Source organism: Numenius arquata, chromosome 20, assembly GCF_964106895.1.
Source record: "Numenius arquata chromosome 20, bNumArq3.hap1.1, whole genome shotgun sequence".
NCBI lineage: Eukaryota > Metazoa > Chordata > Aves > Charadriiformes > Scolopacidae > Numenius > Numenius arquata.
The window spans coordinates 388,638-459,281 of NC_133595.1; the positions used below are offsets into that span (position 1 = coordinate 388,638).

Consider the following 70,644-nt stretch of genomic DNA (forward strand, 5'->3'; position numbering starts at 1 on the left):
CTTCCACCTCAGACGCAGAAAAAAACATGTAAATTCAAAACCTGTGAGAATTGAAAATTTCATAAGTGCTGCTGACCCTTCACTGGCAGCTCTGAATGTGAGAGAAATAAAGGAATTGTAATGAGGAACCTCATCTTTTGATAACAGGTTTAGAGGAGCCCAGAACTAAAACGGGTTTCATCCCTCCCTGCTGTGTGTCCGTGCCGGATGGGGCCAGTCCTGCTGGGTGGGTGTAATCCTGCTGCTCCTGCCTCTCCACCACATCCTGCATCTCCATCTCCTTTCCTCTGCGCTGGGAGGCGCGAGCTGACATGGTGCCTGGTGGAGCGTGCCCTGCTTGCCTCACAGCACACATCGGTCCCCGAGCTCAGGACCTGTCAGTGCACCAAAGCACGTGCACCCAAACTGCCCCCTGACACCCCCAGCTCCCTGAGCTCCTGTCCAGGCACAGAGACCACTGCTCACCATCGCCTGCACCATGTACCCTCACCTCCCCTCCTCAATACACCCAGGTAATTTGCACCCTTCTCTGTGTTTGGGAAGGACATCTTATCCACCGTTCTGCTGAATGCTGCCCACTCACACTCTCCATCCTGCTCCCTGCAAGGGCCACTTTTCAGGATGTCTTTGTGAGGGGAAGATGGGAAGCCAGGGAGGAAATGAAACATAAGATGAGTAACAAGAAATCTGTATAAGTGAAAGATTCTGGGGCTAAGCAGATGTCAGTGAGTGCCTGGGAATGATTTCACCTTTCAGCATCAGCAAAATGAAGAGCTGTGGATGGGCATCTAGATCAACAGGTTTCAATGTCTTTACTCTTTTCACAAGTTTCCTGCGTGGCACGCAACCCTGCAGGATGTTTTAAATCAGTAAAAAAATTCTTGCTTTTTTTTTTTTTTTTACTTCCAAGAATAAGCAGCACGGCATGCAAGGGAAGTTTTGCCAGCTTTGCATGCGGAAATCTTTCTGGCACCTTCAGGCGGTCTGCAATTCCCTTCTGGAAGGACCAGCATAAGCAGGAGAAGCAGCAACTGCGCACTGGGATTTCCCAAGACGCAACTGCCAGGAGTTTTCATCCAGGAAATGCGAAAGGCTCTGCTGTTTGTCTGGATATTGTGTATATTTGACAGCCTGCTCAGAAGAGGAGGTGTAATTGTGCCTGGGTTGCTGGATGAGGGACCCATAAACTGCTGAGAGTGCAGAGAGACAAGGATCCTGCCCATGCACTGCACAGCAAAACCGCAGATCCCAGGCAGTGCAGGTGGTGGTGGGGTGGGTCACAGGTCCCCGAGGAGCTGGGCTCTGTGTTCCCCAGACAGGGGAACTCCTGACACTCCCCTGTGAGAGAGATGCTTTGGGTTGCATCCCACAGACCAATAGGACTGCCCTGGAATCAGAGGTGGGATATGCGTCATGTAACTCATGGTAAGTTGGGCCGATCAGTTCAGGTTCCCTTTTGCACCCAATGGAGAGAGGAAGGGACCTTCACAAGGCAGGTGAAGTGCCATCCATTCCTACCCTTTCCTACTCAGTGCAGCAGGCAACTGCTCGGAAGGAGACCTCATGATGTGAGACCTGCATTTCTGCTCTGAGGCCTGTCCTGTGTTCCCAGCCCTTGCGGCACAAGCCAAGGTTGCTGTGGTCCTGACTCATCCCTCCCCAAGCCCAGCTTGCTCGAGGTGGGGAGACCCTGCCTTGATTGCAAAGCAGGCACTTCTGTCAGCCTCTGTTCATCCTGGGATGAGCCGTGCTGCTGTTTTGCTGCTTGGTGGTGGTTTCCAAGATGTGACCTATGGGATACTTCCAAACCCATGCAGAACTTAACCCATAACCCTTCCAAGGGTTAAACCAGCAGCTGTGGATGATGTTTCTATCTTACATCATTATCCTGAGTAATTTGCTTGGACATGATGCTAAACGACTGTGCTAAAAGCAGAGAGAGAAGGTGGTTTGGGAATACAGCTTTCCTTGGCAGACTAAGCTGGTATGTGATCAGACAGGAATCATATCACTAAATACGAAGCAGAGTTCACCATCTGTTAACACCATCCACAGAGTGCGTCTGACCCCTTGCAAACCTGCATAAAGTTGGCACAAACTGAGTGTGGGTGCAGAGCTAAGACGGGTGGCTTCATGCAGGGCTCTGCAGGTGCTCTGCAAGTCCAGACTGCCACCTCCAGGCACACAAAGCTCACAGAGCCTCACATGCTAATGACACAGCCAAATTTGGCCTGGACAGCTGTAAATGAAATGCTTCGGAGATGACTTATTGGTAGCTTGGAGTAATATTGGGTGTGACTAGAAAAGGAAAGCTGTTTTGCCGAAAAAAGACCAGCTCCCAACAGTGCAGGTCGGAATAAAATCTCTTGGGGGACATGTAAGGAGGTGTGAAAATCCTGATGGTTATTTTGATACATGAAGAGATTTATTTGCTGTCGTACATAAACCAGAATTTCCATTGCTGCCCCTTGAATGGAAGAGCTTGCCTCTTGGTCAGCTCCTTTCTCTGGACAGGAGCTGATCCTTTCCCCAAGGCCTCTCCACAAGGTTTTCAATCCAGAACTGGTTCCCGGGATCCCTGGGTGCCAGCCCTGTCCCCAGCCTGGCCAGACTGGAGAGACACTGCCTGTGGTGGGGCTCAGCCTTGGGAATGTGGAGCAATGCACGAGGTCTGGAAATACAGCTCTGTGTCCTGGAGAGGAGCCCCTGATGCCTGGCCCTCGCAGGACTGCACTTTCATGGCAATTTCTTCCAGAAGGGGAAGAAATAACATGTTAAAAAGGGCACAACCCTGGAGGTTGTGAGCAGGGTGATGCCCTGGGAATGGTCCTCAGGATCTCTCACAAGGTGATGCTGCAGTAGCTGTGGAGCAGCTCCGAACAGGGGCCCTGCGCGCACAGAGCAATGCCTGCCAGCAGACCTGAGTGTGTCTGCCCCTGGGGGAAGGAGCCAGGCACCAGCACCATCCAGCCTTCCCTGGAGCAAGTCTTTGCTTTGCAACTGAGAAAGGTAAGAAAACTTTTTGCAATGCACAAAACATTGTACATGTTGCAAAATGTGGATGCTGACTTTATTCACAACTGAAATAAATGAGTGAAATGTGTGTCCTCAGTGAACGCTGACGTGTCCCACCATTCCCAGGCTGCCCCACTGCACCCAGTGCCAGCAGTGTCCCACGACCAAGGTGTGACATGTTTGCTGTCCCTGCCTGCATGAGGGGGCGAGGGTCTGAGCAGGACCTGCACAGCTGTGTGCACTGGATATGCGTGCAGGATGAGGTGACCTTCAGAGGTCCCTTCCAACCATATTGAATTCTCTGGCAAATAAAGGCTCCAGCAAGCTAGAAAGTGAATACCTAAGGATGTGTTTGGGAGTGGTGGGGAAAGGAGGCAGGTCCAGGACAGGACAGCAACAGACATCCTCAGCCATGGTGTGGGTGGTAGTGCCAGAAATGCAAATACCAAAATGGGTCATGTAAGGGGGAACACAGAGCATGGGGCTTGTGAGCTCAACCCTCAGCACTGGGGACATGGTCCCAGAGCAGCTTGCCCAGCCTGGGGGCCAGTGCTCTGGGAAAGGGGGCACCAGAGAGAATGGTGAAAGGGGAGACTGGGCTGAAGGATGCTCTGGACAGGGCTGGCACTTGGTAGCACATAGGCAACTGGTGCAAGAGGGGCTGGGATGCCTGGGAGGACAGGGCTGCACAGCACCGTGGGGCAGCCAGGCTGGCCTTCCCCACGGTGGGGATGTGGAGCGGGGCTGCACTGCCTGGGGATGGTCACCTCCGTCCCCGAAGGGCTGCAACGGTTGGGGGAACGCAAGCAGGCAGGGTGGTGGATAGAGCCACTCCCACCTGGTGCTGTGGTGCCCTTTTCGTTTTATATGGCAAGAAAAATATGCTTCTTTTCTGCAAATGCAGGTAGTCTCTTTTTTCCTGCAACTCATATGCTGGTAAATCCTTCGTGGGAGGGCAGCTGGAACCACAGCTCGACGACTACAAGAAGCGCTTTGCAAACTCACATACAAGATGCTTCAGCTCAGACTTCAGGGGATGAGAGTTGAGGTTTTACTGGTTTGGTTTTTGGTTGTTTTGGTTTCTTCTTTTTAAAAAAAGATCCTGAATTTCTAGGAGAGGATAAGTCTGAGTCTGGGAAAACCTTCCAGAGGTGCCCGAGGTTCAGAAGAACTTCTGCATCAAGATATCCTGTGCTTAAATGATCTCTTGCATGAGATGCTCCTATGTAGCAATGACTTGGTGGTTTTGGGGAAGCCTCTCCCAGCCCCAACACAGCAACCCCCGCACAGGGACCCTACAACTGATCAGCCTCTTGGCCCTTCCCTGTCCCTGTGGCCCATCCCATGGACACTCCTGCTCCCCAGGGAAGCAACTTTCTTGTGTGGGAGGCTTCCTGGAGTGGAGGAAAGTGGTGACTAGGTGGGCTTGTCAGTGCTGCCCCCTCTGTGCCTCTGAAGCACCCGTGGAGACCCCCATGCTCTCTGCAAGTGGTGAAGCAGCTCTGTGCAGCACAGCGACAAGAACAGGCAAGGAGATGGCCCATGGGAAGAATGAGTTTTATTGCCCAGGAGGAGGTGCACACTCTGAACATAAAAGACAAACCCTGCCCCACCATCCCTGCAGCTGGGAGCAGCCCAATGACCCCACACTGCAGGATCTGACCTACGAACCACCTGGAAAGGGGCCATCTCGCAGCTCCCAACCTCAGATCCTGCAGCCCACATTACCAGGGTTGCCCAGCAAACCCCAAGGACACAGGACCTCTGCTATCCCCAGTTTGTTCATGATGGACTCACCCTCCGGGGAGTCCCAAATGTTGGGAAGAGAAGACACAGCGCCAACCATCCTGTGCTGCAGGGCTTGGTCTGACCTCCATCATGATGCTGTCCGCAGGGGGGGTTGTGTGACAGGTCTGAGTGCAGGACGCAGGGTGCAATACAAATTAAACAACACATTGCATCTGTCCCCCATTGCAAAGAGCTTCCATAGGAAGAAGTAAACTGCCCGCCACAGTCAGAGAATCCATCAGGACGCAAACGCCGTGGATGGAAAGCTACGCCAGCCCCAGAAAGGCCAGTTTAGCTGGGATTATTGCAGCTGAGAAATGGCTTTAACCCTCCCCCCACCCCCCTTGTGCCCAAACAGCACTGGGAAGAACAGACCTCAGGACAGATCCTACCAGTACTTGCATTTGAGTGATGCTGGATTTACTGTGCCAGTGCTAAGGACAGGATGCCGTGTGCCAGGCTGGTCCCTGGCAGTCAGCGTGGCTCCCCTCCAACACTTCTCCTTCTCCAGCAGACCCCCTCCCCAGCCAGGCTCCCAGAAGATTTTTTTGCAGTGAGTTCAGCCCCACAACTGAGGCTTCTGTGCTTTGAGACCATTTTTGTGTACGTAACATAGTATTTCAGTAAAATACTTCCCAAACCCATAGAAAATTCTATTTACACCCAACAGAAACCTTCCCAGCCCACAACCTGCCCCCCACCCCTGGCACATCTGCATCTCCACAGCCAACTCAGCCTCTCAGACCAGCTCCACAGGTCTTTGGAGGTCACCTCTCCACACCAGGCAAGCTCTCCAAAAGAAATGTTCCTGTGGAGGAGAGGAGGATCTGTGGAGGAAAGGCCAACTGCCCAGTCGCAGGGCTCACCAGCTGGGTTGTGCTGAAGGTCCTCTTTGCCCAGTACCCCTGTCCCCAGCCATAGGACTGTGTCATCGTAGCTGGAAATGTTGCTCAGGACCCCCCTCTGCAGATGACATGGAAGCCCTGGACACAGGCAGATAGTGTGGTAATGGGGCAGCTTTGAAGTTTCTCCAGGACAATATAAGAACAAAGAAGAATTTGGCAGAAATCTCTCTGTCTCTCTACCATGTGAGATGGGAGCAGTTTCTCCCACTCCTCTCTGCTCCGGTACGGTTTTGGGGGAGGCCGGACAAGAGGAGATGCCTGTTCTGCTGGGGGACAAACTTGAGTTTGTGACTCTAGAAAATGTGCCTGGGCTGCCTTGGGCTGCCTCTGCTGGATCCAGAGAGGAGCAGTGCTGGTGGGTTCAAGAGGTGGAGAGTCTTCTGCAGCACCATGGGGCTTCTTGAGGCTCCAGATAGCAGACCCTGGTCACCTCTCCTCTGTGCTGGGGGGATGTCTCCTCTGCATGCAGAGCTGGGTGTTTCTGGCACTGCCAGCTTGTGCTCTGCCCCCTGCCCTCCCGGGCTTGGTAGAGGTGGACCATGAAGTCACCTGCAGGCTGGTGCAGTTCAGGAGGTCCAGGTTGGAGTACACTGGAACTGGGAAGTGCTGGGAGCAGGGTTGTCTCTGCTGTGTGGCAGCCTGTGGGGCCCTCCTCAGTTCAGAGATTCTGCAAACTCCCCCGTTGTCAGATCCAAAGGAGCTGTGTGCCATGACAAGCCCAGTCCCACTGCTCCTGGTACTGCAGTTGCATCTGATACCCCTCCATCTGCAGGTGCAGCTGGGGCCATCCTTCTGTATGAAGGGGTTACCACCTGTCCTGCATTGTTGTGTGGGAACCCTCAGTCCCACAGGGACATGGGAGAGGATGGAAAGAGGCATGACATGTCCCTAGCCCGCTTGGAAGGCTGCTCTCCCATTCAGATGGGGTAAGGAAGCAACAGGACCATCAAGGTATCTGGAAAGCCACGTTCCCACTGACACTGTAATCAAAGAGATGCTGGTGGCGCTCCAGGTCCTCATCTGGTGCCCCTTTTCCTGCTCACCACCCTGCTGCCCCTTTGCCAGGGTAAGTGTTAAGGAATGCCTGATGCGGGTTTGCAAATCTGGCCATCAGAGATGCCTTCTGGGGCCATTTGTGTTCAGCAGCTGGGACCGCATGGCCTGGATGCTGCTCAAGATCTTCTTCTGGTGCCCCATCATGGTGATGCCCAGACTCCGAACGTCCCTGAAGAACAAGGACACTGTCAGACACCCCATGGGCTGGACCTGTCCTGGGACCCAGAGAGATACTGCTCCTCTCTGTGTGCACACCCCATGGACCTGCCCTGGACCCCACAACTGGCTCCTCTCCTCTTGCTTATCAGCACAAGGCTGCTGCAGCTGAGGGTCCATGGGCATCCTCCCAGGGACAGAGAGGCTGCCATTCACTTGGCACATCCTCCTGACAGGGCTGCTGTGACAGCCCCGGAGGGAGCAGGAGCAGGACGGGGATCACTCCTGACAGGCTAGTAGGTGACAAGATCGATGCTCTGAAATTGGATTCAGTTTTAGCAAGATGCCCTCAGATAACCCAGTCAGAAAGATGGATGGATGATGAGCCTTCCCCACTCAAAAGCTTCCCTGATGCGCATGAGAAACAAGGATCAGTATAAGCTTAATCCCACAGCAAAGGCCCCAGGTACAGCCCCCGATCAATGCACATGACAGCCCTCTGCCCGTGTCTCTCCCACTTCCCTTTCACTGGCTCTTTCTCTACCTGCCCCATCTCCTCCACACAGACCACCAGAGGTGACTTGGTACGCACACCCTCTCAGTACAGCTCCCACACCTTCTCTCAAAGGTCAGCACAGCCCTGGACATTGTCCCAGGTCTCACTACCATTTCCTTGTGGATGTGTCTCTGGCATCAAGGACCAACTAGATCAAGCAAGCCAAGGCAGAACTGTCACTGTTCAGGGCTAGTGGGATGGTGCACGGCTACCCAACAGGTGCTGTTTGTTCTCTGGTACTCACTCAATGTTCATGCGCATCACCATGCCCAGGGAGGAGTACCCTGCCATGGCGAAGTTGTCCCGGTAGTGCCCCAGCCGGATGGAATCCAGCCAGTCCTCCACGGTCAGACAGCTGGCCAGGTCGAGGAGACCCCTGTTGAAGGGTGTTTGGGTGAACCTGGGAGCAGGACAGAAGGGATTAGCTCAAGAGGTGATGGTCCTAAGTGGCCAGGCTGTGAGGTCCACCTCAAAGAGCCCATCACCCTGCAGGGGAGGGCAGGACAGAGAGAGCCCTTGCTCTCTTTACTAGGCTGGTAAAGGAAGGCATGCCACGGCATGGGCGCTGCTGCACATGCTTGTCCAGACCTTGGCATGGGGATTCCACAGTGGGAGCAAGGCAGTGAAATGCAGAACACTTCCCACTACCCACCACAGCCTGTGCCCATGGGCCCTATGCACGTCCATGGTTGCAGGGAAGCCACTGCTGCTAGTGTTGGACAGAAATATCCCTGATTTTCTGCAATCAACATGCTCTGCCCAGCATCAGCTGCCAGACCCTGCTCATCGTGGCGGCTCAGGGAGCCTTTACCAGTTCACGGTGGCTTCAGGGAGCCCTTACCGGTTCACAGTGGCTGTGCACTTCAAGTTGTCAGGGTTGCGGATGAGCTTGTCCAGGATGCCCACAATCTGGGAGAAGCGTGGCCTCTCGCTGCGGTCCTTCTGCCAGCAATCCAGCATGAGTTGGTGCAGGGCTGTGGGGCAGCCCATGGGGGCAGGCAGGCGGTAGCCTTCCTCCACCGAGTTAATGACCTGGAAGGAAGCCACACACTGGAGTGGAGCTGCACTCCCACCCAACTGGAAGCACCCCAACCAGTGGCACTCAGGGAAGATCCCTGTGTGGGAGCTGCTGGGGCCATCAGATGGGGAAGCAGGGGGTGTACACAAGATTCATGCTAAATGACAAGTTCATTGCCGGCGAGCTGTGTCAGTCTCTGTGGAGAGCTGGAAGCAGGCTGGATACTGTACACATACAAGAAATCACTGCTATGACAGAGAGTTTATTAAGTGGTCCAACAGGCCTAAAATATTGCAGCTTCCCTCCAGCAGACAAGCCACGAGAGCTGCACTCAGTCGTTCTACAACCAGGGCTTAGCACCCTGAGCAAGGCTGGAGAAAACTCTGCTGGAAGGAGCTGTGCAGAGGAGGTAGTGTAAACCACTGCATCCATGCCCTGTTGTCACCAAAGCCACTTACTAAAATAATAAAAACACTGGGTAGAGAGGGGACTCTCAGGACTCCCAGAGCATGGAGAAGGCAGATAGGTTTATAGTGCCCATAGGTGAAAAAAAAAAAAAAAAAAAAAAAAAAAGGGGGGTCCTGTGGTTCTGCAGAGTCAAAATACTCATTTTATTGCCTCTTTTTGGAAATTTTCCTCCCAGGTTGCACTCAGGAATATAACCTACATTTTCCTACAGGTTTTGTCCTACTCTTGATGTAAGAGTGGCTCCCCTAACTCTGACAAACCCAAAGCCTACTGCCAGGTGGTGCAAGCCTGGGGCTCTCAGCAGCCTCACGTGGGCAGTGGAAGGGATGGACCTACAGCACTGGGTGCAGGGGGGACTGGCAGGCTAATGCAGTGCAGCTGCAGTGGCCCTAGGGAAGCCCTGACTCCTTCCCATCGGAAAGATGGCAGAGCACATGCTGAAGCTCTCCGGCCAGCAGGAAGGCTTGTACAGAACAGCAGAGAGGGATGGAGAAACCCCTATTGGACACAGCCAGGCAGAGCCAGGAGTCACGCTGCAGCAAGGGGAAAGGTTGCTTGGTGCATATATGGCCAACACACCAACATCCCTGCTGAAGGGACAAGCACACTGGGCATGACCCTGTGGGGATGTGCGGAGAGGCAAGGGCTGCTCTTTGGGTCCCTTTTTCCCAGCCCCCCCCCCCCACTAGGCCGGCTTGGGTGATGGCAGGAGGAGAGGACACCACACTGCTGTGAATCCACTCACGTCCCGGTTGGTCATGTTCCAGTACGGGCGCTCGCCGTAGGCCAGCACCTCCCACATGACGATGCCGTAGCTCCACACGTCGCTGGCTGAGGAGAACTTGCGGTAGGCAATGGCCTCCGGGGCTGTCCAGCGAATGGGGATCTTCCCACCCTGAAAAAGTGAGCAACAGTGGAGACTCAGAGCATGCAGGGCTCAGGCATCCCTACCCCTCTGCAGCTGGGACAGCAGGTTAGACAAGCCATATGCTGGGATGGCATCTTCTGTACAGGACTGAGAAGGCAATCTGCACAAGATAAGCCTAGAGGCGTACAGGAAGGATGACTTCAAGGTATTTCCAGTAGAGTAAGGAGAAAGCCGTGTTGTTTTACAAGGTCTCCTTCATGCACAATTCTGGTCCTCAGTGTTCAAGAGAGAGGAATTCAAAGTGATGAGGTAGAGCCAAGGGCCACCAGAGCACAAAGGCATGGAGCTGACAGTGGGCACAGGCAGAGAGCCTGACTTGAGCAGACAAGGAGAGCAATGGCAAGTGCTCCCTGTCCATTACTACTTTGGCAGGCAAACACTGAAGTGGAAGACTTGGTGAATTAAAGAACCGTGCTGACAAAAATGAGAACTAAATGGGCTAAGAGTACATTTAAGCTGAAAATATTGTTGCCAGACTTTTGAAGAGGAAGGCTGTGGCACAGGGAACATAGGATGGGTGTCCCAGAGCAGCCAGGACAGGCATGATGTGCCTGGGAACACTTTTCAGGTACCCCTGTCTAGGGAGAGTTGCCTTCACCCAACTGAGTCCTGCCTGCTCTGGCACACTCTTGATGGGGACTGAAAATGAATGATGTGTCCTTTGGGAGAGTTCCTTTTGGAAAGGCATCTCCTGAGCAGATCAAGGACAACAGAAGAGGAACACAGGATACCATCCTGTCACAAGTTTCTGAACAAGAAAGCATCCTCATTTTCAGGATGCCCTGACTGAGACCTCACCAGAGATCTTGTGCTCCTGATCCTGTCACGGCATCCTTGTGGCTCAGCTCTACCTGGACTATGCCCCTTGTCTTCCTCCAGAGCAACCAGCTCCACTGAGTTTCACTGTGCCAAGACACCTCAAAGCCTCTCCTTGCGACATGCCCAGTGACTGCTCCATCCTCCAGTGACCTTCCTGCTTGCATTCAGACTGGGGACATGAGGCAGAGTCTCTAGAAACTGGGCAGGACCAGAAAGGGTCAGCAGGTAGGTCAATGCATGAGCTCTGGTCACTCTGGTCACCTCCCTGACCCAGTGTGGTCACTGACATACTGTCTCTGGAAATTTTTTTGCGAGGATCAAAATTACTGTGGGAAGCTCAGAGACTGGCTTGGTGGGAGGAAGGCCAGGCTGCGTGTGCGTCTGTAGGCCACGGACAAGAAGATGGGCTGCCTAGCTGATGTTGGGCCCCTTCTTACCCTTCCAATGAGAGTCCCAAAGCCAAGAGGCAGAAGTTGCTGTACTTGAACAAAGCAGCAAGAACCTTCCCCAAAATTAAAGGATCTGAAATATCAAGTTATTCCTCAACAAACCAAAGGGAGCAGCTGAATACAAAGACACACAGAGGACATTATGGCTCACTTCACCACTTGGGTGAAGCCAAGCCAAGAGCATGAAGACCATGTTGTCCAGGCTGGGCCACTGTGCACTCATTCCTCAGAGCAGCAACTGATTTGGGTTCTGCTCTGCAGTGCCATGAACTATCCAAAACCAGCCTGGAGCTCTTTCTGCTTGTCTAGTCCCAGTCCTTCTGAAAAGTGATGCTCAAACTCCTCAGCTGCAGTTCCAAACTGGCTGCCATTGAGAACTGACTATCCACCACTTGCCTGAGGAGCACACTAATTCCTTTCATGGCCTGAGAAGTGCAAAAAGAGCACATTCCCTCTATTATTTCATTTTGTCTCCAATGACCTCCAGTGCAGGAGTACCTCAAGCTCCAGAGCTGTCAGGTTGGACAGAAAATCTTAAAACGACTTCACAAACAATAGTGTCCTACTGTAAAAGAAAATTATGTAGATTGCAAAGCCAACTCCCACCCTTTCCACCCCTGAATGAGGGAGAGTCACATGGAGAAGCTATTGTGTGGCCACACTACTGAAAAGGGTTACCATAACACTGACCAATAGCCCTAGGACAGCTGAATGACTGGATGGAGCTACGCAGTTGTCCTGGTTTCAACTGGGATGGTTAATATTCCTAGTAGCCTCTGTGTTTTGGATTTAATATGAGAATAATGTTGATAAGAGGTATTGATTTAGTTCTTGCTAGGTAATGCTTATATTAATTCAAGGACTTTTCTGCTCCCCACAGAAGCTGAAAGAGAGCATAGACAGGACAAGCTGCCAAAGGAATATTCCAAGCCATAGACATCATGTTCAGTATATAAATAGGGGTTGGCTGGGGGGGCAGAAATCCACAATCACTGATCAGGATGGACTGGACAATCAATCATCAGATGGTGAGCAATTGTATCACGTTACTCATTTTGTGTATTCTTTTATCATTATTGTTATTATATTCTCTTCCATATCTTCTATTAAACTGTCTTTAACTCAACCCACGAGGTTTCCTTTTTTCCCAGTTCTCCTCCACTATCCCACAGTGGGGGGTGTGGGGTGAGTCAACAGTTGCATGGTCCTGGTTGCCACTTGGGGTTAAACCATGACAACAGTCTAAGGAAGGATTCCAATGGGGACATGAGACTGTCCCTGTGCAGTGGACCATGCATGAGCACAGGAGCTGTTGGCTGGGGAGATTTCATCAACTCCCTGCTCTCCCTCCCAGCTTCTCTTTGTTCACTGCACACTTCAGTTCCAGGATGTCCCTGTATGAAGGACAATGCAGTAAGCCTCAGAAGTTCTTTGGGTTCACGCTCTTGGTCCTTATATCAGCAGTGAGGTGACTATCTATCTCCACTTCTGCCCTGCCTACAGAATCACAGAATCACAGAATCGTCATGGTTGGAAAGGACCTCTGAGATCACCATGTCCAACCTTACACACACCAAACACCCCTACAATCTTGGCCACTACCTTGACTTCAGGGTGTCTTAACTTTTCCATCTGTCAGTGGCCCAGGGCAATCACTGTCAGTAAGGATCAGCGAGACAGCAATGCTAGGAACCACGCACCGTGGTGGTATACGCAGCATCGGGGTCATCCTCCAGGATGCGGGAGAGGCCAAAGTCAGACACTTTGCAGACCAGGTTGCTGTTCACCAGGATGTTGCGGGCAGCCAGGTCCCGGTGCACGTAGCCCAGTTCAGACAGATACCTCATACCCGCTCCAATGCCACGCAACATGCCCACCAGCTGGATGATGGTGAACTGCCCATCGTGTTTCTGGAGAGGAAACAAGCCAGAGCTCATGATGATTTTCACCAGCATCCTATTGAAGCTGATCTCATTAAACACACCCTGTAGTACTTCTCATCTTTGGCTTAGTACCTCCTCCAACCCCAGTGCCTCTCTCTTGTCCCCCCAGCCAACCTCCTGTCCTCCCAGCGCCTGTGATACACCGCTCGGGCAGGTGTCCCTGCCTTTGCGATGCCGCTCCAGGGAGCTGGCCACCATGGCCTGGAGCTGGTGTCTGCTGGAGAGCTGAGAGCCCAGAGCACAGCAGTTGTGCAGGGGTCGCAGTGGCTGTGGGACTGAGGAGCAGGAACCAGCCTCTCCTCCAGACACTCAGCCTAGGGGGATGTGCAATGAATAAAAATACGGAAGAGCTCCTTACCCTGAGGAAGGTGTCTAGCGAGCCGTTCTCCATGTATTCAGTAACTATCATTACCAATTTGCCTGCAGAAGACAAGGGAGGTCAAGTTAGCAGAGAAGTCACCTTCCTCTGGGAAGCCCAGTGCCAGGTTTTTACTGGGAGAGACATGAATCCAGGCCCATGGATATCTTGCAGCCCCATAGGGTGGTCTCACCCGTGCACCACGCAGGACTGGCACAATGGTGGGGATGTGGCAGTAACCCCGACACTTACCCCTCCTTCCAGGTGCAACTGATGTGGCTAGGTCAGCTTTGTTATCCCACTGAAATTTGCATACCATTAGCATAACACTTTGCATCAGAATGTGCCTTTTTGAAGGAAGACTTCAAATTATGATTCAATACAGGCAGCCTTTAAAATAAACGCTAATGGGTAGGACATCTCCTACACCAACAGCCCTGACTTGAGGCGCACTGCAGAGCAGGAGGGGACCAGCTGCATGGGAGGTTTGTCCTGTAAGAGAAGGCAATGGGGGGGGATGGAGGAGTGCCGGGTAAAGAGACATCTGACAAGTGAGCAACTGGGGCAGCCCAAGGATGGAGTGCACCCAAAGTGAGCCATGACCCCCATCTCCCAGGGGGCCCACAGGGAGATACGTCCCAGCTCTGCCACACCATAGGGTCCCATCCCCACCAGCCACATACTCCTGGTCACCACGCCCTCCAGATGGATGACGTTGGGGTGGTCGAACTGGGCCATGATGCTGGCTTCGCTCAGGAAGTCCCGTCTCTGCTTCTCCGTGTAGCCTGCTTTCAGTGCCTTGATGGCCACAGGAATCTCCCTCTTCCCTGGCAACTTCAGACGGCCATAGCACACCTCTCCGGACTCTCCTGCAGGGCAAGGGAAGGTGAGGGAATGGGGAGCTCCTCAGCTTCTTGCACCAACCCACCAGCAGCACCGATCACCCAGTCTGCCAGCACGCTCCCAGCACACTCCATCCCCTCAGGACTCCTGGGCTCTGAGTACAGAAAGGGTTGCCCATCTCTGGCTTCCAGTGCCACCTCTGGGAACTGGGCAGAAATATCAGAAACCACCTCTCTCTGACACCTTTTACTGAAGATGATGGGCTGAGAGTAGTGATTACACTGGTACTTGCTTTACCACTTCTAATGAACAAATTTGGGAGTCTCTTAGAGCAGCAGCGATGTCTCTCAGCCAGGCTTCCTAACGCTGCTCTGGGGTAAGGCCTTGGGGTGCTGCTAGTGAAGTTCCAGCTTCATCTCTGCCCTGTGTTCCCCTGCAAGCCTCTATTCCTATGCAAAAATCCCTCTTGTTCTGGAAACTTAGCATTTCGCTTGCAATTTCATTTGTATCTTGTCACCCCAGATGCTTGGTCTGAGGTCTGAAAGCAGGGTGGCCACACCGGAGCACCCACACGGGACAGGCTGAGCCATCGGTGGCACAGTGGCTGAGCAGCTACCCTCTGCACCCAGTTGCCTCCAAAGAGTCTATTTCATGCCTGGGGACTCACCAGACCCAATGACTTTCTCGATCTTGATCCGGGAAGCCTCGATTTCACGGGTGAACTCATGCACAGCTTGGCAGGGGTCCTCATATGTGTGGGGGTCCACATAGAACTTGGACTCGGGGAAATTCACTGCCAGGTTCCAAAGGGGAGAGAGGAGATAAGCTTTTTCAGGCAGCCCTGCCAAGAAGTAGGGGCACCCAGCAGCCGGGCAGAGGATGAGCAGCGGTAGGACTTCTTGGGCTGACATGCTGAGGAGCCACAGAGGCTGCAGCCCCAAGGAAACCCAACGCACTTTTTGGCACAGCGGTGTCCTCAGAGCAGTCCAGGTCCTGGCTGCCCAGGTCTCCTCCATGTGATTGTCCCCCTTCACTCCCTCACCTCCCCCATTCCTTGCCTGTGATGAACTTTCCACTCTCCTATCCTGCTGCTATCTGGGATGAACATGCTACAGTCCCATCTAACACTGTGCAGCCCTTCAACCCTATTACCAAGATGCCCCTGGGGTTAGAGCCCCAGCTCAACTCTTCTGGACACATCCAGCACCAATACAGGTTAGGTGTGGACCTGCTGGAGTCAAGTTCTGAAGAGAAAGATCTGGGGGTCCTGGTAGACAGCAAAATGACAATGAGCAAGCAGTGTGCTCTTGTGGCCAGGAAGGCCAATGGAATCCTGGGCTGCGTAGGGAAGACTGTGGCCAGTAGGTTGAGGGAAGTCATTCTCCCCCTCTACTCTGCACTGGTGAGGCCACAACTGGAATACTGCATCCAGTTCTGGGCTCCCCAATTCAAGAGGGATAGGGAACTACTGGAAAGAGTCCAGCGAAGGGCAACAAGGATGATTCAAGGATTGGAGCATCTCCCTTATGAAGGAAGTCTGAGAGAGCTGGGACTCTTTAGCGTGGAGAAGAGAAGGCTGGAGGGAGACCTTATCAATGCTTATAAGTATCTAAAGGGTGGGTTGAAGGAGGAGGGAGCCAGATTCTTTTCAGTGGTTGCCAGTGAGAGGACGAGGGGCAATGGGCACGAGCTGGAACATGGGAGGTTCCACTCAAATATGAGAAGAAACTTCTTTGCGGTGAGGGTGCCAGAGCCCTGGAACAGGCTGCCCAGGGAGGGTGTGGAGTCCCCTTCTCTGGAGATCTTCAAGACCCGCCTGGATGCAGTCCTGAGTAACATGCTCTGACGTGCTCTGGGCAATCCTGCTTCAGCAGGGGAGTTGGACTAGATGATCTTCATGGTCCCTTCCAACTCTAAAAATTCAGTGAAATTCAGTGAAATCCCCAGAAGCAGTCAGTGACCAAAACCCTTCCCCCTGGAAACCACTGCAGTGCCAGGGGGTAATGGTCCAGGTCTAGGACCAGCCACAGGTCCTTCACACCTCAGGGGCAGCAGAAGGGTCCTACCTTGCCCATTCTGATAATGCATCTTCTCCTCATCAGAGTCCTGGAAAGCCTTGCTGTACCCACAATGCCTGCCACGGAGACAAAAGGGTCAGAAGAGGTGCTCCTGTCCCTCGCTCCCACAGGCAGTCCTAAGGCAGGGGTGTGTGCCAGGGCTGTAGGCAGCCCAGGAGAGCTGGAGCTAACACTTGGCCCTCCATCAGCTGCATCCCTGCATCTTGATGGACTGACACTTTAGGCTGGAGCAAGGTACTTTCCAGGTGCCCTCCAAGGCACTAAAAGCTGCAGCCCTTTTGTGTCCTCTGGGCAGTGGTATGTGTGCCTGGCTCAGCCATGCTGAGATGTAGCAGGACACAATCCTCCTTGGACTTTTCTGATGAAGTAGAGCTCTTTCCACTCCTGACTGGGCCCCCTAGCCCATCCCATCAGCCTCGTGCTGGTGGTGGTACTGGTACAGGTATTGCTGTGGCTATCACTATCGCTATTCAGGCTGCTGGCATGAGGCAAGGGTCTAGAGACTGGCTCTGCCTCAGGGAAGGTGGAGGCATGAAGACTTCTAAATAAAGTCTCTTGGTTGCTTAATAACCCCTGACCTATGGATGCTCTGGACAAACTGAGAGGAGAAAAATTGCACCTAAGTTCTCCCATCCTTCCTGCCCTGCTTGGTGACAAGCTGCACTTGACCACCAGAAGACACTTACCTCTTCTTGCAGATTAGGACCACCAGCAATGCGACAAGGCCAGTGATGAGTGTCAGGCAGATCCAGACAATGGTCATCGTGTCGTACCGGAGAGAAACTGGAAGAAGCAGGGTAAGAAGGAGGTGAGCTGAATGAGGAGCCTTTTGCTGTGCTCAGAAACTCACCTACCCAACTGTGGTCATGTTCATCAAAGACAAAGCACTATTCCCCATCCAGCCCCAGCTCTGGGACTATCTCATTGCACAGGGATCATTTACTCACCGGGAAACCAAACACAGATCTGGCAAAGCCATAGTGACACAGCAAACCAGCACAGAGGAGTCTGGAGCCTCAGGACCTCACCAGGTCTTCCCTGCCCTAACTGCCATGTCCTTCCTCTCTATTCTTTCTAATGTACAAGCATATCTCAGGAGGGCTACCTCAAGCAAGCCCTGCAGGCTGAAACCCCAGGAGATGTGCCTCCACCCTCCCTCCCCATGTGGCAGAGGAACAACAGCCACAGACCAGGGCATCACCATCCCCCATGCTCCCTGCCCCACACTTCCCACATCCCACAGCTGCACACACTCACCTGGCTTCCCTGTTTCCACCTCCACAGTCTGACTGAACCTCCCGCAGCCAGCAGAGGTGCGAGCCCGAACCTGGAAAATGTAGCGGGTTGCAGGCTTGAGTCCAGAGATTGTGGCAGTGGTGCCCTTGGACTTCAGAGTCGAATAGCTCTGCATTTCCTTGTCCTGGGGAAAAGCAATGCCAAAAACCTTGCTGCATGAGCACAGCAACCACAAAGTCTTCCACAACAGTCCTTTGTGCAAGGCTGGCTGATAGCAGCAATTGCACCAGCAGGATTTAAACTGAGCCATGCTCTTGTGTAGATCCACCATGGTGGGACTGGTTTGCGGCAGCAAGCTCAGCATTACCTTCTCGTAGTACTTGATCTCGTACTCCAGGATGATGCCATTGGGCTGGTCTGGCTCTTGCCACAACAAAGTGACACTGTTCTGTCCAGTGCTCTCCTGGCGGACCACCACCACCTGGGACGGGGCTGGGGATGCAGACAGAAGGGTGTTAGGTGCCTGCTGGTGGGGTCCTACATGGGTGAGGGCAGCAGTGATGGGTGAAACTGGAGAACTGGAGCCCCATGCAGCACCCGTGGTTTAAACCATGTTTCTGTTTTAATTAAAACCATGTGGAGATGAGTGCTTTGAAGGATGGGAGAAGAGACTTGCAAACGGGCTCTTGTTCACTTCAGTTGCATCGATCTCTTTCCCATGGAGTGAGCAGGCTCCAAGGACATGAAAGAGGAGAGCGCTGTCCCAGCACAGGCAGGAGGGGACACTGGTGCTTCACTGTGATATGGAGCCAGAAAGAAGAAGGGGCTGTGGGGCTTTAGGTCATGGAGATCACTGGCAGGACCCTGGGGGGCCACAGGGGGAGAGGCAAAGGGGAGAGAGAGGAGATGATAAAGGCCCACAGGGGTGATCATCAAGGACTGAACATCAGTCTAAAGGTGCCCTGGAGGTGCTCCCCTCCCCTGAGATACTTGTCATCTGCTTGAACCTGTGTTGGGAGCCCATGGATTGGCCCTTGTACCTGCCATGTCCGAATTGGAGCTGCCATGGCTGGAAGAGCCAACTCACTGGCCTCCTTTCCCCCTGGAAAAATCCACCCTGGAAGGACCCCAGAGAGTGCCAGCGATTGGGTCCAACTTATGGGAAGGAGTCAGGCGCTCCTTGTGGCCATAACTGTTGGATGAAAAATGGGATGTGGCAGCCCTGGGGAAGACAGAGCTGCTGTTGGCCGTGGCTGCAGCTCGGGGATGTTGCTGGAGCAACACAGAGACCAAAAGAGGCCACAGGGGTTGCAGCAGCAGTGGGGCACCCGGGGACTGAAAGGCAGAAGTTTTAGCTCAGTTTGTCTTTGGGCTGGCTCCTTTAAGAAGCAGAAATCACAGCTGGGACACAGAACCCTGGGGAGCTGGGACTGGGTGGGATGGAGGAAACCAGCTAAGCCCTGCAGGCACCGGCATGCCATCTCTCCAAACAGCCCCAGGGCATCTCTGCTGCACCCGCGCCTGCTCTGCTCAGTGCCCTGGGGCTGGGGCGACAAGAGTGACCTGCACCCAGCATGGGCAAGCTGCCCCATGTCCCTCAGCCCCTCCTGGAGAGCAGGGATGCTCTGTGATGTGCAGCAGCTGGAGCACTGCGGAGGCACGGCATCTTAACTTCAATCACTACCAAATTCCCAGCCCCGCTGGTTTCACAGCGCCTGCTCGGTACCCACTTCCCAGCAGAGAGGCTGAAATGGGAATATTCATCACTTCCCAAGAGCATTCCGCCCCGAGGCATCACGCTGGTGCTGCTCGGCAGTACTGGGAGGGATCAAGCAGGAGCGAGCCGGCAGGACTGAACCCTTTCCCTGTGGGCTTGGCGGAGCAGTGAAGAAGGGCTATGGGCAGGCACTGGTAACAAATGGGCTTTGTTCTCCTGCCAGGCATGAGCTAACCCAGTGTGACTCCCCGGGTCTCTCCTGCTGGCACCACTGCCATGAGAGCAGAAGGGGCTCAGTATCACAGGAAGTTCCTGTGGGCTCCTTTCCAACTAGGAGGATTAACAGGAGGGAGCAGTCCCTGCCCTGTCCCCTTTTCCTACAGCATGTTCCATGGAAAGGGGCTCAGCGCTGGGGAGATGCCCAGGTGACCCTGGAGCAAGGTCCTGGCCCACCTGGGCTACAGCATTCCTGAGAAGTATTTCCTGGGGAAAGAGCATTTCACCGCAAGCGACTTGCAAAGGTGAGACATGCATGAGAGAGGCTTTCCCAGCAAACGTTGCTGTCACCTGCCAGGGCCTGGCACTGGTGTGAGCTGAGAGCAGAGCATGAACTGCTGCTTGGCCCTTTGGGAAGGGACAGAAGGCTGGAGGAACAGCCTGAAAGATTCATGCTCCACTTAGTGTTCCTGTCAATAAACAAGTGTTCTCTCTGCCCCCTGTCTCCTGCAGAAAAGGAGCTTCCACCAGCAGCTGCAGGCTGAAGTGGAGGGAAGGGAAGATAAAAAGGATACTATGAACCAGAGAAGGGTAAGAGTTGCCTTGGGCAGCAGCTTGTCTCCAGCCCACCCTGGCTCCCTGCAGCCACCTCCAGCAGCAGAGAGGTGTCATCTCCCGGGGGTCCCATGCCCATCACCAAGCCAGCCCTCGGCTGCTTGTGCAGGTTCTGCCTCCTGCAGATACTGGCTGGGGTAACATCAGCACATCAGCATCACCCACACGGGCAAAGCCTGGGGGGGTGTCTGCTCCTCCTACCTGCCTGGTTTGTCGTGATGTTGGCGACTGCGGCTCTCCTGGACTCCAGGCTGAGGTCAGAGACGCCGTTGACGGCCTCCACCCAAAAGGAGTAGTTGGTGTGGGCCAGGAGGTTGGTGACGGTCAGCGCTCCCTGCACCAGGCTCATCTGCTGGGGCACGAAGCGGATGCCGCTGCCACACGCCTCGCAGGGGCCCGCGTCCCCCGCACAGCGCCTGCAGACCACGTTGTACATCACGTCAGCGCGTCCCCCCTTGTCCAGGGGTGGGCCCCACTCCAGTGTCACCGAGGTGCCGTTTACACTGGAGATCAAGTTCACAGGAGCAGAGGGGGGGCCTGGAAAGGAAGTAGGGGTTCAGGAAGAGCCAGGGCTGCTGAGGTATGTTGGGACTGGTAGAGCATGGGGCCAACAAAGAGATGCACCTTGGGCAGCATGTACCTGCACATACAAACAATACTACAGGGGATGCAGAGCTGCCCAGAGGGGGAAATGCTTCAAACAGAAGACAGCAAAGACCCAGACAGGTCTCAGGATGAAATACCATGGAGACAAGATGCTCTGGATCATGGTGCCAAATGCCAAGCCAGCAAGAGCTGATGTTTGTTCTAGGGGAAGCAGGAAGCAACGGGGATGCATGAAGCTTTTGAGGGAAGAGCCAAGATGTTGATGGGCTAGACAGTGGAGAACAGGACCTGCTCACCTAAAGGGAAGGGTAAACTCACATTCCCTGTGGAGATTAACAATCTTGGGTGGGCGTCCCCTGGGGAAACACAGGTCAGATGTTGCTGACCTGTCTTTCACCCTGGCTCCAGCTAGCAGCCCCACACCTTTCTGCCCTCCTGGACCAACTACAGGGAGGAGGACTCCTCCTAGGGTATTCTTGTCCCCTTTTAGCACCAGGCCCAAAGCAACCTCTTGAAGAGAGCTGAGCTGAACCCCTCAGCCACCATCCCATGACAACCCCTAGTGCCACCGTCCACCCACAGCGAAGGAGGCACGGCAACTTGCCTCATGGACTCCCAGGGATCTGACCACCCTGGGCATTTCTGCAAAGGACAGCAGCCAGCGACTGGCTGGCTCGATGGCTGGTGTGTAAGCAGGCAAGCTTTTCCTCACAGCCATGGTGTCACAGCCATGGTGTCACCTTCTCTGGCTCCAACACAGAAGAGAGCCCCAGTAGGGGAGCAGGCTCTGGCCAGGGCTGTTGGGAGAGCAGCAGGATGGGGATGAGACAGAGGGCAGTGAGGGGGTGCAGCTCAGAGGGTCCCAGCTCGTGTGCCAAAGGGGGACCTGGGGCTAAAATGCTACTCAGCGCCTTGGACAGCATGTGGAGGGGAAGGGGACATGCTGGGCCCAGCATCGGGGAGCATTGGCCATGCCCAAGGACAACTGGGGTACTCACGTGTGCAGGCGGCCGAGGGGGGGTCCTGCACCGCCCTGTAGAAGCTGCTGTCGCAGTGGCAGACACGGGCCGCCCGGCTCTCCGAGTGGCTGTGCAAGGGGCACTTTGCGCATAGCTGGTCCCCGGGGGCGGACTTGTAAAATCCCAGCTGGCAGGCTGCAGAGGAGAGGCAGAGATCAGAGGGATGCGCCTGGACGAGGAGCATCCCATGACTTGGAGGATCCCACTAGCACAAAGCTGGACCCCACTCTCACCCCCATTCCAGTGCATGGGAAACCAGCACTTGCCAGTGCCTGGTCCAGCTGGAAACCAGGCTCTGTGAAAACTGCTTTAGTCTCTCCCCCAGGCTGTACTTACTGCCACCCTGGTACCCCTTCCCTACTGTTTCGCAAGCAGACTTGGGTGCCTCCAGTTTCCATGAGTTGCCTGCAAAACTCAAGGTGCTCTCCTTGCATCCGTGCTGGCTGGAATGTACCCTCAGCAAGTTCGCTGACTATACCAAACTGGGAGGGGTGGCTGACACACCAGAAGGCTGTGCTGCCATACAGCGAGACCTGGACAGGCTGGAGAGTTGGGCAGAGAGGAACATGATGAACTTCAACAAGGGCAAGTGTAGGGTGCTGCACCTGGGGAGAAATAACCCCCTGCACCAGTAGAGGTTGGGGCTGACCTGCTGGAGAGCAGCTCTGAGGAAAAAAGACCTGGGAGTCCTGGTGGACAACAGGATGACCACAAGCCAGCAATGTGCCCTTGTGGCCAAGAAGACAAATGGCATCCTGGGGTGCAAGAGTGTGACCAGCAGGTCGAAAGAGGTCATCCTCCCCCTTTACTCTGCCCTGGTGAGGCCCCATCTGGAGCACTGGGTCCAGTTCTGGGCTCCCCAGCTCAAGGACAGGAAACTGATGGAGAGGGTACTGCAAAGGGCTACAAAGATGGTGAGGGGCCTGGAGCATCTCTCTTATGAGGAGAGGTTGAGGCACTTGGGTCTTTTTAGTCTGGAGAAGAGAAGACTGAGGGGGGATCTGATCAACACCTATAAATACTTAAAAGGAGGGTGTCAGCAGGATGGGGCTGGTCTTTTTTCAGTGGTGCCCGGGAATAGGACAAGAGGAAATGGGCACAAACTTGAATATGAGAAGTTCCACCTAAACATGAGGAGGAACTTCTTTCCTGTGAGGGTGGCAGAGCCCTGGAAGAGGCTGCCCAGAGAGGTGGTGGAGTCTCCTTCTCTGGAGACATTCAAAACCCACCTGGACACATTCCTGTGGGACCTGCTCTGGGTGGACCTGCTCTGGCAGGGGGTTGGATCTCCAGAGGTCCCTTCCAACCCCATATCATTCTGTGATTCTGTGATTCTGCCCAGAGCTCTCCCCACTTCAGCCACCTCTCTGGGCCACCGCCTGGCCCCAGGGTGGGGAGCGCTGCAAAGATCCAACCAGGCAGCACTGGAAATCACCTTGTTAACTGTTCTAAGAACCATCACTTATGGGGCAAATTTTTGGCACCGTCTTCACTTCACAGTGGTTGCCACACCGCTCACACTGGGTGTGCCCAGCTGCCCAAAAGCATCCATGTAAGTGATTTCAGGAATTAAGAGCTCTACACCTGGGACGTGGTGCACATCCCTCTGCAAGCCCCGGTTGTGCTGCTACACAAAACGACAAGTTTCCTTGCACAAAACAGAGGGGAAGTACCTTCTCTTGTTTCATGTTGCAGCAAACCAACAGTGCACGCACACTGCCTGCTCGCTGCGGGGGGACGGCGAGGCCGAGTGAGCCAGCCTGAGCTTCTTCTGCCAACATGACCCACCTTCAGTTGCTCTGACACCTCCTGGCACTGGGGGCTGAACGGCAGGAGCACACGCTCATCCCACGCCGGGGCTGGCATCCGTCTGCTCTGTCCTACCCCCACCTCCCCCAGCAGCCCCTCGGGTGAGTCATTTGTCACACAAACAAACAACTCGTATCTCGTTAGGAAAATCGATTAGCTCAGGAGTGACATGTGGCATGTCAGGTATCTGTCTGGGGGTAGAAGGATCTGTCCTCTCTTGCAGATTTTGATTCCAAGTAAGGAAAAACAGGCTCTGTCTGTGTTCCTGTATTCATCAAGTACTTCTAGAACCAGTTCTAGTGATTCAAGCATTAATCCTGGCACGGACTCATTTCTGTTTTTCCCTACTGAGGTAGTAATACCTTTATTTTCCCGTCTTTACCCCCAGTGGCCAGCTCTGCATATAGCTTCAATTTTTGCTTCCAAGCATGTAGAAAGGTTTTGTTTGCGATCCAGCATCCCCGGTGGTCTGGGTCCCTCCGTGCTGTTTGTTTGTTCTGCTTCTAGGTGCTGATTTGTTTCCTTATATAATAACACTCCTTTCCTTGCCACGGATCTCCTTGGACTGATTGCTACCAACATATTTCACATATCACACACTGCACAGTAATACAACAGCCTCTTTATAACAGCTACTTCCAGCAATGGCAGCTGAAGGCAGTGCTCCAGCCACACACATCCCTGATGGCTTGCTGGTCCCTCTTCAGACTCTGTCACCGGCTCCTGTGGCAGTTTTGCACTGAATGCTACTTTGAAGACAGGGCAGCAATACCACCAGCAGGACCTACTCGTGCTGCACATGCCAGAGATGTTGGTACCGCAGGCTGGTATCACAGCTTGGCACAGCAGGCTGGAAAAAGCAAAGGCCAGCAGCTCCAGGATTCGTTCCTAAATTCCTGGTCCTCCACTCAGAGACCTCAGAGCAAGGAGCAGAAATGCCCAAACCTGGGGGTGGAAGGGAAGGCAGATGTGACTCATGAGGAAATTACAGCAGGTCAGGGCTTGCTTGGCTCCCCAGCTCTCTTGGCTCCTTTCACCCCTTCAAGGGCATCAGGAGAAGAACTGGGGACTCTCTGCCTATACCGAATGCCCTCTCCTGATGCTGCAACCCCTGCTGGTCTGCAAACCCTTGGTTTTGGTGTAAGACTGAGACGAGTGTTACAACCCTGTAAATTTGGGAGGTAGTCAGCTGGAGAAAGAAAAACAAACCCAAATATCTCAGAAAGATTTCCCAGCTTTACTGTGTGGGAAAGGATGAAGACACAGCTTGAGCACAGCCCACCAGAGGGGAACTGAGCAATGAGACAGCCCCACAGCCCACGCTGGGCAGTGTGTATGTCAGGACCTGCTGCCTTCAGCTCATGTGAATCCTCCTCGGACCTGCAAACCACTGTCCTCTCTACCTGTTCAGCAGCCAGCAACCAGGGACTCTTGATTCAAGAGGCACTGGAGTGGTTCCCCCCACCATTTAATTAAGGGCAGAGAAATCAGTGCTACATCAGGTATTGAGAGACAGGCCAGCAGGAAGGATGGGAACACGAAGCATAACAGATCTGCACCAAGCAGTCGTAATCACATAGCATTAAATGTTGTAAAAAAAGCCCCATTAATTACCTGTAGCAATGATTCACAATTATTTCAGATGTGCTCAGGGGGAAAATTATCCTAAATGACAAATTACAGGTGAATTTGTGCACCAGGGCAGAGCCATTGGGAGCCACATCCTGGCACCTGGAGAGCACAAGCACACGAGGAGGCCTGGAGAGCAACAGGCACTGCTCTGGATGGGTTATGCACCTCTGTGAGTCTCAGTGCTTGCTTTAGATGCAAGTGGGGGACACACGCAAAACCTTTCTCTGGTATGTGAGAGGGCACCTGCTTGGAGCCTGCACAAGATATGAAAACCCTGCGGTACAGGTTGACAGACATGTCCTGCTCTGGATTGAGCTCTGTCATGCCAGGACCTCTGCGGTTAGCTCTGGTAAGAGCAAACCAGCAGAGAAACAGTCAGTGAGAAAAATTCAATCAAACACACCAGGTCTAAAATCTACAGTGCTCCATAGCCATGCTTGCAGCACACCCTCAAGCCACCGAAATCTGGAGCCATCCACCAGGGAGGTGCAGAATGGTTGTCCTGCTGTCTTCACTGCAACCAGCCACTGCCACCTGCCACAAATATCCTCCCAGGAGCCCTGCAGAAGGTGGGGATTTCGTTTTAAAAATTATTTTATGCAACTGATAGCCTTGTTCTGTGCCTTGTTCAGGTCCTGCCTCTCTATGTCCTCTTTCTGTCTCCACTGCCATTCCCTCTGCAAAACCCAGCCAAGGCTGCCTGTCCTTGCAATCTCATCTTGCAGTGTGGTTCTGCGGTGCACATGGGACAGCAGAAGACCTTCACCCACAGCCCAGCTCAAGACTTGCGCATCTACACTGGGCTTGCTGCCCAGACAGCTGGCTGGTCCCAGTGTCGCAAGCAGAGCCTACAAAAACCAACCCTAAACCTGGGCTTGGCAGAGCACATCTCCAGCCCTCTGTTGCATAGGTGAGTCCCTTGTTATCACCCCAGCCTGTTGGGGTCAATACCATGGGGCTTCCACTGATCCCCCCACCCTGTCTGTTTTTCCAGCCCACCAGCCCCACTCTCTCATGCATCGCCTGCTCAAGGGGCCCCGGAGCAGCAGCTTGTCTCAGAAACAGCGAGTTCTGCCAGCCGTCTGTGGTTAGGTCCATTTGTTTCCCTCCCTCTCTGTCCTCTGGGGACAGGACAACATCTGCTAATAAGCTGGCAGAGCTCGAGAGATGATAGATGAACCTGTCGAGGATACACTAGCTGAGAAAAAGCCATTCTTCTCAGTCCGAAGTCACCGTCTGGGACTGGTGTTCTGCAGGTGGCCCTGGCTGGACTACCAAGGGCTACTTCAGTGGGGCTGTAAATGTGAGCATCGACCCCATGCCACTCCCTCTTGGCTCCATCCTCAGCCCAGGAGGTTTGTCCAGGCATGGTTGGGAGGGTGCCATGGGGCAGCTCCGTGGCAGCGGTGCCACCAATTGTCCCTTTCCCTGACCCTGCAACAAAGCTGGGCATTAGCAAGCACCAGAAGAGCAGCCGTGTACCTCCCTTCGACAGTGCTGGGACGAGATAGAGATGGAAATAAGGGTGTCAGAGCCACTGTGACAGCCAGAGACAGGCACCAGTCCCAGAGCCCTCCAGGCTGCGGGAGAAGCTAACACACAAAATCCCAGCTGCTTTCAATCCAATTTCAGCATGATGCCTCCAATCTCAACTCCCTCGTGACACAGACATGGAAACAGAATCAAGTTATTCACAGTCATCTTTAAAAGAGGCATCTACCCCATTGCCCCAAACCTTGTGGTTTTGCAAGGCTGTGCTCCCCTGTCCCTGCAGCCTCAGGTCAGCCCGGGCTGTGTCCCCACGTTGGACAGTGGTCTGGACAGGGCTTGGGGGCTGGCTGGGCGAGGTCTCTCAGCCAAACTCTTGGTTCCCAGATCATACATCGCCCCATGGTTGATGTTCTGCACATCCTTTGGGTGCTGCTTGCCCCAACACCGTCTCACACCCCCAAACACTGCCTGACCTCCCACACCTGAGCACCATCCCACAACCCTTCATACAGCCCAGTTCCCACCTGCAGCCCCTTTGTACAGCTCACAGCCCTGCCCACCTCCCGTCCTGCCTTACATCACACCACCCCACACACCTGGACTCCTCTCACACCGCCCCAGATGCCACCTCCCCACTGCTTGACCCTTCTTCCCCACAGTTCAACTCCTTCATGCCCCTAAATGTTGCAGAGTGGGAAATAGGGGGAATTTTCACCCACGAAGATTTTGCAAAGCCAGCAAAATCCTATGTATCGGGCTGCGAGCAAATGGCACATGCAACAAAGGGCACCCTGCACAGCTTCCTGCTCAATGCCCATATTTCATGGCTGCCAGGAGAGGTTGTATAAGGAGGGCCCTGCTCTTCCAGGTGAAATAATTCCATTTGTAGTGCTGGGCAAACTGGAACCATGGAGTAGTGTGTCCAGGTTTGGAGTCCTCAGCACAGGAAGGACATGGACCTGTTGGAGTGGGGCCAGAGGAGGCCCCGGAGATGTTGGGAGGGCTGGAGCCCCTCTGCTGTGAGGACAGGCTGAGAGAGTTGGGGGGGTTCAGCCTGGAGAAGAGAAGGCTCCGGGGAGACCTTAGAGCCCCTTCCAGTCCCTAAAGGGGCTCCAGGAAAGCTGGGGAGGGACTCTGGATGAGGGAGGGGAGCCATAGGAGAAGGGGGAAGGGTTTGACAGTGAAAGAGGGGAGATGGAGATGAGATCTGGGGAAGAACTTTGCTGTGAGGGTGGTGAGAGCCTGGCCCAGGTTGCCCAGAGAAGCTGTGGCTGCCCCATCCCTGGAGGGGTTCAAGGCCAGGTTGGAGGGGACTTGGAGGGACCTGGTCTGGTGGGAGGTGTCCCTGCCCAGGGCAGGGGGGTTGGAACTCAGTGGTCTTTAAGGTCCCTTACAACCCGAACCGTTCTATTAATCTATGGTGGTCCAGACTAGCTGCATCCCAAACCGGACTTCTGCATGGCACTGCCATAGAAAAATCAGTAGTACTCACTTCTTGACTGGAAATCAGTACTGTTGAAAGCTCCCCTGGCTTTGCCCTGATCTCCTTCCCTACATCTTTAAAAAAAAAAAAAAGGCAAAAAAATGAAAAAAAAAAAAAGCAGGAAACATCCAAATCCCAGTTTGCTGCGGGTGCTGCTCGGCTGCCCGGTGCAGATGTCCTTCTGCTGGAGCGAAGTCGAGGTGACACTATGCAGACTAATGTAGGTGAGACAGCCTGGCACGCTCTCAGAGTGAAGGCTTTTTTATAAAGCTTATCTGGAAAAATGCTACAGCTTGCAGGAGTCAGATGGAAACAGACGGCCTAATGCTAGAATTAGAAAAAAGCTGTTTCCAAAACTCAGACTTGTTGAAGGGTTTTAGACAAAACTATCCAAGGCTTCTGAAAAAAATCCACAGTTTTCACCAGACCAAAAACAAACTGAGAAAAACGCTGTGTTCAGGAAGGAGCGGGGCCGAACGCGAGCCACCCTTGCAGATGGCAGTGCTGGAGGTAACCCTGCATCCCTGCACCAAGGCTTCAGGGAGCAAAGGTGCATAAATGAAGAAAAGACATACAAAACACCAAGAACTTGATCCCAGCCCCTGTGGTAACTAGTTGCAGCTTTGGAGGGTTTGTGAGCCCTCTCACCACATGCTTAAAGCTGTGGATATATACAGGGGCTGAGCTTTAACATAAGGATGTCCAGCTCTCCAGCAGAAGCAAGCGAAGAGCATTGCAGGGGCCAGCACAGCCCTTGCCCCCACACAGCTGAGCACCATCAGCTTTTGGATCCCTTCCTGCTTCTCAGGGAAGCGTCACCAGCAGCATCTTGTTTTCAGGAAGGGGAAGCAGTCGGCACCCAAGAAGCAGCGGCATGGGTGGGATCTGGGTCTCACACCAAGTACAGAAAAAATTTTTGTCACAGTCCTACTGCTCTGTGGGAATGAGGAGCATCTTCCCCATGCAAGGCGATCACACCAAGCCTCTGAGTATGTTGGTGGCAAACCTAAGGTCCCCAGCCTCCCATTGCATTGCACCACCTCCAGTGTAAGTACGGGTGCAAAATGCTGGGTCTTTCCTGCAGACTTTTTCTAAACTTCCCCAACAACAGTTTCCCAGGCACCCACATGCTGCTAATCCAGAGCAACAACCTGTTTTCATGACCTGAACCTGGCCGAATTCTGTGGAAAAGAGAGTTGAAACAAAAAAAAAAAACCACAAACCACATTCTAAAACTGCTGAAGGTCTTTGAATGCTGGCAGATGTAGCTATCACAGTCCAGTTGCTCTTCAACATTTCTTATAGGGACTACAGGACCTACCAAGCACAAATGAAATTTGTTTCATCCCCACCAATACCCTGAACTCCAGCCTAGCATCACTCTCACCCTTCATCTGTGTCAGCAGCTAAACACAGCAAACAGTGGCAAACAATAAAATATTCAGCCAGGAGCAAACCCCATATTGTTCTGTTGGTGGGGAAAGGGCAGCTCTGCAGTCACCTCTGTCCTTTTTGTTTGTTCTTAACCAGAAAAAAAATAAATAGTTTTTGGGGGGGGGGGGGGGGGGGGGGGGGGAGGCGCTGTTTTGTTTTGTTTTCCTAGTAAATGCAATTGGCCATTTCCTTGAGTTTTAGAGGAGGGATTGAAGGTGGTGGAGACACTGAAAACACCTTGTTCTGCACCCTGCCTCCTCCTGCATGCTCCATGTGCTGAATTATCCATGTACACACAACACAACAGACCTGGGGTCTAAACAGACTAATTAGCAGCCGGGTCTGGGACTATAAGCTGGAAGCCCTGGTATGAGGCAAATGTGAATCCAAGGATCCCATCCCAGGGCTGCGTAATCCCCCAGGGGAAGAAGTTTTTCCTAATGTCCAGAGCAAACCTCACAAGCATTTTGTGGCTCTGACACATCTTCTTTGCAGTCCGTTCCCATGTGAAGTCTGATACCTGGATCCTGAACAGTCCTAGTTTATGTGTTTTGCAAAACAGACTGTTTTCTTTTTTGTTTGTTTTTAGGATGTGGGGTTTTGCATGAGATAAACAGAAGGCAATAAAATCTTACCAGTTGGTATTGCCTGTATTTTACAAAGCAGCTGGCTGGCTTGCAAACCAACAATGAAAATCTTGTGAGTGCCTTTGATTTTCTTGCCTGGCAACACTGAAAGGACGTTTGCACAACTCCCATAGTGCGTCTTCAAAGCTGTCACTGCCCCTGCCCTTGAGCGGTTTATTTTGGCACACTCAGGGCAGAAGCCCTCTGTGGTGGGCACCCAGGGCATTGGTGCAGCCCAGCTCTGGGTAAGAGAGCCTGGTACCTGCCAGCAGGCACGGCAGGCTCTGAGCAGGTGTCACCGAGGAGCAGCGCACGGCCACCAGGCCTGCGGCTTGGAGCTGGCGTGTGGGTGCTGGGACCTGCATGGAAAGTCTCCTTGAAATCCACACCGATCTGCAAAGAAGTGCAAAACATTTCCATATGTTTTGTTGGGAGCTGCAATGACAGGGTATTTTGACACACATTTATGTGTCGCCTTGATATATGGTGCACATGCTTCCAGGCAGGACCTGGTGGAGGTGGAGCCCAGCAATGGATGCCCTGAAATCCCAGGTTTGCTGGTTGACAGAGGCATGTGTGACACACACACACCCCCCAAATTTCTGGGGGCGCATGTACCTCACAGCCAAGAAAAAGGGGTGTTCTTGGAGTCATCCCAGCAAGACCAGTGTCCTGTTTCCAGCTGAGCAGCCTGTATTGGCTGTTTCCCATGAAGACACAACACAAGCTCAGGGTTGCTGTGTGATGTTCTAATACAGGTGGAAAAAAATCAGTCAGCAGGAAAAAGAAAGAAGACTGAGGCTTCTCTGACTTAGATAACGAGTTTGGAGTAAGGTTCTGGTGGGGTCCTTTAACCCACTAGCATATCGTTCCTCCTCCCTGCATGCTTCTCCACCCTCTCTCTACACTGTAGGAAAGGAGCTGTGGTCTCCCTGGGTAGGTATCCAGAGGTGAGCAGCATCCCCACCTGCGGTGCACTGGGCAAAGGGGTCCATCCCCTCACACCCAAGCCCATGGAGAGCACCTCACAAGCCTCCACCTTTCCTCCCCTTCCAACATCAGCATCTGAACTGCGTCTGTTCACACAGCTGCAAAGATTTCTGCTGTGGCCGCAGGTCACCACCCAGCCCAGCACAGCTGGAGTCCATGTCTCTGGCCTGGCTTCCCCTGCCCATGGCTTCACCTGTGTCATTGTGTCCCCTTCTAGGGCTTACCCTTACCCTGTCTAGCCAGGGCTGTGCTCACCAGCATGGTACATGGGTGATGGGGTGCGGAGAGATGGGGTTTCCCCTCCTCTCACGCCACATAGCTTTGCCCCCCCCTCGCCTCACCAGCTGGAAAGTCAGTCTCCACTGACTTTCTTCATAAAGGTCCATGGATGCAAAACTGTATTCAGAAGCACATAATTACCAAGCTGGGTATTTTCTCCTCTTAATTAGCAATGTTGTGGTGCTTTAATTGCTCGATTAAAGTTGCCCACAAGGAAGGTTTAAGGTACATTAAATTTGCTGATTTGTTCATCAGCATGAATCCCACCAACTGGAAAAAACTAACTGGCTTCCAGACCACTAACCAGACCCTCCAGGTCAATTTCCACCAGCCATGTGCCATAGGAGGCAGAGGGGTTTGTCCATAAGGGGCCAGTGGTCCTTCTCCTATTCCCATCTCCCCATTTGGGAGCTAGAGGGGAAAGGGTCCCGGCAGTGACAGCCTCCCTCTCTTCTCTTTCTCCAGGGGACACTGGCCGTTTTTTCAGCTTAAAGAGAACTGGGTGAAGTCTGCCCCAGGGTCAGATCCTCATTCAGTCACATGCACCATCCCCCTGTTGGGTAGCTGTTCTCACTCAGCTCTGGCAGGCTACAAACACCCATCCTCATGTGCAAATGGTGGGCTGATGGAGCGGCAACTGCTCCCTCATCACTGTTCTCCAGCCAAAGGCACCAGCCAGGCTGAAGTCCCTGAGCACCACAATGGGAAAGCAGACAGAGCAATCAGGACACACGGAGGCCAAAATGCCTGGTCCCAAACTTTTGAACAGCGAGTCCCACTCCTGAAACCCAGGGATATACTGCAAAGATGCTCTTTGGGAACTGCATTTCTGCCAAAGGCTCATCCACCCACTCTGACAGCAGGGGAGGGGGCCTGTCCCTTCTGTTTTACCCTTTTTCATTTGTTCGTTAAAGAAAAAGCCTCCTAGGAAATCCTGTGCTGCTGGAGGTCTCCATGGCTGGTGGCTGGCTGGGCTTGTGTCGGCTCCCAGAGAGCAGCACTGTGATCCATAGCCAGGACACCACTAGCAATGGTCCAAACTGACTCTCTGCATGTGCACATCTCTCAATCAGCTAAACAGATTTAGCCTAACTTTCCAGTTTTGCTCACTGACAGCTCATGACAGGCACAGCCCAAGGAACAATTCAGACCCTCCCCAACAGACTGACTCTGATGGCAGGACCACGGCCCCAAAGCCTTGGTGGCTCAGGAACCCAGCAGCCCTCCCCAAAGAGGGGCTGGCAGGGCTGGTAGGAGGGGTGTGGGTGAAGAGGCACCATCCTCTCCTGAGCCTCCCTGTCCACCTCCCCATCCACCCACCAGACGTGGTGCTCACGTCCCAGCTCTCAGCCTCGCAGTTGTTTGAGGAGGTGGCTTGTGGGTTTCTTCCCTTCCCACAGAAGCAGGAGCAGGGTTAAAGTCCTCCCCTTTCTCATTTCTCTAATTGCACTGACCTTATTGAAATGGATCTCTATTGTCCTGTACAGCAGCTGCATATAAACAAGGTGAATTATACTGATTGTCTTCTTATCTGATAAATTGCTGGGACAAATCCTTTTCACTTAAGTTATTGCTTATTCTGCTATTTAGGCAGAGCAGTTGCTATTTGCTGTGTGAACGAGGTTCTGACGTGCCTTGCTCTGGACTGATACATTTCAAGGAGGAAAGAGCAGCACACCCGAGCCTGGCTGTGGATGGCAGGGGATGAGGGAAGCAAAGTTCTTCAGAGCCTTGAAACCAGAGGGGAAAAGCAAGTGGGGCAGCAGAGCTGTGCTGCCCTGGGAGAGAGACCCCAAGGGGTTTCATCCTTGTGGGGACATGGCTGTGCCATGGGAGTAGAAGCTGGGCATGTTAGGAGACAGCAGACCCCAGGACCATCAGCAGCTGTGGCAATTCATGCTCAAACCTGGTTTCTGCCCAGGAAGGCACCTGTGCCCAGCCACAGCTGGGAAAGGGGGTGCGGTGCCCCTGAAGATGAACCAGGCAGATGCACGAGACACAGATGCAAGGGACAAATGTCGTGTGATGTAGGATTGTGATATATCTGATGCCAGGCTGGCTGGCATCCTTAGCGTGGTCCTGACCCCGGTGCCCCTGGCAAGATCTGGCCCCCCCAATTCCATGGAAAGTGCCCCTCACATCCTTATGGCAAACACCAGGACATGACAAGAAGATGAGGTATGTGGATCCCACTCAGGTAAGTGCAGTGGCCAGAGATCCCAGCCACCCTCCTCCTGCCCAAACAAAGGGGCATCCAGGGTGATAGCTGAGAATAAAGGGGATGAGAGGCAGCTAAGTTCATCCTCCACTGCATCCCACCTCACCCCATCCTTCCCAGGTCTGTGGCATGGCCTTCCTTCTCCTCCAAAGGGCTGAGAACAGCTCTGGCCATGATGTGGTTTCCTGAGCTGTCTTCCATCACTCTGGCAGGTCCTTAGAAAAATGAACGTTAAAGAGGAGGGGGAGAAACCTCCACTGTTCAAACATCTTTAGCTTTGACAAATAAGGCGACTGGCTGTGAAAGGCAAAAGGAAATTAATTTGGAATCACATTTTAAACATTACCATAGAGGCAAAGTATCTCCTCTTTAATTTTTTTCCCCCCAAGAAAAAAATGAATTTCCCTGATATTTATAGAAAGATTATTAGGGCCACAAGGAGTGATTTATATCATCTCATCCCTGTGACGGAGAATGAAAAATTGCTGGGGCGACAGCCACTGGAATCCTGCTTTTGTCCGCCTGACAATTAAAACGGCTAATTTCCAACTCCAACAGATCCGCTGGGGTTATAAATCATCCCAGAAAGGCACTTTTCACTGTGAAAAATGAACTCTGCCCCAATCAAGCATGAGAAGCTTAGATCAGAGATTTGCATCTGTTTGCTTTCGTGTGTAAATGTATGTACTCCGGGTCCACATCCACCTGCCAAAGGAGACGCCAGGAAGGAGGTGCTGCCCTGCTCGCTTGATACTGGGCTGTCAAACTCCCTGTGCTAGGAGCTGCTGGGGATAAATGGGACAGGGAAGGCAGGAGGGCGGGATGAGACTGAGGTTGGAGAAAGTCCAGTGGCATTTCTGTTCTGTTTCTGATGCCACAAGCCCTGGAGAGCTTCACCTGAGAACATTGCTGGTTGAGCAGCATGGGTTTGAGGCTGTCTGCGCGCAGAAGGGACAGCTTCTGCCTGTGTCCACCTCATCCAGGGAGGCAGGTTGGACCACACTTCCTCCTGCGCAGCACCTATGTGTGGGGCAATCCCACCAGGAAAGTGCAGGAGGGCAGAGAAGGAGCTCTCCCACAGCTTTGCTCCAGAAAAGAGACAAATGTGTCCAAGCAAACACAGGAAAACGAGGCAGGTTCAGCACAACATGGACCCTGGGGCCTCCCACTGCCTCCAGGCTTTGGGGTGGTGATCTCCTGAGGCAGAGTCTGCTGGACGGGACTGCAGGAGGGGAATACAGGGAAGGGGTGTTTGGTCCTTCTGACCAAACCTTGAACTCGCAGGTCCTTGCAGTGATGGAGCTGGGACCCAGCCATCCAGGCAGCCTGTGCCAGTGCCCCCTCCCATGGTAGCACATGCCTGGCCCCATGCACACTTTCCACCCACTACTTAATGTGGGAGGAGACTTTCTGAATTATCAACTCTGTCTCAGGATGACTTTCAAATCAATGGTCGCAGACAGGAGGAGTTTCAGATAGAAGCATTTATTCTGCCCGTCCTTCCCACTCTGCGTAGCCAGGAACTCACTGGTGCCAGTGCAGGTCCCAGCAGCACCTGGATCCGTTCCAGTCTGGCGTCGGACGTCCTGACCTTGTGTCAAGTCTCCCTAAGATAAATGCTCCACTTGACATTTTCACGAAACTCAAACAAAGGCCCCGCACTCTTATTTGTGCTGCTCCCCTAAACACGTCCCATAAGGAAACCGAGAGCAAACAAATCTGTGCGGAGGGCTCTCACGGGGACCCCTGAGCGCTGTGCTCTGTACACACACATCCCCGTGCCTGGTGCGTGGCTGCTGCTGGTCACCCCGCTTCCTTATCACAGTTTGTACAGTCGACAGCTTGAAGCCCGCCCGGTGGCACAGAGGGCCCCCGGGAAGGCTCTCTGCACCCCCGGACGGCAGGACTCCCCAGCAGCTCCGGGGAGGCGTGATGGATGGACGCAATAACCTTGTTTTGTAAAAGCTCAGTGTTTTTCTTTGTGCTTTCCTCACTTTCAAACCCTCTGCCAAAGGGAAGCAAGCGGTGGGGCGTTCTGGAGAGACCAAGTTGTGTTTTGCTGGGGTGCACCAGCAGAGATCTCAGTACCAACCAGAGCTGCTGGGGGCACTGGGATGGGATCTCTGAGCCACATACTCCATGGTAAGGAAAGATGGAGCCAGGGCAGCCCCTGTCCTGATGCCAGCCCCCATTGCAAAGCCAGTCCCCATCCCAAAGCTATGCCTTGTGCACCAGGATCAGTCATGGTCAGGCTCACAGGAGCTCCCAAGGAGCTTGCGACACATTTTGGAAGCATGAAGCCAGCCAGCAAAGGCTTGAGCAGCCCTTGGCCACCACCAAGGCTGTTCAAGTTTTTGCGAGCAGGCTTCTGTCCTCAGCCCCTCCCCAAAGAAGCAAGAGACCTCTGCAGCCATCCCTCCCCTTGCAGGCACAGCTAGTACGAAGCAGGGACTCACCCATGCAGGAATCCCGCTGCTCTTCGTAGCCAGCACTGCACACGCACTTCCCGATGGGCACCAACCATTCTCCCTCGGCACTGCAGTACATTTTGGGGGTGTCCCTCTCCTCCGAATGGCCCACGCACTCTCCCCGCACTTCCACCAAGGAGGATGAGTCTGCCCCAGTCACAGCCTCAGAGAAAGATGCCAAGTTCCTCACCATTGCTGGGCACTTTTTGTAGTACACCCGCACCGAAACGATGGCGATGCAAGCACCTATGTCCTGGAAGGCCAAGTAGAAACCCCTCTTGCTCAGTGGCCCCACGCCCCGCACCTCTGTGTTCAGCTTCAGGCGTCTCACCCCCAGGTCCACGTTGGTGAAGCTCTCATCAGCTGCGATGGTGTCAATCTTCATAAACTGGCTTTCCCGTGTGCTGGTGCCCAGGTCCCGGTCGGACTCCAAGTAGTAGAGGTTGAAAGTCTCCTTGCAGGTGCCCAGCACGCCCGGCATGCTGTTACAGTCCCGCAGCGTGAATTTAATCTCTGCATAGACCCGCCGCGCGCCGTCCCGTTGAACCCAGTTTGTCCGTAGCCAGTTGTTCTGGTTGGGGGTCATGACATTACAAACCTGGTAGGTGTGGATGGGGCTGAAAAATTCATCCATTTCATTGATCGAATCCCACTGCGGGACAGAGAGAGAACAGGTCATTCCAGATGTCCCCGAACACCGGGTGAGCACAGGGCACGCAGGAGTCTGTGCCATCACCTACCCTGGATGAACTCCCTCTGCTCCTCCGGCTGTGTCTGGACAAGAGACCACTGCTGCCACAGGCCAAAGGAAAATGAGGGTGAGCAGACTTCACCCAGCCCTAATTTGGGCAGTAGCCCTCCCACCAGAGCTGGATGAAGTGCACTCCTGTTGGCAGGCAGGAATGCTTGCCCAAGTCAGACCTGACGGCAGAAACTGATGGCAGTGTGTGTTTGGGAGGGCTCCAAACCCTCCAGACCGTGTCTGCAAGTCCCTTTTCTTGGTGCTCACCCTGCCATTCACAGCAGCAGCAGCAGGAAGGCACCTGCATGGTGCTCACCTGCGTCTCTTCTGGCTCATGCAATCTCCGTGCACAAACTAAACAGGCTGCTTTCCAGCCGGAGGAGGAGTTTCAGGGTGCACACCACTGGGTGAAGTGGGGAGCATGCAGTGAACACAGGACTTCCAGCAAGAAATAAGGGTCCATGGGGGCTGAGAGCCCCCTTCTTCCCAGGCAAGGTGAAGGGAGGAACTGCACACTGTGTAGTTCCTCGGTGTGAGACCACCGTGCTCAGCACAGCTGAGAGGCTGGACTGGGTGTTGGCTCTGGGAACCCAGGTGTTTACAGCCTGACAGCTCTGGGGTTAAAATTCCGTACAGCAGTGGCAGTAGGGCAAGCCTGGGGAGATGTTGGGCAAAATCAGGTTGCAGCGAGTAGGACTGCAATGGATTATCTGGGTGAGTTTAGAGTGGTTTGGGTGAGTTTAGAGGGACAGGAACATTTGTGTCATCCAAGGGAGGGATGCTAAGTGGTTTTGACTGATGAGGAGTGAGAAGCAGTAGTGAGATTTCAGATACAAATGAGCTCCATAGCTGAGGGACAAGTTGACCTTAGTTGTTGGGGGCTACAGAACACTTCTGGGGGCTCACTCTTGTCTCACATCTCCCTCTCCACCTTCTCCAAGCCCACAAAACCCTCACGAGGACACATGGATCCTCCCTTCTCCAGGGGCTTCCCACCACCTCTTCAGCTCACGCCCCTGTCCAAACCAGGCACCCCAATCACATCCCCTATGGACAGGTTTGGGACACCTGAATTCTCCATATGGGAGAAGGAGGAGGAAGAGGAGCAGAGGAAGACTTCAAACTTTCTGTCTTTTCCCTGGACTTAGCAACAGGCTTTGAAGATGCCTGAGCCCCACCACCATGCCCAAGTCCAGCTGTGAAGGGCAGCACCAGACACAGCCCTGCAGAAGCTGAGGGAGGTTCTGGCACCCCTGCAGCACTTGCTGCTCTGCTTCCGCCCGCCTGCATCTTCCTTGGGTTGCCAAAAATGTTGTTTTCTTATGTGAGTGGTGACCTGTGGTTCATTACAGACACAAAACCAACAGCAGCCCAGAGAGAAGGAGCCCAACGCTCAGCTCAGAGGGGGTGAGTCTGAAGATATCACCCCAGTGACTGTGGGAGCTAGAGAGGATGCAGATCTGCCGGGACAGGCACCCAACAGCCTTGCCATGTGGCCACCAGCACTGCAGGGACAGGACATGGCTAGAGGAGGGCATCACACCTCCAGAGTGCAAGAGATATTTGAAAGACATTGTAATAAGAGAGCCTGCTCCCTTCTCACTTCTCAGATGGGAAAGATCTTCCTCATTTAACCTCCTTGACCTGCAGGTCCTGGGGAGGAGGTTTTGCCGTGTCTGCTGCTAGTGCTAGGGTGATCAGTGCAGTCGTTTTGGTGACATATATCTTCAAAACTCCCCCAGCATCTTGCATTTAGAAGAAAACTCTGCTTCTCACTCCTACAGAGCTTAAAGCAACCTGGAAAAGTCAGCAGCTCCAGGTACAAACTTCAGCAAAAGCTCATTCAGAGGGGAATACACTAGCAAAGGGTGTAAAAGTCAAGCCACTGTCAGGAGAGAAAATATTTCTGGTTCCTTTAAAAAAAAAAATTGTCTTCTGAATTCCAGAAATGCCCAGGTTTGTTCTAGGTCCTAGGATCACTGAAGACGTGCTCTGCACCCCAGCGCGCTGGAAGATGACACGGAAAGGGGTCAGGCTACCTGTGTGCTTTGCTGGAGAGGTGAGCGTGCCCCAGCCACAGAGAGGAGCCCGTAGAAAGAGCTATGACACCCGGGAGACACTCCTGCTGCTCAACCAAGGGGTGCCAAAGTGTCCTGCGGTCTGTGCAGCAGCAGGCACGGCTCCCTGCACACCCCTGCACTGGGGGGGTGGCAGCCAGCCAGCCCCACACTCCTGCACCAACCTGTGCATGCACTGCGGCACTGCAGAGGGTGTGGAAGTCATTGTCGAAATTAATTGAGCACAAATTAACACAACATCTGTTTCCTGTCGTTTCCCCGCTGAGTCCCCCGAGGGGAGTGAGGCAGAGCTGTGCATGGGGGCAGACACGCGGGGCGAGGGCAGAGCTGGGGGGGGCTGGCAGGGATTCTCCCGCACGGCACAGCCAGGTCCCCTCTGCCCACATCCGCAGGGCTCGGGGCTCTGCGGGAGTGTCCAGCAAGGGAAATAGGAGGTTACTCTGTGCACCAAAATGCCTTGGCCTCCAGCTCGTGTGGTTGCTTTGGGCCTCCAGATGTTCACTTCTCTCCCAAATCTGGCAGAGGAGACAGTGCTCATGGTGTCCCCACAGCCCTGTGGCACTGTCAGAGCTGGCAGCACCCTCATGGCTTGCAGCGAGTAGAGAGCTAAGTGCCCATCCTCAAACACCAGCAATGGTCACCATCAACCACAGGGGAGAACTTAGAGGGTTTGCATTTGCAGCATCACTGTTTCAAACTTGGTGGGTCTATTTGCACAGCAGCTGATCTGGCAGGTTGTAGGCAGCCCCTTGGGGTCCCAGTCTGACACCAGCCCAAAACAACGCATCTGTACCACCATCCTACAGGGCAAGTGTTCTCCTTTGGTGGAAATGCGTGGAGGGAAGGCAGACCACCTGAACTGGCGGCTCAGATGCCACAGGTGCATCTTCCCAGTGTGACGCAAAGCAACACAGGTCCTGTGAGCTCTGCCAGGTCCCAGGACCTGCTGGCCATTTGGGATGGAGGGACCTGCTTCAGGAACCCCTATAACTTCAAGGGTTTTTCTGTTTCACCTTAATTACAGGCTCTTATGGCCAGGGAGAGGAGTCTCTGATAGGGGTACCATCAGCTGAAGAGTGTGAGCATGCACCCAACCTCCCAGCACTGCCTACTCTCAGCTGAGGGTTTGAAGTGGTTTTTATTAAACGAAGCTCAGCCCAGCCCCCATCATTGTGATAAGATCCCCTAGCGAGACGGAAATGAGAACATCATAATTAACGTGGTGAGCACACGCGTTGCGGGGGGGGAACACGATTGCATCTGTATTCAGGGGCTTGCCTAATACTTTAAATTATAGCCAACACCAGTTATAAAAAAATTTTCCAGATTATGAAAGGTAAAAGATGCAAACACCAGATATCTGGGCAGCTGAGCAAGGTCTTAGAAGCCTCCCAGGGCCTGTGCGGTGCAGCAGAGTGGGGAGAGGGAGGAGGAGCAGAAGGGGAGAACACGCAAGAAGAGACCACGTCCCCCCGCAGCAGCCCAGCCTCCCACCACCCTCATGGTGCCCACGGAGGGAACCAAGGGACAAGGTGACCCCAGCCTGGGACGGCTGCCAGGAGGGATGCCAGGTCTGCCTGGCACAGCAAGGCTTTTGCGGCCACTGGGACATCCAGCACTTCCCTTCCTCCCAAGAGCAAGCACTAAGCTACAGCACCTCCCCAGGAGCCGCCAGGTCCCTCGCACCACTGTCACCAAGAGAGAAAGAAAAGAGAAGGACGTTATTGCAGCTATAAATCATTAGATGGGAGGCGTTAATGGAGATAATCCCCATGAAATCAGTTACTGCTGTGGCTAAGGAGGGATTTGTCAGGCAGTTAACTACCATGAGCTTCACTGCAGGTGATTAACTCCTGGTAGTGACCAGCGTCTGGGGAATTAGCAATAACCCAGCGTTTACTGAACAAGCACTGGGAGATGAGCTTTTATCTCAATTACTAGTCTAAATCTTTATTTTCCAATGTTCCACTCCTAGCCATCCTTTTTTTCAAACACAATGAGTTTCACCGCAGCTTGCCCTGTAACTTGCTGGTATTCCTGGATCCAAGCAGAGGCTTGGATTGGAAGAGAAACCCAAGAAACAGCACAGGGACATCAAAGAGACAGAGGGCAGAAGACATGGCCTGGGCAGGTGGGAGAGCCCCAATATCTCTTGCTGCTCTGAGGAGAAATGCGTGACCCCGAAGGGGGCTGCAATGGCAAGCCCACAGCACAGCTGGGACCAGGGACAGGTTTTTTGCAGAGTGGGGATGGAGCAAAGAGAGACCCTGCCCTGTAACAGAGCTGGCGTGTCAGACAGGCTTCACACCAGCCATGAACTGGTTGCTGTCTGCAGGACCAGAGCCAGGCAAAGCCAGAGCAGAGCTGCGTAGGCTTTTGCTCTGCAAACGGCTCAGTCCCGGGGCATCTACAGCAGCACCGTACACCAGCATGAAATCCCCATCTCTGATGTGCAAACACCACGGAGGGACCATCCTTTGGGCAGAAATGTGTTGTCTACTCTCAGCTGGTGGTTTAAGCAGATTTGGTGCCTTTCTGCCAGATGCTTCACCTGGGGAGAAATAACCCCATGCATAGGTTGGGGGCTGACCTGCTGGAGAGCACCTCTGAGGAGAAAGACCTAGGAGTCCTGGTGGACAACAGGATGACCATGAGCCAGCAATGTGCCCTTGTGGCCAAGAAGGCCAATGGCATCCTGGGGGCATCCTCTCATCAGGAAGAGTGTGACCACCAGGTCGAGAGAGATTATCCTCCCCCTCTACTCTGCCCTGGTGAGGCCCCATCTGGAGCACTGGGTCCAGTTCTGGGCTGCCCAGTTCCAGAAGGACAGGGAACAGCTGGAGAGGGTACAGCAAAGGGCTACAAAGACGATGAGGTGCCTGGAGCATCTCTCTTACAAGGAGAGGCTGAGGGACTTGGGTCTTTTTAGTCTGGAGAAGAGAAGACTGAGGGGGGATCTGACCAATGCTTCTAAATATTTAAAGGGTGGGTGTCAGCAGGATGCGGCCAGTCTTTTTTTCAGGGGGGCCCAGTGACAGGACAAGAGGGAATGGGCACAAACTTGAATATAAGAAGTTCCACCTAAACATGAGGAGGAACTTCTTTCCTGTGAGGGTGGCAGAGCCCTGGAAGAGGCTGCCCAGAGAGGTGGTGGAGTCTCCTTCTCTGGAGACATTCAAAATCCGCCTGGACATGTTCCTGTGCAACCTGCTCTAGGTCGATCTGCTTTGGCATGGAGGTTGGACTAGATGATCTCCAGAGGTCCCTTCCAACCCCATATCATTCTGTGATTTTCTCTGAGCTACTGTAGAACGAGGGAAGAGCAGTCTTGGCCAATGGTGCCCAAGTGCTTCAGGATATGCCCCTTTCTTAGCAGTGGGAGGGCAGAGATGAGGAGATACAAACCACCTCTGAAGATATTTCCTGGTGTTCCCACCAGCAGAGCCAACATGGAGCACGCAGTTACTGGGGCAGCTGCCTGGGTGGCAGACGCCCACCAGCTCTCCGGGCTGACCCCAGCCCATGCAGCAATGGGGATGCTGTGGGGGACAGAGAGGGAGGTCATGGGCAGCACAGGGAACCTTTCTCCGGCACTCAAGGTGCTCCCATTATAATTAGCTTTTGCAAGGCATCACTCAAGCTCCTTAGATACTCTGTGTCTGAACAAAATCATTTCCTGTTTGACTTTGTAAATCAAAGTAGACGATACAATAATTATTAATAATATGTTGACTTATCTCATCAGCGTTTTAATTAGTCAGTAGAAAAGCAATTTGCAAAGGGGCCGATGAGGCTCCCTCTGATCCAGGAGGTCACGTGCCAAGCAAGGAGAGGGGAGAGAAGGGCACTGGGGCACTGGGGCATTTTGCTGGGGAGAGCTGGGAAACCAGAGGCACAGAAGGGTAAGGAGCAGCCTCTTTGACGGCACTGATAAGAGTTTAATTTTCAATGCAAAGGGAATTGTTCTGGGGATGGAGCGAGCTGCAGAGCTCCTGGGAGCCCTTTGATGTTATAATTGAGAGGAGCTGCAGCCTGCGGGACCGGGATGCTCCCCGTGACCCTTAAGCTTCCTGCACGTGTCTCCAGGGTGGAGGTGAGGGGGGAAGCACAATTAAACCCCTGAGCAGCAATTACAGCCAATTACCCCTCAGTTAATTGTCTGGCAAGAAGAAACGTCAAAACAGGCCACTGCATGCATCCCTGATGGCTTGACACTCCCCAGGGCCAGTGGTGCTGCTGACCCCCACTGTGCCCATTGCTCCCAGTGCCCAGCTCCTCTGCTCTTCCTGGCCACAGCAAACCCAGAGAGTCAAAAAAACCATCCTGTGAGGCAAGTTCACCTTGGTCACAGGTGTGATGAAAACATCAGGACTTTCCAAGTGGTATCCTTCCAGTTTTGCACTGCTGATGCTTTGGACCGTTGCCCTAGCTGTGCGGGCAGCTCTGGGATCTCCCGGTGTAGGAGAGGAAACCTACAAGGCTGCTGCCTTTCCTCTGGCATCCGCAGGAGTCCCGGAGAGGTGGGACAGGACCTGTGGGTGCTAGAAAAGCAAGCTGTAGGGCATTAGGAGCTGAGCTAGTGGACACTAGTCCCCTTCTTAGGCTGGGGACTGGAGCTCTGTGCTGTTTCATGATGTGTAAAGACCCAGCCAGAGCTACCCACCTCCCCACTGTCACCTATGGGGTAGCCCTGGGCTCACACAAGGCAGCATGTGTGACTTCAGCTGGGGAGCCAGGGTCAGCAACACCATCCCTTGGCAGGAGGATGCTGTGACGGATGTGTCTGTCCTTGGATGGAGCAGAGACACTGCAGGGAATTCCTGCACCCCCCAACTCAGGCAGGACAGCCAGCAGGCAGCAAGGCAGGATAGCACAGAGTGGGTACTGCCACATTTTTTCCAGCCTGAGTATCTGAATTAAGGAAACAGCAGCAAAAATAAGGGACTCAAATAAAATCTGTCTTCAAAGTACACCAGCAACCAGGCTCTCCCCAGCCCAGGGCTGCCAGAGCTGCAGCACACTGCAGTGGGCAGGGACAGTCCCAAGGACACCAGCAGTATTCCTGAGATGGTGACCAGCAAACTCAGTTCCTTCCCCAGAGCAGAGATCACACCAGGCTTGGACCCACGTGAACCCAAGCTACCATGCCTGTGAGTCACCCAGCCTCTCTCCCACCTGAATCAGAACCCTGCTGTAGGGGATGCTCAGGAGTCATCTGCTCAGTACCAAATCATTGGCATTTGGAATCAGTATCTTATGGCAGATTCTCTGAGACACCAGCACCCTATCATACCTCAGTTCACTACCCAAAAAGCACCTGCAGCTGAAGAAGTGGCGGGAGGGGAAAGGAATGAGATGCTCTTGATGAAGCGGTGCAATGGCCCATGGAGGAAGAACCACAGTGTTCAGAGGAGTCATTAAAACATCCAGCTGGAAAAAGATACGCAAAGTTTTTTGTGCAAGAATGTCATGTCAGAACCCAGGCACCCTCCTTGAAGGTGTTCAAGCCAGTTTGCACCCAGCTGCGTGGTTGTCCTCTTGGTAACAAGGCCATGAGTTGGGCAAAAGCACAGGGTAAGCAAAGAGTGGTGTTACCCCATGACTTACCTAAGACTTGCAGGAGGATACAACAGCATAACATGACCAAGAATTGGCTTTGGTGTTAGGTGTTATAGAAGTATTTTGGGGTTTATTTTTCTTTTTTGGCATCCAGTATTAACTGTTCTCAGTTAACATCACCAATGAAGTGGAGACTTTAGATGTGTTAGAGTTCAGGAGGTGCTGGTGAAGGGCTGTTGGATGTCTGCTGTAGTACAAGAGAGCAGCACAGCGGTGACTGCGCTGCAAGCCAGCTCCAGTACCCCATGGTCACATAACGCATTACACCTGACAACACTAATGGGTCAGGATGCAGGATTCATCCCCTGGATTTGCAGATGAACAATACAGGGTGTTGCACCCCAACTGGTCATGGAAGTCCCTGATGTGGTGAGAAAGAGGCACCTGTAGGCTCTGTCTGCTCTGGGAGTGCAAGGTCCTGCTCCGTCATGCCCATGTGTCCCCAGGGCAGCCTGCTCAGGTGGATTCATCTTCATCCAAGTCATCTAGGTGATGTGATGGATCCCATCTGCATGTCTGACAGCTAGCAATGGGCCTGAGGATGTGATCACACAGGCGCCTGGAGAGCTGGACTCATGGTGGGGAATCCAGAAGAAGGAGGGTCATGGGCTGTGTGTGAGCAGGGGAGGGTCTGACTAGGGGGAGGAATTGCTTAGGATGCAGTGACGGGCAGAGCAGTGGCAGTGAACAAGAGAAAACAGCCTTCGCTCCCAGAAACATCCCAGAAACATCCTTCCTCCCAGGGGAGCAGAGGAAGCCATGGTCCCCAGTCCCCTGAACATGGATCGGGCCCCTCCAGGATGCCAGGATTTGGCAGCAGGACTGGGATGAGATGGCAGCAGCAGGGCGACAGGACAGGGATCCACATAACCGAGGGCAGTCTGTGTATGACCATGAAGAGGACAGCATGTCCCTTATCCAGGCAATGTCAGAAGAGGGTCCAGTGTCTGGAAACTGAAGCCAGGCAAAACCACGTAGCAATGGGATTTTAACAGTGACCTGTTAACAACATCACTACAGGACCTGGAGGATTTACCACCACTGGCAATTTTGTAGTCAAGGATGTTTTTTTTCTAAAAGCAGGGCTTTTCTGAGATGCCAGTGAATTGACAGGTCTAAATGCCTGTATTTATGCAGGAGATCACATCACATTAGCTCTGCAGTCCCCTCTGACCTTGTACCTCTGAATCTATTACATTCCAGGATAGTCATCATTGCAGCAGCTAACCGCTAAAATTAGAGCTGAGTTAATGATTTAATATATTTACATATATGATAATGTCTGATATAAATCTGATCATTGTTATTATTAGGAATTCACAGTTCTGATCACTCCTGCTCAAACAGCGCAGGGACTGAAAGTCTCAAGCAACAGATCAATGAAAATGATTAGAGGCCTGGGAAGATTTCTGCAGGAGGTGGAATTGAAAAGATTAGGACCGTTTAGTTCAGAGAGCAGATGAAAAAGAGTGGACATGAAAAATCAACACAGCAGCAAAAGCCAGGTAGGCACTCCGATTTTGCACATCTTGTGCATGTAGCAAGTCCCACTGTGCCTTGCAGTTGGTCCTGTGTGTATTTATGGGATTGTTTCTGTTCACTAAACGAATGAGCAAAATCCTTACAGACAGGTCACTGCTGCCATCTGAAACTCACAATTTCCAGAAAGCTGCTGCGGCAGGAAAAACTGGCCTTGGAAACGCAAGTGAAGGGAGCGTGCCAAGAGGATCTAGCCAGCAGAGATGGCAGGCTCGCTTGGGGGTCACCACCCCTACATCCCTCCCACCCACACCACAGGGCTATGCATTTACAACCCCATCCTCCTAAGAAATCATCCGCAGGGATGTCCCCTTGCCCCTCTTGCCCAGTTCCCACAGCAAACGCCTCTGATTACAGGAGGTTGAGAGCTTCCCACTCACTTTGGGCTGTTCCTCCTGACGCTCCCCTGGTGGAACGAGGAACAAAATGCTTCTCACCATGAGTGCCCCCGGGGTGACCCAATTCTTTAGTTCCCTCAAAGCTCAGGACCTGGTGACAACCTGGTCCCTACCAGGGGAAAGGAGCAGTTAAATGGCTTTTCCAAACCAGCTGTATCCCACTGCTAGTCTTTCAGGCTGACATTTTCCCAACAGACAAGGTGTCTTTGCCCCATCAGCACTGGGGCTGAGATGTCCGCTCACCCTGCCCATGGGGACCTATGGTGACCTGTCCCACTGGGGTCCCCCACAAGCCAACAATTCATACTTACCCCGTGCGAGGGATAAGTCATCCAGCCCCAGTCCCCCAGGATTGTTGACGTGTCTAGCAAGTTCACTGAAAAACACAGGAGCAAAACGCTACGTTAGAAAGCTTGTTCCCTCTCCCCGAGGCATGATGAACCGAACCACCACAAGCCTCCTCTCACCCCACTCACTTAGTTGTCCCCTGTGCCTGTCAATCCATGGGGCTACTGCCAGGGACCTGCCTGGCTGCAGCTGAGGAAGATACAGAGTGAGGCGATGGCAACAAGTGATGCTCCCCAGAGCTGTTTGTTGGGGTAAAGTTGAGGTGGGGCTGTATCAGTACCAGCCAGAGGAATGAGAGCAACATGTCCTTTTGGAGGAGAGGGGGCTGCAAACAGCAGGTCGGAGGGGATGCAGAGCAGGTCAGAGGGGACGCAAAGCAAGGGGGAGCTGGGGAAGCAAACTCCAAGCACCACATTGTCCACCAGTCCCACCTTAGACCAACACTGCTGCAACCAGAGCCTCATTCCTTGCTTGGACACTCCTCTTCCAGAGTCTCTTCTGAGCTCTTTGCACTCACATCCCTCCCAGCATCACTGGTTTGAAGTCTGCACTCCAACAGCCACTGTAATTACACACCGCGGTGCCCAGCTCCAGCACAAAGTGACCCCCCATGGTCCTGGCTGACACCCCACTGGAGAGGCCCGGCCGTAGGGGACAGGCTGCATGAGGAGGCCCTTCAAAGCCAGCCCTTCAAAAGCCCTGCCACCACCAGGAGCCCAGCTTAACGAGGAGACAGGGGCAAATCTGCAAGGGGAGGGGAACAGCTTCTTGGGGGGGGAGAGGCGAGGATGACTTTGAATGTGCTCAGGAGCTTCCCATGGAAACCTGTGCTGTGTCAGCAGGGAGGGGAAAGCGGGATGCCATGGCATTGCTGCATGCACAGGGTGAACTGCCCCTGAGTGTCATCTGCTGCCTGTGAGCCCCACACCCAGGCCCCCAGCATCCCGCAGAGGAAAGCTTTGCCTCTGCCTGGTAACCCCCCGACCTGCTCAGCACCTGAGGAAGGAGATGCCCCAGGTCCAGAGTGCAGATCCACAGGGACGAAGGCTCAGGAGAGGGTGTCGACAAGGTGCCCTGACCCTTGGGAGTGAGTGCAGTGGGCACCGACACCAGCCCACCCCATGCCTTGTCACCCCTCATCAGCACCAGGCTCCCCCAGGGACCTCCAGTCCCTCCAGCTTTCCCCAGCACCCTCTCCTGCAGCCGCACAGTAAGGCCAAGCCCACGCTGGATGCTGCGTCTGTGCCCAGCTGGTTCTCCTCACCCCTGGTCATCACTGACCCCAAGGCAACTTGGTGCAGCATCCCTGCTGCAGCGCCGGGTCTCGGCTCCTCCCCAGGTTCTGGAGGGGTGGTGGTCTCGGTGCACGGCACTGGTTTGTCACAGCGGGGACAGGCCACATCGGGACAGTGGCTAGGCTGGGCTCAGCGTGATGCTGGTCCCAGCAGCTGGAGGAATGGGTGCCACTTTCATTTACTATTACCAGGCAGTGAAGGAGAGGGGGGAAGAGAGGAGCAGGGACGTGAGCTGGCTGTGAAACATCCGGACGTCATGCTCCTGACAGAGCAGATTAGGAGCTTTTGAGGCATTTATTAATGTTAGCAGAACAATTTGAAGGAATTTCCAGGGTTTCTTGTGTGACTCCATTGGCCCAACAGCAGGCCAGGCCCCTCCACTCCCTGCACGGCACCGCTCCCACTGCTAAAGAGGCCCCTTGCCCTCAGCACGGAGTAATTACCTCGGAGATCTCAAATCCATTTTTATTTGTTATTGTTAATCTGAAGATTTTCTGCCTATTTTCCCTGGGTAATTCACCCAGCAGGAGCCTGGGCTCGGGAGTTTCCTTGCTCGCAGTGCAGGAGCACGGTCCTGGTGACCCTCAGCAGGCAGGTTACGGGGAGGGGACCACTTTCGCAGACCTTCTCTCCCCCCTGCCGTGGTCTCTGCACCTTCTTTCCCACGCTGAGATGCTCAGCGATGGATGCGGCTGCCTCTCACCACTCTCCAGGCAGCGCAAGGAGCCTGCACGGACTGGGGCCCAGCCAGGGCACCATGCTGTGGGGAACGATGCTGAGATGGGAGCAGATGTGGTGGGACGCGCCCCAGGCTTGTCTGCACAGCAGTGTGTGGGACCTGGAACCAGCGTGCTGCACCCCATCCCATCGTATGGACCATATGGTTGTCACCCAGGCTCATATAGACGAAGGAGCTGTCTCCTTGCGGGTGCTCTGGTGCACAAAGACTAGACAAGTTTGGGCTCCCTGCGACACATTCCATGGAGCGGGTTGCTTGTGCCTCTTTACGGGAAGAGGGATGTTATTTCTTTTTTTCTTTAGCAAGCATTTCAGCCAAGCGCGTGGCAGTCCAACGCATTAACCGCACTGCAGTGGGTATTGCACAAATGTAAAGGCTTTGTGTGTCCAAGAGCTCTTGCGTTCACTCATGGTATAGCACATGTCTGCCGGTGTGAGCATCCATCTAGCAGCACCATCACATGCTGTGCTCAGGTATGGGGAGACCAATACTGTCCCGAAACCCAACCATCCGTTTCAGAGAAAGGCTACAGACCAACACCGAAGGGAACCCGCCCCACTGCACACAACACAGTCCCCGTCCAGCCCCTTGCAGGTGATCTCCGGGCTGCGTCGCTCCTCTGGGGGGCGATGCTCGGAAAGAGCCTTGATGCCGGAGGGAGAGCGAGACCACCACAAAGGACCCCTTTCAGCTGAAACGTTTCTCAGAAAACGCGCCATTTTGGGAGACCTCTCTGCTACAGCTGGGCAATTCTGTTTGATGTTATGGACTGTCTGCACGTATCAGTCTCAAACTGTGAGCTCCATTTTGTTTTCCTGAGCACCATTTTGTATTTTCCCTATTCTGTGCCTCGGCCTTGACTCGGTGTATTGAGCCAAAACACCAGGAGGTGTCAGGGGAAATTCTCACACTAGTGGAAAAACTGTCAAGCCTGATAGCCCACTCAAATGGAAGCACCTAGGAGCGAGCAGGTCGCTTGCCCAGCGCCAACTGGGGTCCGGAGATGGAGTCCCACACCAGGCAGACCTGCCTGCTCCTTTGTAAAGTTGCATCACATAATGCTGCGTGAGTAGCGCGCATTGCAATATCATAGATGCAGATTATACAGGAGTCACAGACTAGGTGCATGTATATGATGTATATGCATATGATGTATATCTATAAGTTATTTATACCTACATCTTCATTGTTATATCTGCACCTGTATCCATATTCGTATCCATATCCACATCTGTATCTACCAAATTCTAAACACTACTTGGGACGAATGAGGAAGACGCATCAGGGATGAGCCTCCAGAGGATGTGCGTTTTGCCTGGGTCCATATATCTCTTGCCATATATCTATACCCCTAAGTGCTCAGAAACCCTTCCCAACGCTGGCGGCTGCGACTCCTGCAGGGATGTATAACATCCCCATAACCAGAGGCATTGGCACCATGGGGTCCCACATCCAAGCACCCCAGGCTCAGGAATGTGTTGCAGGAGCCAGGGCTGCCCAGCCCAGGGGAGCCTGTGGACCCCCAGCCCACCTGGGGGGTGCACAGTGGGGGATGTGCCAAGCCCCATCTTCTAGAAGAGCAATGGGGGACCAAAGAGGGGTCTGAGTTCCCTCGCTAATTGTTAACCCACTGCAGTTCTCACTCTAATTACTCTGCTGTCTCCCTCCCAGGCAGGGGCTTTGTAGCTGAGGCGTGGGGAGGAAGGGTCAGTGGGAGCAGCCCTGTTCCCTTGGGCTTCAGCTCCTCTCCATCACAACTTCAAAGGCCTCCCAAGATTCACAGCAAGGCTCCCCCCATGCAACAACGCCTTTTGCATCGGTAATTAAACTCTTATCAGCTCCTGCTCCCTGCTACCCAAAGACCAGCGGTCTCAGCCCCCACAGACCCACAGCGCTCTGCACACCCCATGTCATCCCCACAGCCCTAGCCCCACTCGGTGGGGGAACAACACAGGGAGGGTTATCCGCAGCAGGAGGAGAGGGTCGGGGTATGGGAAAGGGGCTCCCTGAGAGGAGGGGGACAAGACTCAGCGACATTCATTTCTTGTAAGCTCAGGCAGGGCTTTGAGGGGGCAGGTGGGGCCGGGGTGGGTCAGCTATTTGTGCCCCACCATTTAATCCAGGGGTGTGCTGAATAGCCAGCCGCGACCTTTCCAGCTCGGGAGGCAAAGCTGAGAAACAAAGCTGTGTCCTGCTGGCCACAGAGCATCGCGAGGGGACGGGACAGGATGCTTCGCTTTCAGCTTCCCCCTCCCCAGGACAGTATTTATCTTTAAAGGAAGAAAAATAGTCGTTTATTCGCCAACACACAAGGCCAACCACTGGAGCTTCGAGGTAAAAGCAGCAAGGCTGGAGGGTAGGTCAGCTCTTCCCGTTCCGGAGCTGCACGCAGGGGATGCGCCCCACGGATCCGGGGTCGGCACGGCGGCAGTGGGCGATGCACACCAGCGCTCCCCGGCACGAGCTGCCGGATCCGGGCGGGGATGGAGCTCACATTGGCCCCCGCCGGCCCCGGCTGCCCAGAAAGGAATACAGAAAAGCATTGCGGGTAAATATAAAAGATGTCACAAAATCCAGCAGGAAGGTGGGATTTCCATGTTCCTGGAAATGCCAAAATCAGGCTGAAAAGAAAAATAAATTAAAAAGAAACATTTTCAAACAATTGCCATGAAAAAGAAGTGCTGCTTTTTGGGTGTGCCCTAATTCCCATTTCAGGATTTCTTCTCAGACCTCTGGATTGTTGCTGTGAACTTTCCGTATTTAATTTTATATCGTTTTGTAATGCATCAGTAGCAGTAATACCTGTAAGGACAGCCCAGAGGGTCACCCCTTTTCAGTATACCAGGAGCAGGAGACACTTTGATGTAGGAAGAAAGATTGTTTGTTCAATCAGTGCTAACAAAAAGCCGTTGTTCAGGTTTTAAAAATAAAATGATCAACCTGATCCTTCCAGACCCTGCATGATATCATGTAAGATAATGTGCAGCGCGAGAGCATAACCTGTGGTAAGACTGAGATGTCGTAAAATAATGTAAAAAATAAAGCAAACCAAAACAAAAACACCCTGAATACAGTATTTCCAAGGCTAAAAACCTTGAAATTACAGGGCAGGAAAAAAAAAAAAAGAAAAGAAAAAAACACATCAAAAGCCAAACAGCAAAAAAACGTTCCCTATCAGAAATACAGATGAGAAAATATAGATGCAAAATACTCATATTTCCTACTCTGCTTGCAACTCCTGATGCTCCTGTGTGGTGGGACAGCCAGGGCAAACTGGGCAAGCTGGTTTGGCCACCCAAATTAAAGCAGGCATACTACCCACTGCCGGGCAGGGCGTCTGTCCTGGTGTGCATCTCCACACCGTGGCACCCCGAGGTTTTGGTGCAAATGGTGCATGGCCAGCTGGACATGGATAACTGACTGGAAATGTTAAAAACACATGGGCTGCCCCAGGGCTCAAGGACAGGGTGTACGGGACCGGACCTGGGGCTCAGGGCAAGGGGTGAACACACATTTCCAGGTCCAGGAGATTATGTCGGTGGGGAAGGAGTTCTTTTGGGCTCAAGGGGCAGCTGGGCTCGTTGTAATTCAGGGCAGAAGCCAGAGGAGGAGGTGAGAAGGCTCTGGGGATGGGTAGGAGGGGAGAAAGGTCAGGGAGGCAAGAAATTCCATGGAAACATCCAATGTGAGCAGGACCGCAGCACGGCTGGGAAGGGGGCAGGTGCTGGGGAGCACCAAGAACAGCTGAGGGGTCCCTGTGGCACCAGAGGAGGGCTCTGCAGACCTGGTGTCCCCCAGGTCTGGATTGGGCCACCTGGGAGTCATGCGAGTCCTTTCCTCTACAATGTCCCCAGCCTAACGGACAGCAAGCCGACATGGACCCGTCTGTCAGCAGAGAGGAGCCTGCACCTTGCACAGCTGCCCCTTGACATCTCGTTTGGCTAAAGCCCTGTGAGAGCTGATGAGTTCAACCCATACACTGCCAAAGGACAGCTTCTTGCCTCCCTGACCAGTGTCCCCAAACCTAGAAGCTCAAAGAACAGCACCAGGACTTCCCACTTGCCGCCAAGCTGCAGTCTCAGATTCAGGCACAGGCTGAGTATCTCACACCACCAGTAATGCAATATTGTGACAGTCTTTAAAAATCATACAAGGAGAGTTTTCTACCACAAAATACACCTCTTCTGCTTGAGGTAGACGAAACCTGTATGGGACGGACCAGGGGAAATGGGAGCCCTCTCCAGAGGGGTTTTGCCAGTGGCTCCTTCGGGGTTCTCTGGGCTGGTCCTCACGCCAGTGCTGACTCCCTCTTCTCTTTTCTAACATATGTTGGGTATAGAAAAATAGACGTGAATGTGTTTTTTTCATTAGCTGCTGAGGTTTCTGACTGCTACATTTTTTTGGGAGTTAAAGCTCACACTGGGCAAGCCCCTAACACTGTCCCAGCTCCTTATCCCAGAGCATCTCAGTGCTTCCACACCCTGTCTGAACATTGCACGCCAGCTCCATTATCTCCCACCTGTCTGGGATTTTGCAGGTTTCTTACCCAAAATCGGGACTCCCCAGTATCACTCCCAGCCTCTTCCAATGCCACACACAGCAGACTCAGGTGTCCCTGGCGCTGGAAACCTGTGCCTGAAGTAGAGCCCGTGAGTCCATCAGCAGGACAAACCCCACAGCACCCTGAGAAAGACACCCTGCTCTTCCCACTAACTCCTGCATCCCAGCAAAGATTTGAGTTTTATCCTCTCCAGAGGATTCACTAGGGAAATGTGGGTTTTCATAAATGTGCTCACTTATCTGGATTATCTGAAGGGGTTTTGGATGGCAGTTTTTCAGGCTGTTGGATGATTTTTCTCAAATTTCTCTGAGGACATCTTTTGCTCTCACACCAGTTGGCCACCCTAAACCATGCTTAGCTGTTTGTACCCTAGTGACATTTTTAAAGGAAGTTAATTTCTTTTAAAGGCAATTTCTTTGCTCTCTTAAAAATAGCTTTCTAAACTGGAACATTTTCACAGACAAAAATACCAATACTAAAAACATTTGAAGGGACAGGCTGAATATCTCACGCTACTGGTAATGAAATATTATAGGTCCTTAAAAAATGTGTGGAAGAATTTCCTAACACAAAAGGTACTGCATCCAAAAAAGGATCCAGTGACTTTTGTGCGCCCGTGACGCTGGGATGGAGCGGGTCTATCCAGCTGCAGCCAGCACTGTTGCCACTTACTTACATGGTTAAGGCATTTTAAATATGAGAAACTGGAGAAGAAGATTGTAGTCCTCCATAGTCTGGAGCAAAAAAAAAATATGAGAGGGGAACCTGCAGAGCCCAATCTGCTTGTGCCCACGATGGGTGCAAGACAGCTGGCTGCACTCAGCGTACTTTCAAGGCAGAAAAATGTGGGCTTTTTAGTCTAGCAAGAAAAGCCTAACAAGAAAAAATGGTTGGAAGGTGAAGCCAGGCAAAAATGTATTAGGGAAAAGAGGGGTCCAATTTTTTAAGGCTGAGGCTGATGAGCCATTGGAACGAATTATTAAAGGCAGGGATGGGTCTGCCTTTGCTGATGTCTTCAGATAAATGTTGAATACCGTTCTGGATGGTATCCTTGGACCAAACACAGCTCATCATGCTTTATTGGTGTGGCTGGACCTGATTCATAAAGGAGATATATCCTTCATGTGGCTATTTATGACCCTAAGTACCACATATCTACACGGGCAGGACATGGGGTTTTTTTTGTTTCTTTTTGAAGGAAATATAACTCCATGATCCTGCCACTCACTTTTGAACTACCAGGGCCGAAGGGGTTAATCGTTTCTCTGTGACAGAAGAATAATTTTGAGTGTTGGTCATGCAAACACGATGGGGTTGGGAGAATGAACTATCAAAACTGTCAGGGTATGAATAGAGTTATCATATGAATGGATTTACCCTGGAGATAAAGGCAGCACCGAAGGCTGCCAGCGAGGCAAGCGGGGACATACAGAACACAGGACCCGACCGAAACAAAGAGCGGAGGTGTCAGGATGTCTGGATGAAACCGGGGCTCCCTGGAGTCTTGCCCACCGGGACCCACGCGCGCCGATCCCAGCGGGATGCCTGGGACCAGCCATTCTCCCTCCCTCCCTGTCAGAGGATCTTTTGGGGCTGGGATTCGTTGTTTTTTCTTTTACTTTTGGGTAAAATATTTTTCTAAGTATTTCTCAGCAATTGAAAAGTAGAGAATTCCTTCGTCTCTGTAGTAATTGACCGGGTTTTCAGTTGTACTTAAATTTGGATTCGTCAGATCTATTTCCACTGTCGCCAAAATGGGTCCCCATTTATGTTCACTGTAAATAAACCCCTCGTGATTTCAGGAAACAAGAATTCAAGGAGAAGGAAAAAAAATCTGAGTAGGTGCATTTTGTGTGCCGTTGTGTTATTTTTCTGCAAATTTCGGGGTTTGATTTTCCAGGAGTTTTATAAGCTATTAGTACAAGAAGGATGGAAATGATGAGACCAGAAACACATCCCCATGAGCCTACCTGAAATCACGCAAATATTTGCAGCATTTTGGGAGTAATCAAAAAATTACACACCCCAAAAATAATTTTTTTTTTTTTTTGCATACATAGTCCAATTCAACTCCCTGTTTTAAACTAATGCTTCACCATCCCCCCATCACCAAAAGTCTGTATACCTAAAATATCATTTCCTATTCTTACAGAGCAACGCGGCATCCTCACAGCCCTTTTATAACTGAAAAAAGCTATTTCCTCTCCCTTTCAGAGCTTGGCTTCTCCCGCAGCCCCAACTTCGGCATTGCTGCAGAAGGGGTAGACAAGTAGTGCTGAATAGACACACAGATGAGTTTTTACCTCTTTTTCTGTTTGAGCAGAGGGGCAATTAATGAGATTACAATTGAGAGATTAGCGGGGGAGATTGCCACAAACCTTTCCTCTGGCCCCCATTTCGGCAGCGCAGCGAGATTTCCCAAGGACCCTGGTGCTCTCCCGCGCCCCGTCCCTGTTGCGGGAAGGAACAAAATGTCTCCATCACTGAGCCCGTGGTGCAGGGGAAAGGCGAGCATCCCTGTGCAATCAGCTCTGCGTCCTCACCGGTACGGTCCCTGCACATCACTCTGTCCCCGTCACCCGCTGTTTGCCTCAGCTGTCCCTAGGTGCCCTGAAATGCTGGGGAAGATGTCCCCGGGTCCCCCTTCCCTGCTGTACCACCTTCCCCACCAAGCACCACCCAAGCTCACCCGCAGGCCAAGGGGTCTGTGCTGTGATGGGGAGGAGGAGGGTCGCCCGTCTCACGGATGGAGGGCAGAGCCGAGCATCACCTGGGAGGGAGCAGACCACAGCAGCGGCATTTGAAGTGCCATTTTCTGGCAGAAAATACAATTTTGTCACACCCCACACAGGCCCCAAATATGGTAATTTCTGCTTATTTTCTTTCAATACAACAAAGATATTTCATATTTAATCATTTAACTTCCATTTGTGATATCATATAAAATATCTGTTTTAATATTTTTGCCTATGCAACTGGGTGTGTAATAGTGTAAATATTTTAGTCTATCGCACTATCTTCATATAATTGAAAATAACTTTTCTGCCTCCCTGCGCTAAAGCAATTTAACAATTTCAGACAAAACTTTTCCAGTGCTCCAAATGAAAATTTTCCCCATCCTGCAAATTTTCACCCATCTAGAAAAAATCTGAGTTTTGGCTTTTGCAATGGCTGCCACGCTGAAATGTGGGGATTTCCCATGGAATGGCGATTCCCTTTTCCTCCCTTTTCCAAGACACCCACTGCACACAAGACTGAAAGGAATAAAAAAAATATAAGCTCAAAACTTCCTGGAACAAATTTTTCGGGAAAGAGAAAGGCACTGGGAGCTCTTGGTAGTGAAAGAAAAACAGACTTAAGCTTGTATTCAGGTTAATGCGTGTCTTTATATACCAATTGCCTCCCAATACGCACACACAGTGCAGTGCACACCGGCCTTAAATTTGCTTTGCAGCTGTAATTTTCTACCCTGCAGCGCTTAAACGAACACTGGGTTTGCTGGGTGGCACGGTCGGGGATGCAGGGCAAGAAGCAGAGTGTGGCTGTGGCAGCAGACAGAGGTCACAGTCACCTTTGTGCCCCACGGCTACACCCTCACACCGTGCCCCCACGTGCCACGCAGTGCAGAGCCCAGCACAGCCAGAGGGCAGGAGACACTGGGGCTGTGCCGTACTTTGCAGCATCTCTCCACGTCTCTAGTCCCATTCCCATGGCAGGGCACTCAATGGCCGGCGCCGCAACGGCCCCAGCATGGACGCTGCCTCCAGCCCATCCCAGCACCCCGAGGCACCAAGTGCCGGCAGGAGCCACATCCCCAGTTCCACCACCCATCCTGCAGGGCCTGGCCGGCACCAAGCCGCCCTGCGACACGGCAGAGCAGTGCCCCAGTACCCACGGGGGTACCGGCATCCCTGGGGAGGTGGACCGAGCACCAGCAGCTTTCTGTGGATTGCCACACTTTGTCCTGATGCCACCCAGCGCTTCCTGCCTGGTCTAACCCAGACCCAGCTAGCCTGGTCTTCCCCAGAGCCCGGCTCATCCCCAGCCCCATGTGTTCCCCTGACCAAGGCTGTAATTGAGACTAACTTTCCTCTCCAAAAGGTCTTGCAGGAAATCCAGGTCTTTCCCAGCCGGGGACAGGCAGACAGCAGTCCAGGGCCTGGCTGTCCATACAGACACCACAAAACACACCCCAGCAGCCGGCGATCTCCTCTGCGGAGGAAAGCAGAGGCCCCAGCCACGCTTGTGCAGGCCCAGGGTGAGCCCCGTTCAGGCAGGGCCGAGAGCCGGGGCGGCTCCCTGCACTGCTCTCTGCCCAGGGCTGGGGCACAGAGCCACTGCTGCACCATGGAGCGGAGGGCAAGCAAGGGCCGGGGGTGTCAGGGTACTGGGGTCCCATCCTGCACCCACAGAGCCCAATCCCAGCAATGATAGCCCAACGCATCCCTCCGCAGGGGCAGGAAAGCCAGTGGGGAAAGGAGCAGGAGGAGCGCTGGGAAGCGGACGGCTGGCGGAAAACAGGGCCAGGACCAGCAAATAGCTGGAAACGGGTAATGCAGGTGAGGAAGACAAGCTGGGTGGGAGGAAGATGGCAGCAGGCACAAGAACCCGGCCCAGCAGGGTACCACAGAGTGCACGAGGCATCACGGTGCCAGCCCATGGGCCCGAGCACGCCGGAAGGATGGCAGGGATGCAGGGGCAGGAGAAGGGAGGGATGCCACTACCACCACCGGGTAGGGACACCAGCACTGGGGCTCACTGCAGACGGCTGCGCCGTGCTGGCCATGGCTCTCAGGCATAGCAGAAGGGAGGAAGGATGCTGCTGCCGGTGCCAAGGACACGCTCAGGAGCGGGAACAGCAGATCGCCCGGTGATGAAGATCAGCAGACCTGGGAAGCAGCCGTGCCTCCACTGCCAGCAGGGTTGGAAGCAGGCGAGCGGGTGGGTGGCAGGCAGTGGGAGCCGCGCTGCCAAAGCCAAGGGGGGCCCGAGACACTGGAGTAGGGTTGTGCCGCTGACAAGGGCTGGGGATAAGTGCCACCAGCAGCAGGGCAGAGTGGCCGGGTGGAGGGAGCAGGCCTGACATGGCTGACACTGAGATGTCAGGAGAGGGTCCCTGACTGCAGCCCTACTTTCCACTTCAGAAGTTTCCAGCCCTTTCCCTCACGACAAGTTTCCCACCCAAATGCCCTTCCAGCTCCCCGCATCCTCCACACGCCTTCCCGTGCCCACCGACTCGCTCCACCACAGCCCACCCAGCCCAGCCAGAAAGCATGGCCCCGTGCTGCTGCCAGCTCTGGTGACGGGGATCATCATGGCTGAGCTGGTGCCTGTGTCCCCGTCCCCTCTGCAGCCACCCCTGCACGCTGCAGCAGAGCCCTTGCAGGGAGGCCAGGCAGAGCTGGCAGACATCGCTGCAGAAATCAGGTCCTCATGCCCATCTCCGAAGTTTAGTCTCTGGTGCAAAAGCTCCAGGATTGGCAAACTCAGGCAGGCAGGGACCTGGAGCTGCGTTCCCCCAGGAGCAGGGAGAAGCTAAGCCCAGCAGAACAAGCAAGCCCATGCGGACGCATCTGAACAGCCACAGTGATCTTGTGGGTACCCCCAACACCGCCCTGTCACTCCAGGGCCACCCCGGTTCCTACCTTCACTGGTGGTAGCGGAGAGGCAGGCAGCCAAAGCGATGACAATGGAGAGTGAGGATGTCAGATCCCCCTGTGCCCATGCCATGGTCCGGTGGGGCCAGCAGCCGTGGGACAGGGCCACCTGGGTCGTCCCAGCACCTCTGCGAGTGAGCGCCCAGAGCTACGGCGCACACTGGCTAATGCAAAGGCACTTTGCGCACATTGCTCGCATCCACACGGGCGAGCGGCACGGCGGGGAGGGAGCAGCCTGCCTGTCACCGCTCGCAAGCCAATGGGGTGGGTGGGCTCTGCAGCGAGCCCCCCTTCCCACGCCACACGCGCACGCTGTACCCAGCCTGAGCATCCGGACGGGGGGCTCCTGCTCCCCCCTGCCACCGGTCCTCCCTCCCTCACTCAGGGTGGTCAGGCAGCCTCCGTTGCTTCTCACCCTCCTCGTCCCCCTTCGCTGCTCCCATCCAGCTGCTGTGAGAGTCAAACTTGCGGCTGGAGCCTGAGTCTGGTGGGGAGCTCGGTGCACAGGCAGGGTCAGGTGTGAAGGGGACGGGGTTGCCCTTCAGTCCCGGAGTGCACAGAGGGGAAAACCCCTTGTGTGTGCTCCTCTTCCATGTGTGGGGTTGGGGAGGACAGGCAGAATATCCCCACCCTCCGATGCTTTCCCACATTGTCCTGGCACAGACACTCTCCGCTCGCCCTTGAGCTGGGGCAGCAGCCAGGGGGAAGGGACAACACAGACAGAGAACCCAGCCTATTTGCAGCCACGTTGGCCACCTGAGATAGGGCCAACCCCTTCAAAAGCAGAGTTTGGGAGGACACAACAGTTGTCCAGGGTGGGCAAGGCCAGGTGCTGGGCAAGGAGGGCCGGCAATGGGGGTCTGGGCTGCCTCAGCAGCACAGAGCATCCTCCCCATGGCGCTTCTGAGGAAGCCTCTGCATCCTTCTCACTTGGAGCCGCCAGAATTGCCGAGCCGGGTGAGTACCTTGCTCAGCATTAAACATTCGGCATCTGTCAACAGACCCCCTACAGCGGCCACGAATGTTTCCCCATCTAAATGCTGAACGATCACTAATACCTGCCCACAGTAACCACACATGCTGACTCCCTCCTAAGCCACATGCGGTGGGGTTATTTGCTCTTCCATGCGCTCGTAGCCAGGGGACCGATGTGTGATTGTGTCCCCAGCAACTCTCCCCAGGAAAAGGCACATGGGGAGGATGGACATCAATCTCCATTGACTGTCAGGCCATCCCTTGTATAAAGGTCACCCCAGACCTGCTCAGTGGGCTCAGGGCGGGGGAGTGGAGGGTTGCACACCCTCCATCCCACCCTGGATCCCAGTCCGTTCCCTGGAGATGCTGAGCCCCGTGCTGGGGCACCCCACAGCACTGCCAGCAGCTTCCTACCTGCTGGGGTAAGAGGGGCTCCCTGTCCATCTCACAGCATGTGGTGACAACAACTCCCCATTCAGAGTGGATGAGGATTGTGCCTGCAGGGACACGTCTGCACCACTCATCACCAGGACCTGGGAACGGCCCAGAGCCTCAGGTCCCTCCAGGTTTTTTGCTCTGGGAAGTCATCCATTCCGAGACAGTGTTGGAGAGATCCTGTCATCAGCAGTATCAGGATGGGCTTGCTGAGCGGCTCAGGTGGGGACAGGGCTGTGGCTCAGGGAGGACTCCAGCGGTTCCCAAGGCAGCTGGCAGAGGCTGAGTGGTGCCGGGGATGCAGCTAAGCAATGGTCTATGCAGTGGGCCTTGGAGCAAAGGAGTAAGGGCTGATGGTTTACTGAATAGCACCAAGCTGGTGGGAGAGCTGCTTTTCCACCAGCTATTGCAACCCAGCAACCTCTTTGTGCTGAAAGATCCAAAGATCTAACTCAGTGCTGGATCCCTCAGCTCCTTGTCACCCAGTGCCCAAGCAGAGCCTGGCATGCCAGAGAGGCACCAGCCACACTGCCACCATCTCAGTCCCAAGCTCTGGAAATGAGCCTCTGGGGAAGCAGACGCCACCTTTGGCCTTGTAGTACTGAGTGGTGCCTGCTCCCGGTGTGATGCTCTAACACAGGGGGTTACCCCTGCAGACCTCCAGCACAAACTAGGCATTCACATGGGCTCTCAAGTTCCCCAGTACCATCCCAGCCCCAGAAGTCCCAGGAATGTGGGTCCTCCAGGTCTTGCAGAGGTGCTCAGAGTTACCAGATATTGCACCTCCCTACAGCTTTTGGCTTTGCTGTGACCCAGGATCCTAGAGAAGCTGCAGTGGCTGGGGACCATTACAGAGTGTAAAGGGGCTCTGCAGGATCCAGGACACAGTGACCCCAGAACAGAGTGCCCAAAATTGCTCCCAGGGAATGGGAAGCCTCTCAGAAACACTGCCAGCTTTGGTGGAGAGGGCACAGCGTACCTGGGTGCCTGTGTGCGGTGGTGGGTGCAGCAGGGTGTTGTGTCCTGGTCGGGGACTTTGCTGGGCTCAGTGTGAGCTGCGCACCGTAACACCGTGCGTGCTCTGAGCACTGGAGGGCTGTGGGAGGAGGAGCAGGCATCCTGGTTTCACTGGACACTTGGATTTAGGTTCAGGATGTGCTGTGTGTGCATAATTAGCGTGTGTGTCTGGAGGCTGGGCACTGTCGGGAGTGTGCGGGTCAGTACAGGACGCAAACACGTCTGCAAAGAGCCTGGGATGCTCCTGTCTGGAAACACCAGGACACGGTCCTGCAGCCCAGGAACCCTTAACAGCCCAGGAACCAGACAGATAGAAGGCATCACGCCAGGATCCCCAGCCTTTCTCCCCAGATGCATCCCTCCCCAGGCTCCCAGTCGCCTCTCCCCAGGCTGACGGGATGAGGCAGGATGCTCGCCCGCTGGCTGCCTCCCCCGTCTCTCTGCGTGCTGCTGCCTCCGCTCCTCGGCGAGTCTCCTGCCGTCGCCACGTCCCTCAGACGTGGTCCCACACCTGGCTGTCACGGAGATGGGGAGGATATTTATAGATGCTGCAGAGAGAGGAAAGCGCAGCTCTGACAGGGAGGATCAGCAAAGGAGGGACCCAAGCCTAGCTATACCCCCTTTTAGCACATCCCAGGTTATTGTGCATTTTCCAGGGAGACCACAGCCTCCTCACTAACTCAGCAGCTCAGACCTGAGTGGCTGTTGCCCTTTTCACCTGGCTTTGCACCCAGGGATTACGCATCACAGCCCTGAGAGCAAACCTGTGTCCAGGCCAGTGGGGACAGCAGCCCTGCCTGCCTCCGGTGTCCCTGCTCCTCCTGGGTCAGGAAAGGAATGTCCAGGCACTTCTGCTCTGCTGTAGTATCTGCAGGGCCAGGTGCCTGTGGGTCAGGGCTGGTGTAGGAAATGTGGGTGGCAGTCATTAAGGGAACAGCACCATCTCAGGATGCAGTCCTGAGTAATGTGCTCTAGGCAATCCTGCTTTAGCAGTGGAGTTGGACTAGATGATCTCTAGAGGTCCCTTCCAACTCTGACAATTCTGTGATCTCCAGGACCCATGCCAGTCTGTGTCAGGCCACCAGCAGACCCGGGAACCCCCTCCAATCCCTGTAGAGAAGGGGCTGCTCAGGGCAGGGAGCAGAGCCATGCTGCAGGACCTGTAACCCACTGACATCTGCCCATCCGTCTGTTCCCTGCTCTATGTCCCTTTCCCGGGAGGAAGAGTGCTGAGAGAGGAGGGGGCATGGGTGCCCTCTCCCAAGCCATTGTGCATGGTGCACCCCTGCCACACTCAGTGCATCCCTGTCCCACTGCACAAGCAGGGCATCCCAAGTGCATCCCTGTCCCACTCACAAGGTGTCTGCAGGAGGAGGAGGAGGAGGAGCTGTGGGTCCCAAGCACAGACAACACTGTGCAGAGATCTGGGAGCCTCCTGGAAAAGTTGTGTGCCACCATGAGTGGAGGGACAGGAGTCCTGGGCAATTTCCCCACACTAATGCCCACACACAACGTCCCCTCCATCTCTTGCCCAGGCAACAGCCCCAGATCTGAAGATCTTTTAAAACTGGGAATGAGTAAACAAGTCAGGGTCCTCCCTCCCCGTGCCCCAGCCCTGATTCCTCCCCCCTGGCCTCCCCAGCAAAGCCTGGGGGGGGTAACGGGACAGGAGGGGGATACTGGACACAGGCAGGTGGTACATCCCCCCTCCACATTTTCACATATCTGTGGCATCCACCAGCAAAACTTACATTTCATGCCCCAGCTTGAGCTGTTAACAGTAATTCCCAGTGAATTTCACTGTACCCCATGTAACAACGCACATGGAAAGACCTTTAAACTGGCATCTACTACATAAACATGCTGACAAGTTATTTACATTGATATAACAGTTCACCTGGCGCAATACCCATGGCACATCAGTGGACTGTAAGTCCTCGTGCTGTATCAGGGCAGGGGCAGATTGCGTGGCAGCAAGGTCGAGCATCCCAGGGACCACGTTTCGCCTCCTCCCTGCCTCCTGGGGCAGCCTGCGCCAAGCTCTTTTCCCTCTCCAGTGCCCTGCGGTTTTCCCTTTCCTAATGTGTTGGGGCTCTTTTTTGGCAAGGTGCCTGCCCTGCTTGCCCCAGCACCCTTGGGGCTTACCAGTATCCCCATCACCGCCTGGCCGTCGAGCCGGCATCTTTCACGAGATGCCACAGCTGAGCATCCCACCTAGCCCCTCACTGTGGCGAGGCAGAGGGTGCTGCTTCCCTCCCGGTTACCACAGGAGGGTCACCGGTTTCTTCCATTAATGCCTCCAGAGAGGGCCAGCCCTTGGCACCAGTCATGATGAGGCACAACTGTGGGAGGCCCTTGGCCAGCTGAGCAATCAGTGCCCAATTAATTCAGGTCAAGGCTGGGGAGGCCTGGCATGCCTTTTTTCCTTGTTCTTATCAGAAATGCTGTGTATTAATATCCTTTATATTAAAAAAAATAATCTTATCATAATTTTTCCTCGTTGAAGGAGATGGTTTGGAATCGGAATTGAGACAAACACGAGCCAGGACTAACGGCTGCAGAAGGGGAGAGTTTAAGAAAGGCCTTTTGGTAATATCCATCGTTCCCTTATCAGTGAGGATATTAAACGTATTGAAATGCTAAACAGCTCTTTAATGGCTGTCTCTGATTTTCATTAAACAAGCAGGGGATGAGCAGGAGGGAAGGGGATGAGGAACCGTCCTCTCTCTAAGAAATTCTGATTGCTGGATATTAACGGCATTAATGCTCTTTTATCCAAGAGCGCCGGGGTTGTGCTTGCCGCCTTGCCTATTTTCTGTCTTGCTGAAGTGGAACTAAGTCCCTGCTCCCTCAGGTGGGTGCACAGTTGCTGGGAAGCTGTTAGGGACAGGGCTGTATAGAGATGCAAAGCAGAGGCCTCCCAGGGAACAGTTTTTCGGTATTCACATCTCCAAGCCCCACCACATCCATGCTGCCCAAAAGGAGATATGCCTTGATGGGGCAGCCTGGTCTTGAGCAGAAGAGGAGATGGGCAGTCAGAAGAAGTTTATCTAAAGTGAAATCACCACAAGACCCCCAGGCCTGTGGGGCCTGTCTTTGAAACAGATACGGCACTAAGTCCTGGTGGTCCTCAGGCATCTCCAAGCACAGAGAAAAATGCATCTGTATCTGAAGGGAGGTCTGGGTAGTGCCCCCCTCTGCATCCAGTGCTGTAAAGACCTCAGGCCCAATCCTTCAGCTTCCCAAGTCAGGACATTGTAATGGGGAGCATTGGAGGAAAGCCATCATAGCAGGTAGAGCCAGAGCATGAGCACACCGTAGGACTGGGGCCACACAGGGTCCATGGCAGGGGCTTTAGGGTGCTCTGCAGAGGGTCTCGAGCGTGGTCGCAGTGCTGGTGTGGCCAGCTGAATGCTTGCAGGAGTTCCAAGCCACACTCACTGCTTTGACACCAGGACAAGGCTGTGATAGCCTCTGGATTTCTCTGCAGCCACCCCAAGCAATGACATTTTGCTGGCTGAAGAAGCAGAGACGCAACACAGTCAAGCCCAATCACTTCAAAGACACATCAGGAGACAAAACCCATGAATCAGGCACTAAAATGGCACGAGAGCCACAAATATATCTCGCTGCTCTCAGTATCTCTCCTTTGCCTTCCGGTTTCTAACCTTGGCATGCGCGTGGCTCTGTTCTGCACGATCACAGAGGCCAAAGGCTTTGCTATTATAATCATATGCCTCCAGGAGCAGGGGCTTAAAAGCATCCGAAAATAACACAAGGCTGCTGGTGTGGTATTGTATACCATGGTATTGTGAGAGTCAGTGGCCACGGGGGAAAGCAGTGGACCGGCCGGGCTGAAGTCCCCTCTCCTCATCCAACACACACGCGTTCAGTAGAGAGGGACACAGGGGCAGCCCCGGTGCTCTCTTGGGAAAGGCTGGTACGAGCAAACAAAAATTAGCTGGAGTTAATAAAACAGTGGCTGCCACCAGCCTGGGCAGTGCTGCATGTATTTAATCCCCGTCTCCAAGGAGCAGCAGCTCTGATACTGCCAGGGGGAATGGCTCTGTGGGCTAAGCAGGTGGTTTGAAACACTGAGACTTCAGGAAAACACGGAGTCCCTGCAGGGCAGCTGAATGTGCAGCACAGTTCTCTGCCCCTCTGCCACACAGAACCCTGGCATCGTCCAGCTCTGGGGCATCCCTTGCATTTCTTGAACCCAGCTTGGGCTTCTTTCCTCCCAATTTATTCCACACCTTTTTCTTTGCTGCCCTCTGTCCTTGCTCTTTCCTTTCTTGTGCATGGCTTGTTCCCTTCTGTTGCCAGGGCTTTATCCCACATGGACAGATGAGCTGCTTTGTGTCTGCCAGATGGCGGTGGCACCTCAGTCCCCATCCCCTGCCCACCCACTGCCGCCTCCTCTGTCTGCACAGACAGTCACCGCTTTGCTCCCTGATACCAGCTTTGTCTTTACCCTGCCTGCACCACCAGGCTTCTCCAGCAGCAATGAGCCAAGTGTTGTCCAAGGCACCCAAAAATTCCACTAATTGTGTTATGAGACACAATTTTCCATAGAATCAAAGGGGACACTTCCATGCTTGTTTCTTCTTGGGGTTCCCAGACCAAAAGTGAAGCCTGTGTCTGGACACTGGTGGTGAGATAGGAAGCAAAGCAGAACAAGCCACACCAGCCACCTCCGGAGTCCTGCAGTAAATTACAAGTATTGTAATTGGAAGTGAATTACAGCAAGTATTAATACCCTCCAGCATCCCCAGCCTCTGCCATCCCAAGCAAAAGATCTCTGCTTGGCCCCACACACCCAGTGCTGGTGGCATGGCCACAAGACAGGCAGAAAAGACCTCCAGCCCCACTTCAGGCACCTTTTGCACTTCCGACAAAATGCACTGGTAGCTGCCTAAACAGACGGCTTTATTTCAAGAGCTTTGTTTCTGCTGGAAGTGGAAATCTCAAAGAGACTTAATTATAGAGCTGGGCAGACACAGACGTAATCCTTTTGAAAGCTTACAATGAGACACTCTCCAAAATTAATTTTGACGCTGCAAAAATAACCAAACAAAGCTCTATCTGAAATGGGGTGAGTGATCGGGGAACAATACTGAAACAAATGGGAACACCCGCAGCCACTTCAGAACTCAGCCAGGGTTGCCCCTTTGCAGAGAGGGGCACCATCAGGCACGAGATGCCATCGGCTCCCTGCCAGCAGCACCTGGGTCCCACTTGCCTGGGCTATGCTTTCACAGAGCTGGGCTCTGCCTTTATCTTTTATCGCCCTAGGAATTTGGGAACAGGCCACCAGCTCGCAAAGGTGGGGCTGGCAACAGCAAAGGACAGTCCCAAGCCAAGGTCTTCTCCACCAGTTTAGGTTGCACACTCCAGGATCCCCAGCTGCATTTTCAGATTTAATATTTGCTCTTTCTGGTGATGAAGTCCAGCCGTACCAGTGGCCATGCCACCAGCTGGGACTATTTATTACCCAGCATAGGTCTCTGTGTACACGGTTTGGAGCTTGCCCCCTGCGCGGGAGCTGTGTTCCTTCATATGGGATGTTGGATGTAGGACTATTTAGGAAGAACTGGAGCTAACCACCCAGCCCTGGCTATTATACAAAGTTATAAATAACTTGGTTACCTTGGATAACCTTGTAGAATTGCAGCCTAATTTCTTCAAACATCCACCTCTTCACTGAGATTTAACTCCCTGTGGGGTGTGAGGGGTCAGTGAAAAGCCCTTTGTTAGTTCAAAGGTCAGCAGAAGATGAACAAACAAATTGAAATTTTGTAAAGAGGGTGTATTTAATTAACACTGTCTCAGGAACTAATTAACAGATTCACTTTAAATTGTCAGGAATATAATCTGTGTTTCAAGGGTAGGTGGCAAAGGGTCAGGGAGGGTGTACTACATGTTTCACACCAAGAGAAGGACTCAGATCTGGGAATCAGATGAAGACAAAACCCAGTCTTTGGCTGGGAGCTGGGGCATCGCTGCAGAAAGGACCATGTGTGACTGTGCCATTGCTGCAGCCGGAGGCAGAAGAGAAGCCAGAGCTTCACTCACTCAGGGTCAGCAGGAGGCTGTTTGCTGCTCCCAAAGGTCAGCACAAGCAAGTCCAAGCTGCACAGAAAAGCAAAGAACATTTAAAAGCAGTTGCTGTGCTTTAGAGAAGCCAAGGTTGGCAGCAGACAGCATCACCAGGTGGCTCCGGCTGCCAACCCACAGGCTCTTTTCAGCTAAACCAGCCACGATGCTGCTGTGTCATCTCACAGGTCTTGGTTTAGATCTCAGCTTTGCCCCTGGATAGTCTTCAAGGGCTTTCCCACAGCGTCTCATGCTGCTGCCTGATCATCTGACACCAAGCTGTGTGGTGTTGTTGATACACCAGAGGGATGGGATGTCATTCAGAGGGACCTGGACAGGCTGGAGAGGTGGGCCCAGTTGAACCTCATGAGGTTCAACAAAAGCAAGTGCAGGATTCTGCACCTGGGAAGAAACAATCCTCAGTATAAATACAGACTGGGGGATGAGGTATTAGAAAGCAGCCCTGAGGAAAGGGACTTGGGGGTGCTGATGGACGAGAAGCTGGACATGAGCAGGCAATGTGCTCTCGCAGCCCAAAAGGCCAATCACATCCTGGGCTGCATCAAAAGAAGTGTTGCCAGAAGATCCAGAGAGGTGATTCTGCCACTTTACTCTGCTCTGGTGAGACCTCACCTGGAGTACTGTGTGCAGGTCTGGAGCCCTCAATATAGAAAGGACATGGACCTGATGGAGCGGGTCCAGAGGAGGGCCACCAAAATGATCAGGGGGCTGGAGCACCTCTCCTATGAGGACAGACTGAGGGAGCTGGGGTTGTTTAGCTTGGAGAAGAGGAGGCTCCGGGGAGACCTCATAGCGGCCTTCCAGTACCTGAGGGGGTCCTACAGAAAGGCTGGGGAGGGTCTGTTTACAAAGGCCTGCAGCGACAGGACGAGGGGCAATGGTTTTAAGTTGGAGAAGGGGAGATTTAGATTGGATATTAGGAAAAAGTTCTTTACCATGAGGGTGGTGGAACACTGGAACAGGTTGCCCAGGGAGGTGGTTGAGGCCCCTTCCCTTGAGATATTCAAGGTGAAGCTCAACAAGGCCCTGGGCAACCTGGTCTAGTTGGGGGTGTCCCTGCTGACTGCAGGGAGGTCGGACTAGATGACCTTTGGAGGTCCCTTCCGGCCTGGACCAATCTATGAATCTATGAATCTGAAGACTGTGTTATCAGCAGGAAGGTCAGGAGCAAGAGGTCACATTGTCAGATTCTGGCATCACTTTTACCCATGCCACATTTTCAAATATCATGAGATTACCCAGCCCCTAGCAGGGGTGACATTTATTTGTCCTCTGGTTTGGGGAATTTGGGCTAAACTGAAGTCAAGTGGCTTCAGAAGGGAGCTTCATCAAACCCCAGATATTACAGGGCCTGAGACAAGTGCACAGGAATTGTCAGGACAGCCACCCAACAGTCATCTTCCTCTTGCTTCCCCTGACAGCAAGCTGTCTCTAATTTTTAAATATACATAGGTTTTCCCATTCTGTCTTTGGAAACAGTCTCTCCATAAGGCAATGGAAAAAGAGCCCCAAGAGGAGCTGTTTTAATCACCCCAGCTTCCCCATGGGTTGTTCTCCTCTCCAGTACTCCATCCTGAGGACATTACCCATTGCTGGCAGCCCCCACACGGGCTCTGTTGTGTTGTCTGAGGTCTCATGGGACACCTGGCATTTGCAAGAGACCATCCTGGAAGGCAGGACACCGTCTCCTGCTTGGGCATGGCAACCCACCAAAGTACCACACCTAGGACCACATCTTCTTTCCAATCTATCTTTAGAAATACTTCTCAACAAGCTAGTCATTCACCTTCGTGGCAGTGTGGCCAGGGTCTCAATGTGCCCCAAGACAGGATTTAGGCACCAGGGTCCCTTTGAAGGCAGCTCTGCTGCCAGTTGCACTTGTCCTGACTGTGCCATGCCCAATCTTGGCACTGAAAGCTTTGCAGTAGACTCCATGACCCTTGTTCCTTTCATATGGCCGCATGACCTAACACCTTCCACTCCTTTGGTCCTCCAGTCACAGCACTCAGGTCTTGGGACACTTGACTGGGTGATGATGTTAGCAGAAATAGGTTCTTATCTGGTCAGTGGCACACTCAGATGATGTCCACATGTAACAGAGAGAAGCCTTTTCATCACTGCCGGAGGCGGCTCCTTTTGTAGAGATACTTTCAAAGTAAAGCCAGTTGCCTTGGCCTGGAGATTTAGAGTCCATTTGCCTTCTGCTACAGCACTGTCCTTTGCTTCTTTGAAGAAATCATCTGAGCTAATAGCATGGTCACCTTCTTCGTTATCCTTCCTGTGCATCTGCGGGTGCTTGCAAACTCCTGCACTGGCTGCCTCTCCCCAGTCGGCACGGCACTCAGCTTTCACCCTCGTCACAGCACAAGCTGTGATGATCCAGGTGATGGGCTGGCATCATTCCTGCTTTCAGACCTGCTCTCATCTCTGCCACAGGTCACTCCGCTGGTGTCAAGCGTTTTTAACTGTGTCTATAAAGCTACGCACTACTCACCCTTCAAAGTTGTCACTCTGGACAGGGTGACTTCTGCTGCCCAGCAAATTCTAATTGCACTGCCTGGAGTTAGCTCTGCCACCAGACCTCTCTCACAGCCTCTGTGTCTCTCTCAGTTGCCTGTTCTCCAGCCGCACATCAGTCACTAGCTCTTCTGAGACTTTGCTTCTTTTCAATCCTCTCTGATTAAACCATGTCTTTTATATGTTCCATTTTTTTTCCATGGTGTTCCCGCAGGCCTCGGATTTCTGTGCCACACTTCTGTAATTAGCTTCCTCCACCTCAGTCAACTGAAAGCTACCAGAGAAATCAAATGCTTCAAAACCAGACGGTGTCAAAAATAAGGCCACTGCCTTGACACTTTCATTTTTACTGCAAGCTATTGTTTACAGTGGCTGTGAGAAAAGCTGC

General features: G+C 53.4%; 1 protein-coding gene across 1 annotated transcript; it reads right to left on the minus strand.

The window, feature by feature from the left end:
* Positions 1-6,818: 6,818 nt before the first annotated feature.
* Positions 6,819-59,326, minus strand: EPHA8 (EPH receptor A8). The gene is made up of 17 exons (XM_074161513.1): positions 59,184-59,326; positions 46,907-46,971; positions 36,208-36,871; positions 21,769-21,924; positions 20,366-20,701; positions 17,984-18,108; positions 17,638-17,800; positions 17,067-17,163; positions 16,369-16,436; positions 14,970-15,095; positions 14,143-14,328; positions 13,460-13,521; positions 12,859-13,068; positions 9,708-9,857; positions 8,318-8,508; positions 7,721-7,876; positions 6,819-6,933 (listed from the first exon to the last, which is right to left on the minus strand). The coding sequence occupies exons 1-17, from the start codon at positions 59,266-59,268 to the stop codon at positions 6,819-6,821; spliced, it is 2,955 nt and encodes a 984-aa protein (XP_074017614.1). The 5' UTR covers positions 59,269-59,326.
* Between the last annotated feature and the right edge of the window lie 11,318 nt (positions 59,327-70,644).

Excerpts from the sequence above, each read along its gene's own strand:
- EPHA8 (XM_074161513.1), bottom strand. The coding sequence starts at position 59,268 with ATGGCATGGGCACAGGGGGATCTGACATCCTCACTCTCCATTGTCATC. Across the intron at positions 20,702-21,768 it reads CCCCTCGGCCGCCTGCACAC|GCCCCCCCTCTGCTCCTGTG; the intron begins GTGAGTACCCCA and ends CTTCCTTTCCAG. Across the intron at positions 13,069-13,459 it reads CGCTAGACACCTTCCTCAGG|AAACACGATGGGCAGTTCAC; the intron begins GTAAGGAGCTCT and ends TTTCCTCTCCAG.